General features: G+C 37.8%; 1 protein-coding gene across 1 annotated transcript; it reads left to right on the forward strand.

Annotated features, from left to right (window-relative positions):
• The first annotated feature begins 21,400 nt into the window (after positions 1 to 21,400).
• On the forward strand, positions 21,401 to 25,824 carry LOC104120012 (GDSL esterase/lipase WDL1). The gene is made up of 6 exons (XM_009631654.4): positions 21,401 to 21,715; positions 23,322 to 23,399; positions 23,853 to 23,993; positions 24,237 to 24,313; positions 24,450 to 24,599; positions 25,426 to 25,824. The coding sequence occupies exons 1-6, from the start codon at positions 21,605 to 21,607 to the stop codon at positions 25,637 to 25,639; spliced, it is 771 nt and encodes a 256-aa protein (XP_009629949.1). The 5' UTR covers positions 21,401 to 21,604; the 3' UTR covers positions 25,640 to 25,824.
• The last annotated feature ends 46,265 nt before the right edge of the window (positions 25,825 to 72,089 follow it).

Below are 72,089 nucleotides of genomic sequence, written 5' to 3' on the forward strand. Positions count from 1 at the left end.
CACTATTCTACCGAGGTTAGTCTTGATACTTACTGGGCACCGCTGTGGTGTGCTCATACTACTCTTCTGCACATTTTTGTGCAGATCGTAGTACTTGTTCGTTAGCTAGCTGTGTGGACTGTTGCTGTGGAGACTCAAGGTAAACCTGTTGCTGCGTTCGCAGGCTTCAGAGTCACCTTCAACTTTTCGTTTTGCACTTTTTATTCTTATTTCTGGACAGTTGTATTTAGAAGTTTTCTAGCAAACACTCTGTAGAGCTTATGACTTGTACTACCGGTTTTGGGGAAATTTTAAGAGATTCTATTTAAATAATATTGTTTTAATTATTGTTAGGCTTGCCTAATCTCTAAGACTAGGTACCATCACGATACCCAGACGGAGGAAAAATTGGGTCGTGACAATAAATGCCACATAAGATTCAATGCCCAAGGAGGAATTCCCCCACTCGAAGTTAAGCAAGGCACTTACCTTTTTGAAGTTATGCCGATATTCAAAAATTGCCTTCATGCTTGAATTGACCTCCGTACAACTCAAATCTATCCAAATTAATTGTATAGTTTCATTAAAATTCATCGAAAATAATTCCGGATAATAATACGTCGACTTAAAAATTTATTCCAAAAAGTCAACAAAAGTCAACACGGGGCTCGTACCTCGGTACCCGACATAAATTTCATGAAATCCGAACACCCATTCCGATACGAGTTCAACCATACCAATTTTATCAAATTCCGATAACAACTGGACCTCTAAATCTTAAATTTTCGTTTTTGGAAGATTTTGCAAAAGTTCTTGATTTCTTCCCTTTAAATCCTAAATAAATGATGAATATAATCATAGAATAATGAATTATAATCACTTTAGGATATAAAACACTTACCCCAATCCATATCGCTTAAAAAATCGCTCCAACCCGAGCTCCATAGCTCCAAATATGTTAAAAATAACTAAAACCTCAAAATATAGCTACTGCCAAAGTATTTACTCATCATGATCGCGGAAAATGCTTAGCGATCGCGAAGCACAAAATTTTTCAGCCCAAAAATTTCTCTTCGCGATCGCGAAGAATAAACTCCCCAACTGTTCCAGACAGCCTCTAGTATAATGGTCATAACTTTTTGTAAAAAACTCCAAATGATGAATGATTTAACTTTATGAAACCTAGAATCCAAGGGCTATAACTTTAATATGTTTCTTATCTCCCAATTACTTATAGATTTTGAGATAAAAGCTTCCAAAGTCAGCCCTATGCAACAGAAATTTCCAAACTCTTCCCAGACAGCTTGTAGTGTATCCTCCATAACCTTTTGTACACAACTCCAAATGATAAATGATTTACTTTTCTGAAAACTAGACATAAAGGGCTACATTTTTCATTTTGGATCATCTCAGAATTCCTTATAGATTGCGAGATATGAGTTTCCAAATCCGGGTCAGTGCGGCAAGAGTTTCCTCTACGCGATCGCGAAAAGGCTTCCGCGATCGCGATTCACAGTGTCCAAATAGCAAAATTGCTCTTCGCAATCGCGGGAATTTGTCCGCAATCGTGATGCATGTCTCTATGGCCAAAAACCAATAACTAAAAATGGCCTAGAAATGGTTCGAAACCACCCCGAAACTCACTCGAGCCACTCTGTACCCCATCCGAGCATACCAACAAGTTTCAAAATATATTACGGACTTAATCGGAATCTCAAATCACATCAAACAACATCGAAATCATGCATCACACCATAATTCAAACTTAATGATTTGAAACTTAACTTCTACAATCAATGTCGAAACCTATCAAATCACGTCTGACTAACCTCAGATTTTGCACACAAGTCACATTCGACATTATGGACCTACTCCAACTTCTGTAATCGGATTTCGAATCCCATATAAAAAAATCAACCCCCGGTCACACTTTCCAAAAATTTGACTTTCGCCATTTCAAGCTTAATTCCACTACAGACCTTTAAATAATTTTTCGGAAACGCTCCTAAGTCCAAAATCACCATACAGAGCTAACAAAACCGACAGAACTCCATTCTGGAGTCTTCTTCATACAGTTCCGACTACAGTCAAAATTCTAAGACTTAAGCTTCCGTTTTAGGGACCAAGTGTCCCAAATCACTCTAAATCATCCGGTAACTAAATTCAACCATGCACGTAATTCAATACACATAATACGAAGCTGCTCAGGGCCTTATGCTACCGAACGAGACTTAAATTCTTGAAACGACAAGTCGGGTCGTTACACACGGAAACACCCTTCATGCCATGAAAATATGATAATATAAAAATAATGGCATGGTATCACCCTTCGTGCGTTTACTCTCATTCTCACATGATAATACAAATGAAATGGCACGACATCACCCTTCATGATTTACACTCTCAATGGCACGGCATCACCTTTCGTGCTTTGCACTCTCAAATGGCACGACATCACCCTTCGTGCTTTACACTCTCAAATAGCACGACATCATCCTTCGTGCTTTACACTCTCCTTCACATGATAATATAATTCAAATGGAACGACATCACCCTTCGTGCTTTACACTCTTCCTTACCAAGCACATGTATATCATTAACAAGCAAGGTAGGAAGCATAAATAACATCAAGGAGAGTGTTTAAACGATAACACAATACAACAACTCAAATCACAATTTGCCCACTGACCACAACCAAATTCCAAAGATGTAGCAAAATCAATAAATTTCTCAACAAATAGCCCAAGGCTCCACACAAAGTATATAAAACCTCAAAACAATCAACAAAGATGGAAAATACACAGTATAGGGCGACACCTTCATTAATCCAAATTCTTGATAATTATATTAACGCATCAGTTTAAACTTATTAATTAATTATTTGTAGATGAAGAATCCATAATATAATTATTTTCAGAAAATATAAAATCAACAAACTCATGGAATTCACATAAATATTCAAGTGAAAATCACATCAAATTGTCATATAAAAAGAAATTCGACAAACAAGGATTTAGGCATGGCATATAGAGGATTTAATAAATGCCAACAATTATCCAATTTACTACAAAATAATACCTAAGACTTTCAAACCAATAAATTTTGCACATATAAGCCCGAGTATATACTCATCACCTTGCGTACACAGCTTTTCACATTTCACAAAAAACACATAAGACTCGATGCCTAAGGGGTAATTCCCCCACTCAAGGTTGGGCAAGATACTTACCTTTTTGAAGTTATGCCGATACTCTAAAATCGCCTTCTTGCTTGAATTGACCTCCGGACAGCTCAAATATATCCAAATTAATTGTACAACTTCATTCAAATTCATCGAAAACAATTCCGGATAATAAAACGTCGACTTAAAATTTTATTCTAAGAAGTCAACCAAAGTCAATGCGAGGCTAGCCTCTCAGAACCGGACATAATTTTTATGAAATCTGAACACCCATTCCGATACGAGTTCAGCCATACCAATTTTATCCAATTTCGATAACAACTCGACCTCCAAATCTTAAATTTTTATTTTTGAAAGGTTTTTACAAAAATCCCAATTTCCTCCATAAAACTTGAATTAAACGATGAATATAACAATAGATTCATGAAATATAATCGCTTTCGGATATAGAACACTTACCCCAGCCAAGCTTGTGAAAAATCTCTCCAGAATCGCCCAAATCCAAGCTTCAAAACGAAAATGACGAAATGACCAATTTTTGGTCCTTAACATTCTGCCCAGTTTCCGCTTCTGCGGACAAATTTGCGCTTCTGCGAAGTTGCTTTTGCGAGACCCTTCTCGATTCTACTAAATACCACTGCCAACAACCCCATCGCACCTGCATACTCCTTTCCGCTTCTGCGCATTCGCAGGTGCGATGCAACTTGCAATCTGCGAAAGCAGTCGCTTCTGCGTCTCCCTTTCCCTCTTCTGCGGTTCCGCAGGTGCTAGAATTTATTTGCACCTGCAATCACTGCCATGTCCTTCCATTTTCGCTTCTGCGTGGTCGCACCTGCGCCCATAATTCCGCATGTGCGATTCCAACAACTGCTTCCCAAAAACATCTGAAATTCCAGCAGCTCTTCAAGTCTAAAAATCAACTTCGTTAACCTTTCGAAATCCACCCGAAGCCCTCGGGACCTCACCCAAATATACTAACACATCCCAAAATATAATAGGAACTTAGTCGAAACTTCAAACCACGTCAAACCACGTCAATCACGCATCGAATCAAATTATGAGTTTTCAAATCTTTCAACTTCTATATTTTGCACCGAAACGTATCAAATCAATCCGAAATGACTTCAAATTTTGCACACTAGTCATAACTGACATAATGGAGTTGTTACAATTTACGGAATCGAAATCCGACCTCGTTATCAAACAATCGATTTACGGCCAAATTTATGAATATTTCAAAAACTTCATTTTCCAACTTTTCGCCGAAATGTGCCGAATTGTCCTACGGACTTCCAAATCAAATTCCGGACATACGCTTTCACGACCCAAAATTCTCACCTCCGGGACCATGATAGTGCCTAGCATTTCACTTGCTAGGCAGGCCAACGTTAGAATAAAATAATCCATTTTAAAAATAAATTAAATTTTTTTAATAACAAAGAAAGAAATACGGAAGTAAAGTCTGAAATATAGTGAATAATCCTTAAAAATAACGGACTCTAAATACCATTCCAGAACTGGTGTCACAAGTGCACTAGCTTCTAGAATAATACAAATAAAGGTCTAAATAAAATAGAGTTGTCAGGAAACAAACACACTGCTAAAGTAAAGTAGACGGGGACTTCAGAACTACGGACGTCGTGCAGTTATACCTCAAGTCTCCTATGGTAGATGAAATCTGAGCATGTTTATGGTACGCCGTTGGGACCAACTCCAAAATTTGCACAAGAAGTGCAGAGAGTAGTATCAGTACAACCGGCCCCATGTACTGGTAAGTGCTGAGCCTAACCTCGACGAAGTAGTGACAAGGCTAAGGCGAGTCACTTACATTAACCTGTACGCAATATTAGTAACAACAACAAATAATAAAAATAAATCAGGTGACTCATTTATAATAATTGAAGCCAATTCAGCCGTCATAACCAATTATTATTTCAACTAGTTTCCGTTGTAGCGTGCAAATCGCTCCCACAATTGATTCATTTTCAACCCTCCAATATATTTATTTTAATCAAGTATATATATATAGACTTTTTAATAAGTTTGTTGCAGCGTGCAATCCGATCTCCCAATATAGACTTTTAAATAAGTCTGTTGTGGCGTGCAATCCGATCCCCAATATAGACTTTTAAATAAGTCTATTGCGGCGTGCAATCTGATCCCCCAATATAGGCTTTTAAATAAGTCTGTTGCGGCGTGCAATCTGATCCCCCAATATATATATATATACACTTTTATTTACGTTGCGGCGTACAACACGTTCCCCCAATATAGTTTTAAACAACTCATAAATGTAATAAAAATTACTCCAATAAATACCACGTCCAATGAGAAGCAATTGAGAATCAAGGCACACAATAGTTATAATTTATTTATGAACAAACAATGGCAATTAGCAATTAATTATAAAAATCGTGGAGAAAATAGGCACTCAATATTTAGTATGCTAAATATCAAATAACAATTAAGACACATAAATCAAATAGCATGTAACCATTGCTGCATGAATTCAAGAATTAATATTTGACAAAGAATAGGAGAGAAACAATTATTACAAGAATTAATTCATGATTTAAAACGATTTATGATTTTTTAAATAATTATGCAAACAATTTATTTGACGACATATACACACTCGTCACCTCGCCTATACGCCGTTCACATGCATTTCACATAACAAATAGTTTAAGGGTTCTATTCTCTCAAGTCAAGGTTAACCACGATACTTACCTCGCTTTGCGATTTCAATCAATTACTCGACCACAACTTTTCCTTTTAAATTTGACTCCAAAAGCTTCAAATCTATTCACAAACAATTCGATATACTCAATAGAAATCGTAGGAATTAATTCCATATGAATTTACTAATTTTCTGGATAAAAATCTGAAATTCACTTTAAAAATTGATATTGGGGCTCACATCTTAAATCTCGAAAAAACTTACGAAATATGAATACCCATTCCGAGACGAGTCCAACCATACAAAAATTATCAAATTCCGATGTCAAATGGACCCTCAAATCTTAAATTTTCGTTTTTGGAAGATTTTATAAGAATATGATTATTCTCCCATAAATTCACGGATTCATGATGTAAATGATTATGGAATTATGCAATATAATCAATATAGGATAAGGAACACTTACCCCAATTTTTTCGGTGAAAATCGCCCAAACTTTCGCCGTACCCGAGCTCAAAATGACCAAAATGAGAAAAATCTCAGAAACCTTCGTTTTTAACACTGCTCAGACATTTTCGCAACTGCGGTGCCTGGGCTCGCATTTGCGAGAAAAATATCACATTTGCAAAGTGGGGATGCCAGGCGAGGCCTCACATTTGCGGAGGAAAAATGCGCACTTGCGCTGCCTTCCGCTTCTGTGGTCGTTGAGTCCGCTTCTGCGGACGCACGGGTGCGTTCTAGTTTCCACACTTGCGGACTTTTTCCTAGCTTGCCTAGGCCGCTTCTCCGATGGATGGCTAAATTTTAGATTTTTTCTTAAGTCCAAATTTTGATGTTATTTCAATCTGTATCACACTCGGGGTGTTCGGAGCCCCGTCCGAATATACCAACAAGTCCCGTAACATAATACACACTTATTCGAGCTCTCATATCACGTCAAACAACGCTGAAATTACAATTCACACCCCAATTCGAACTTTTGAGTTTTAAACGTTTCAATTTGCAAATCTCGTGCCAAAACATATTAAATGAATCTGGAATGACTTCAAATTTGGCACACAAGTCCTAAATGACATAACATAGCTATTTAAATTTCCAGAATCGGATTCCGGCTCCGATATCAAATAGTCAATCCCGCGGTCAAACTTAGAAATCTTTAGCCTTTAAATCACTAGTTTTCATTAAATGGTCATAACTTGAGCTAGAGACCTCCAAATTAAATTTCGGGCATATGCTCAAGTCCCAAATCACGATTCGGACCTGCCGGAACTATCAAAATACTGATCCGGGTCCATTTGCTCAAAATATTGACCAAAGTCAACTCAATTGAGTTTTAATGCTCTATTTTACATTTTAATCTATTTTTCACATAAAAGCTTTTCGGAAAATTTTACGGACTACGCACGTAAGTCGAGGAGTGATAAGTAGTGCTTTTCGAGGTCTTACAATACAACATTAATTTTTTTAATTTAAATATGATATTTTGGGTCATCACATACGCCTAAGTCCGAGATCACCATACGAAGCTATTGACATCATCAAAATTTTATTCCGGAGTCGTTTGCACAAAAGTCAAATCTCTGGTTAACGTTTTCCATTTAAGCTTCAAAAAATGAGAATTTCTCTTTCAATTTAATTTTGAACCTTCCAAAAACCAACCTCGACTGCACACACGAGTCATAATACATATTACGAAGTTGCTCAGTACCTTAAGTCGTTGAACGAGGCGTTAATTCTTAAAATGACAAGTCAGGTCGTTACTTTAGTTTTTCTAACATGAGGGGGAGAGAGGATAAACAATTGAGAAAAAGATTACGTAGAATGAATTATCATTTGTACATCTAGATCCTAGAATATGATAATATGAACTTGAAATTCATAAAAAAAATAATTCATCTGCAATATATTGCAAAGTATGCCAGGCGCATTTGCTGACCCAAAGAAAGTAACTATATTACCACTGCAAATGCTCATATTAGAATAAGTTTATGGTACGTTTCAAAATGTATAAACATATAGGTTTAAAATAAAATTCTTAATAAAGAAGATAAGCAAATGATCAAAATGATCATAAAAAGGAGGCAAGTGATCTAGAAGATCACATGACATAACACTTCGTAAAATATGAGGAGAAGTTCAAGTACCTGAAAATATAAATGAAGAGATCTCAATGTTATGCCTTTATGGAAAAATGAGGTTGGAGTCGATATAAAATGTCCGTCGATTAAATCTATGATAATGTTAAATATATATGAGGATCTTAAGAAACAATTCAAGTAGAATTGGTTTCATACGAAAGACATATAGTTTTTGACATGCAGTTCAAACACTTAGAAAGTATAAAGTCAATGATGCGTGCAATCAACTGTATCTATCTTATATGTCTAGCATGACATAAAAACCTGATGTAAATTTAAAGTCCATTTATATGGTTTATATGACTTAACTTATGACAATCCTTGAAGGATTTAAATCGCTTAAAGCATATACAGTTCTTGGTCATCATATGTATCTTGCTATAACTATAAGCATGATAATGTGAATGTGATAGCGAGAATACCTTTATGGAGATATTGAGAAGGCTATTCCACGACATTATATGAAGAGTTTACATATCTATCAAGAATGATGATTTCAAGGTTCAACATATTCATTCAAGTTAATATGGCTGATTTATTTATCAAATCTCTACCAACGATCTTTTGAAGAATGTACACAAGATTGGAATGTGAATGTTCAATGATGTGAATTGATACTCTCATCATGGGGAGTTAATAGGCATTGTACTCTTTTTCCCTTACAAGCTATAGTTTTGTCCCATTGAGTTTTCCTAGCAAGGTTTTTTACCGAGGCAACCAAAAGGCGTATTTCTAAACATTTGTACTCTTTTTCCTTCTCTAGAATATTTTTCCACTGCGTTTTATTTTAGTTAAAGTTTTAATAAGATACATTATTTGTTGAATAGACATTCAAGGGGGAGTGTTATAAATAGAATTGTATTTAAGGTGAATATCTATATTCAAAAGAGATTCCGCGATTAGTCCCCGATTCCTGCTCGTTAGATTTTACTATGACAAGCTCTGTTCTGGGGGTGACCTCTCGAAGTGGGTTGGAAACCGGCCTGCTTTGTGCACGAGTTTGGCTATGTAGCTGAGCTATTGCTAATTGTTGGGCTTGTAACATCTCGAAAATCATGCATAAGCTGGCTCCGATCTCCTCCGGGTTTTGGGTGTCTTGGGCTACGGATTGAGAATCGCCCTGAATGCTTCTTTACGGTTCGGAATGCTGGTTTGCTTCCAAAGCAATTTTAGAATTGACATCTAGTGGTATTTCATCTCGAATCTCGGGTAGTGCCAAGTTGTTGGTTTCATCTTGAAGGCCAGCTTTGTAATCGGTCGGCAAAGCCATTTGGTCGGTGGCTATTCGTAGCCGAACCTGAATTGAAGGTTGTTTTCGGAAATAAGTGACCACTATTATCCTCGTCCCCACGGTGGGCGCCAAACTGTTTACCCGAAAAAAAAGATAGAGTTGAATTTATGCGCAGTTCTGAAGATACATGGTACAACTTAATACAGGATGCTAGGATAAATAAAAGTATGAATATAGATTGGAGAAAAAAGTAATCTAGGCCAATCAATTATGAAAAGTAAAATTTAGGATTTAACAAAAATAGAATCAATCTAAGAAACTAGAAAGATCACACTTGCTTGTAGAAGGGATAATACAATTTTGTGATACTGTAAGTCCTCCAATAGATCCCTTACAAAAATGATAAACAAGTCATTTTATAGTGAAGAGGTTTGGCTCCAAGCATAATAAAATAAACATTTAGTGGGAAACCCATGATAAATCAGCTTTTTCAATTTTTTTGCCAAGATTTCCTCTAGTGGGATTACAACGGCTTTTGTCTGCGAGTCAGAACTTGCTTAGAACCCTCGATTTTGGTTCGAGCTTGATTTCGGCTCGAACTTGTGATCTTGTCTCGGGCTCGATCCCGGTTCGAGCCCTCGAACGGATTCCTGGTCGATGTAGGTTGGTTTTTGGATTATCTGCACGATAGATCTACCCCGCACCATGGTTCGATTCTTGTTCGAGTTTGATTATGATATCGATCTCAACATGGACCGGCCTTCCCAGGCTCTGGATTAGTTCATGCCCCCCCTCCCCGGATCTTAATTTGATATATCACCATTCGAACCGTACCGGACATGCCAAATCCATTTCGACCGTATACAGATAGTCCCCTCATTTCTCAGAAATAAATACGGCGAGAAACGATATGATTTTCAACAGCTCGATCGGATTATATTATGTTGATTCCATCAGGTTCGATCATGACGCACATGATAGTTGTCCTGCCGGTTTAGTCTCCCAAGGCATTTAATACATATCAGGCGGTGGTCGGCCACTACTGATAATGAACCGCCGTCGTTTTGAACCTATAAATCACTCTCACCTTTATCTTTTACCAATTTTACATCTTCAATCTTCTAAAATTTCTCAATCTCTTCTTACAAAAAAGTTGTGATTTCTTTCTGAAAGGATCCCTCAATTCTACCAAATCTCTATCACCTCCTTCTGCTCCTTATTTTTTAATTCAAAAATGGAGAAAACATCACAAACAGTTCCTAAGAAAGAGAAAGCTTCATCTTCACAGTGTGTCGCCGATGAGACACCGGTGGAACTACAACCAGAGGAGTGTGTCCCCGGGGAGTGCGTCCTTACTTCAGATTTTAAAGTTGATAAAGGTTCATAGGTCCCTAGCCGGTGTGAGCCGGTATCAAGGTACATGTGTTCGATTACTGAGAAGTACCTCGATCTGTTAAAGAAGGACTGTAATTGGGGGAAAAAGAAGTGAGAATACCTACCCCTGACGAAGACATTACTTCTCACGTGAAAGGGTTTTTGAACGTATATACCTATCCTTTCACTTTGGGTCCCCTCGATTCAGTCATTATTGACTTCTGTCGACAGTATCAGGTAACCTTAGGCTAGGTCCATCCATATTTGTGGCAGATCGTTATTCTGATCCAATATTTTGTGAGCAAAATCGAGGGGATGTCATTCACCCTTGATCATTTTATCCGGCTATACCGTCCCCGACTTTTTCGGGGAGGGTTAATAAAACTCCAGCGTCGGGCTACCAAGGCTTTGTTCTCGATTATTGACGAGGACATAGACCGGGGTTGGATAACCAGGTTCGTTCAAGTAAGGACTTCGGACCTGATCCCGACCGACAAGATTCTCTTTCCCGAGGAGTGGAATTTAAAACGTAAGTGTGATTTTGCTGTTGTTTCTATTTTGTTCTTTCATTTGTTCTCTTATCGACACTCCCCTTTTCGTGATGTAGCGGTTCCCTGGATGCCCGGAGTGGTTCCCGACCTCAAGAATTGGGTACGTGCTCTTGTTTCGACTTCCACATACGCTGAGCGCTCATGGCGTGATTTGTCTAAGGGTCGGTGGGAGGCCAAAAACCATGGTAAGCTCATTTCTCGGAATCTGACGAGGCACTTCTCGATATATTTTTGATAAGGTTTACCATATATAGGTTTGGGTAAGGATGCGGTCTTGAGACCTCTGTCTAATGAGGAGGATGACTCGACCTTCGTTCCAAAGCCTGTGAAGAAAAATAAAAAGAAGAGAGCTTTGTTGTCCGAATATCCAAAATCGAAGAAGAGGACGGCTCGTAAACCAAACAAGAATGTCATTCCTTTGACCGTAGAATCCGTTTTGCGCCTAAGGGATGAAAAAGAAGAATATAATGAGTCCACGCTGGCGGTCCGGACGAAGAGAGCCACTGATGCTTCAATGTCGACTGGATCGATGATGCCCTATGGGGCTCCGTCTCGAACTGAAAATATACCGGAGAGTGGTTCCGGTAGAGTCCCAGAACTATCGAATGTCGAAGACACCTCTCATCGGAATCAACCCGCAGGGGTTACAATCAGGGAGCCCTTCGAACCCCTCCAAGCCGAGGTGAATGCTCCGAGCGATTCACTTGAGGCAGCAACAATTGAGGACTTGCCTCTCTTTCCCGCTTTTTCCGCAGGGGTGATTCGGGAAGCTCAAGCTCTGGGGGGCCTTAATCTAGATAGGCCTCATGATGAAGAGGATGTGTTTCATGGCCTGTTTACTAGTATCGAGGACGTTACCGGTGCCAGTGATGAATCAGATCTTTCTCACGGTTTGCGGCAGGCTTTAGACTAAGTGAGTCTTTTGAAAACCTTTTTGTTGGTATTTCCTTTATGTTCGTCTTTCGTTAACTTCACTCCTTGTTTCTTCGTAGGCTGTAGCAGTCCATCGAGAACAATGTTCTCATTCCCAGAATGAGCTGCATCGATACGCGACCAACCTGAAACGCGCTATCGATGAGAGGAACTCTCTCAAACTTTCCTTAGGACAGAGAGAGGAGGAAATAAAAGATCTTCGGGCCGAGATGTCCAAGGCTTATCGAGACCAGAATGATTTGTCTGAGCAGGTAATGATGCTTTTGAAAACCTATGGGTTCGATACCGGAACGGTATCTCACATTTCGGTCTCACAGCTGCAGCAACAAATCGAGATGATAGGGAGGCTGCGTGAGGAGGTCGATGTCATAAGGATGGAATCCTTGCGGTGGAAAGAAGGTATGGACCGCTTTGCTACAGAAAAAGAGACCGCTCGAGCCCAGTTATCGTTGTCTGAAACCCAACTTAAGAAAGTAAAGGAGAAAAACATGGTTCAAGAAAAGAAATCGAGGAGCTTGAGGCTCGGTTGGCCTCAGTACTCGCCAAGGCCGAATCTGATGCCAAAAGGCAAAGACTTATGCGGATGCGCTCGTGGCTGTCTATCAGGCTGATGCTAAAGCTACCCAAGTTCAGGAAAGAGAGGCACCCAAATCCGCCGATGGTCGGGTGCATTGGGTTACTGAACTTGCTAAGTACCGATCCAGGAGAGAAACCCTCGAGGAGATTCATGCTCGCGGCTTCGATCTCACGGAAGAGATAAAAAGGGCAAAAGAACTCGAGGCTGATGCCAAAGCTCTGGTTTCCGATGATGATGATGACGACGATGGGAGGAAAAGTGGATCCGAGAATGGGGGGGAATCTGATAACGAAAAGACCGCTCCCATTTATTTATTTATTTATTTATTTTGTGCTGTAGCCACCCATATAAATAAATTTTGTGTATAGGCCTCTTCTTTTGCCGACTTGCTTTTGATTCTGTTTCCTGGGTTGCTGTGATTTGCCTCATGAATATTTCCATAATGTTTTAAACCAATTAATCAAACTCAAACCTCGCAGTCTCTTCAACCGAGCGAGTGTCTGCTTGTGCTCGATTTAATTGTCAACTATTAAATTTTGAAGAGAATATATCTCGTGGGCATGGCGCTCGAGCGAGTGTTTGCTTGTGCTCGAATTAATGTAGCCCATAGGCTTGGTCGAGTGAATGATTCGAACTCGAATTAATGCAGCCCGTAGGCTATTTGGTCGAGTGAGTTTTTGTTCGAACTCGAGATAAAAAATAGCCTGTAGGCTTGATCAAGTGAATGATTCGAACTCGAATTAATGCAGCCCGTAGGCTATTTGGTCGAGTGAGTGTTTGCTCGAACTCGAATTAAATAATAGCCCGTAGGCTTGATCGAGTGAATGATTCAAACTCGAATTAATGCAGCCCGTAGGCTATTTGATCAAGTGAGTATTTGCTCAAACTCGAATTAAAGAATAGCCCGTAGGCTTGATCGAGTGAATAATTCGAACTCGAATTAATGCAGCCCGTAAGCTATTTGGTCGAGTGAGTTTTTTCTCAAACTCGAGATAAACAATAGCCCGTAGGCTTGATCGAGTGAATGATTCGAACTCGAATTAATGCAGCCCGTAGGCTATTTGGTCGAGTGAGTGTTTGCTCGAACTCAAAATGAGAAATAGCCCGTAGGCTTATTTGGTCGAAACAGTTTTTGCTCGAACTTGAGATAAAAAATATATAGCATGTAGGCTTAATGGTCGCATTATATCTCAATTCTTCACATATTATTACATGCCTGGGTTCGGGCCAACTTATACGAGCACGACTCGCTTCGATCATTTGGCTCTTTACAGTTTTCCTATCGGGACCCTATTGCTGTGAAGTAACTCTCTTACGGGGCCTCGGATATTATCATAAGTGCTGCACGATCAGTGGTTGCCTCATTAAAAACCTTGCCGAAAAACCCATTTGGGATAAAAATCGGTCTTAAGGAAAAAATAGTGCAATGCGTGCTTTCTGATAAGAGATCCGTCCCCTGTTCGGACTCCTGCAGGGGTCAGTTTCGAGATGTAAATGAATATGGAAAGGTAGTACCTTAACAATAGTATCATTTCAGATGTGATACATTCCAGTTGCTTGATAACTGTTTGCCATTTATAACGCCGATCTTGTACAATCCTTTTCCGATGTCCTCGAGTACCTGATATGGTCCTTCCCAATTCGGTCCTAGCTTACCTTCATTTAGATTCCGGGTATTGATGGTAATTTTTCTTAACACTAAGTCCCCAGGCTTGAAATGGAGGAGCTTGGTTCTTCGGTTATAATACCTTTTGATTCGTTGCTTTTGGGCGGCTATTCGGACGATGGCAGTTTCTCGCCTTTCGTCCGATAGTGCGAGGCTTGTGTTCCTAGCCTCGTTATTTGATTCTTCCATCGAGAATCGAAATATGGCACTGGGTTCACCAACCTCGACTAGTATTAATGCTCCGGATCCATATACTAAGGAGAACGGGGTCGCCCCCGTACTGGATTTTGATGTTGTCCGATATGCCCAAAGGACTTCGGGTAGGATTTCTCTTCATCTCCCTTTAGCATTGTTCAAACTCTTCTTTAAGTTTTGAATGACAGTTTTATTCGTTGATTCGGCCTGCCCGTTCCCACTGGGGTGGTACGACGTCGACAATATCCTTTTTATCTTGTGGTTTTCGAGGAATCTTGTTACTTTGCCGCCAATGAATTGCTTTCCATTGTCACATACTATTTTGGCGGGTATCCAGAACCGGCATATGATATGATCCGAAATAAAGTCTATAACTTCTTTGTCTCTTATTTTCTCGAACGCCTGCTCTTCAACCCATTTAAAAAAATAGTCAGTCATAAAAAAAATGAATTTAGCTTTACCTGGGGTCAATGGTAGAGGGCCGACGATATCCATTCCCCATTTCATGAAAGGCCACGGGGATAAGACCGAGTGAAGTTGTTCTCCGGGCTGGTGGATCATTGGTGCGAACCTTTGACATTTATCGCATTTACAAACAAATTCCTTCGTATCTTTGCCCATATCGATCCAATAATACCCTGCTCTGATTATTTTTTGGACTAATGTGTCGGCTCCAGAGTGATTCCCGTAAGTACCCTCATGCACTTCCCGTAGGACATAATCGACATCCCCCGGACCCAAGCATACAACCAATAGTCCGTCGAACGTTCTTCAGTACAGTGTTCCATCTGAAGTCAGAGTGAATCGAGCAGCCTTGGTCCGTAGGGTTCTAGACTCTTTAGGGTCCAATTGGAGTTTTCCGTTTTTCAAATATTCGATATACTTGTTTCTCCAATCCCAAGTTAAGCTTGTAGAATTTATTTCGGCGTGTCCTTCTTCGACTACCGATCTCGAAAGTTGAACCACATTCCCCGAGCCCATATCATCTACCTCGACTGATGACCCCAAATTCTCCAGTGCGTCGGCCTCATTATTCTGTTCCCTTGGTACATGTCGTAAAGTCCATTGTTTGAAATGGCGCAAAGTGATAAGCAGTTTATCTAAATACCTCTGCATTCTACCTTCTCGAACTTCGAAAGTTTTGCTTACTTGACTCACCACCAGCAAGGAATCACAGTTGGCTTCAATGATTTCTGCTCCCAAATTTCTAGCTAGCTCGAGACCTGTAATCACGGCTTCGTACTCGGCCTCGTTGTTAGTCAATCTGATAGTTTTAATAGATTGTCTAATAATGCCACCCATGGGTGGTTTCAAAACTATGCCCAGCCCGGACCCTTTTACGTTTGAAGCCCCATCCGTCCATACCCCCTGATGATGTACCTGATTTCAATAGTTCTTTTTCAGCTTCGGGTATGAGGGCTAGTGTGAAATCGTCCACGAAGTCTGCTAAGACTTGAGACTTGATGGCCGTACGGGGTCGATATTCGATATCGTACCCACTAAGTTCGACGACCCATTTGGCCAGCCGGCATGATAACTCGGGTTTGTGCAAAATATTACGAAGCGGGTAGGTAGACAATACGCATATGGGATGACATTGGAAATACGGCCTTAACTTCCTTGAGGCGCTTATTAGTGCAAATGCCAACTTTTCTAGGAGCGGATATCTAGTTTCCGCCTCTCCTAAGGTTTGACTTGCATAATAAACTGGGAATTACGTACCTTGCTCTTCTCGAACCAGAACACCGCTTATGGTGACTTCCGACACTGCTAGGTACAAGCTAAGTTTCTCATCAATTTTTGGAGTGTGAAGCAGTTGTGCGCTTGACAGATATCGTTTTAGTCCTTCAAATGCTTGTTGGCACTCCGGGGTCCACGAAAAATCGTTCTTCTTTTTGAGTAGAGAAAAACATTTATGAATTCGATCGGATGACCTCGATAAGAATCGGCTTAGGGCGGCGATCCGACCCATTAGTCTTTGCATGGCCTTTACGCTGTCTACGTCGGTGATGTCTTCAACATCCTTGATTTTATCGGGGTTAATCTCTATTCCCCGATGTGATACCATGAAGCCGAGGAACTTACCCTAACCGACACCGAAGGCACATTTTTCGGGGTTAAGCTTTATTTTGTATTTCCTCAGAATCTCGAACGTTTCCTGCAAATGAATTAAATGGTCCTTTGCGTGTAGGGATTTGACTAACATGTCATCAATATAAACCTCCATTGATTTTCCTATTTGTTCTTCGAACATTTTATTCACTAGGTGTTGATAAGTGGCCCCTGCATTTTTTTGCCCGAAGGGCATCACATTATAACAATACGTCCCATATTTGGTGACAAATGAGGTTTTCTCCTAGTCTTCCGGGTTCATCTGTATTTGATTATACCCGGAATAGGCATCGAAAAAAGTGAGGATCTCGTGGCCGGCCATGACATCGATCATGCGATCGATGTTGGGCAATGGATAAGAATCCTTGGGGCATGCTTTGTTCAAATCCTTATAGTCCACGCACATCCTAAGTTTGTCCCTTTTTTAGGGACTACGACTACGTTGGCTAACCATTCAGGGTATTTTACCTCCCGAATGGACCCTATTTTGAGAAGTTTGGTTACCTCGTCCTTTATAAAGGCATTATTTCTATCGGACTGAGGTCTTGTTTTTTGCTTCACCAGTATGAACCGATAGTCCAAACTTAGCTGATGCGTCGTTATGTCCGGCGGGATCCCTGTTATATATAAATGGGACCAGGCGAAACAATCGATGTTATTGATAAGAAGTTGAATGAGTTTCTTCCTGAGTTCAGGGCTCAACCCCGTTCCCAAGTATACCTTTTGCTCGGGCCGGCGCTCGATTAATACGACTTGTTCTAGCTCCTCGATCGTTGATTTTGTGGCATCGGAATCATCGGGAGTTATGAAAGATCGAGGGACCCTTTGGTCTTCATTCTCTTTGACTTTTTGGTTGTCAGGCTAGGTTGGAGTCACTGTCTGTGATTGCTATTTGGTGTTCCGTTCTCCTTCCGGGCTCGGTCCCTTTATCGGCGAAAATGAGGACATTGGTTTGGCTTCATCGACGACGAACATTTCTTTTGCGATTGGCTGCTCTCCATATACCATTTTGACATCTCCCGACGCCGGAAATTTGAGGACCTAGTGCATGGTCAAAGGCACGACTCTCATGTTGTGGGTCCATGGCCTTCCGAAAAGGGAGTTATACCTCATATCGCCTTCGATCACGTGAAACTTTGTTTCCTGGACAGTTCCGACCACGTTTATTGGCAAGGCTATCTCCCCTTTGGTGGTTTCGCATGCCATATTGAACCCGTTTAGGACCAGAGTTGCAGGCACGATTCGATCCTGCAGGCCGAGCTGCTCTACTACCTTTAATCAGATGATATTGGCCGAACTACCTGGATCGATCAACACACGCTTAATCTTAGTTTTATTTATGAGTACGGATATTACCAGGGCGTCGTTGTGAGGTTGGATGATCTCTACTGCATCTTTATCACTAAAGGACAAAGTCCCAATGGGTGCGTACTCTTGAGTCCGAGATCGCTTTTCCCTCACCATCGATGTTTTAGTGCGCTTAAGCATCGATCCCCGGGGGGTATCGGGCCATTGATGATCATGTGGATAACGTGCTGTGGTTCTTCTTGCTCGTTCTGCTTGCTGACATCCCTACTTCTAAAATGGCTCTTTGCTTTATCACTCAGAAACTCCCGAAGGTGCCCTTTGTTAAATAGGCGAGCTATTTCCTCTCTTAGTTGCTTGCAATCTTCCGTTCTGTGGCCATGGGTTCCATGGTATTCACACGTTTGATTGGGATTTCTCCGGGCAGGATTGGTTTGCATTGGTCGAGGCCATTTAGTGTCTTCGATGCGTCTGATGGCCGATACGATAGCGGATGCGCCAACACTGAAGTTTATACTATGATAATCGAGGTGCTTCTATAGGCTCGGCATATTTGTCGAAGCCGCTCTTACTCATAAGCCCCCGAGAATTTTGTCCCCGATCAATTCTTTGACTGTTCCGAACTGCGTTGCATGTTGAACCATTGTTTACTCGATCGGTGATGTATGGTCGATATCAATCTCTATTTGACCTTTGTTCTCTGTCAATCTGTTTTTGATTAATAACTGCCTTGTTCTAATGAATAGGTCCGTACGGGGTCCCCGACTGATCGTCCTCGACCCTAATTTTTGATTGATATCGGTTATGTACATCTGCCTAAGTTACCGCCGGGTACTCGATCAAATTTTGCTTCAGCCGATGTGATGCTGTCGAACTTAGCTCGTTTAATCCTTGGGTGAAAGCTTGTACGGCCCAGTCGTCGGTGACCGGGGGTAATTCCATGCGTTCCATTTGAAATCGGGATCCGAATTCCCTCATCATTTCTCCCTACCTTTGCTTTACTTTGAAGAGGTCTGATTTTCTCATTGCGACCTTTATGGCACCAACATGTGCTTTTACAAACGAATCTGCCAACATGGCAAACGAATCGATGGAATTTGGTGGTAGATTGTGGTACCAAATCATAACTCCTTTCGAGAGGGTCTCCCCGAACTTTTTCAATAGCACAGATTCAATCTCGTCATCTTCCAAATCGTTGCCTTTTATGGCACACATGTAAGAGGTGACATGTTCGTTAGGATCGGTCATACCGTTGTATTTGGGAATTTCGGGCATACGAAACTTTTTGGGGATTGGCTTCGGTGCCGCACTCGATGGAAAAGGCTTTTGTTTGAATTTTTTTGAATCAAGCGGGATTAGTCCTCGAATCCTGCTTGTTAGATTTTGTGTGCCAGATTTGATCGACCCTGGCATTATACGTCTCCACCCTCTTGTCGTTGGCTTCGACTCATTTCATGAGTTCCTTGAGCAGTTTAGTAATTCCGGGATTAGTCCCCGATTCCTGCTCGTTAGAATTTACTATGACAGGCTCTGTTCTGGGGGTGACCTCTCGAAGTGGGTTGGAAACCGACCTGCTTTGTGCGCGAGTTTGGCTCTGTAGCTGAGCTATTGCTAATTGTTGGGCTTGTAACATCTCGAAGATCATGTGCAAGCTGGCCCCGATCTCCTCCGGGTTTTGGGTGTCATGGGCTACGGATCGAGCACTACCCTGAATGCTTCTTTCCGGTTCGGAACGCTGGTTTGCTTCCAAAGCAATTTGAGAATTGACATCTAGTGGTATTTCAGCTCGAATCTCGGGTAGTGCCAAGTTGTTGGTTTCATCTTGAAGGCGAGCTTCGTAATCGGTCGGCAAAGCCATTTGGTCGGTGGCTATTCGTAGCCGAACCTGAATTGAAGGTTGTTTTCGAAAATAAGTGACCACTATTATCCTCGTCCCCACGGTGGGCACGAAACTGTTTACCCAAAAAAGTGATAGAGTTGAATTTATGCGCAGTTCCGAAGATACGTGATACAACTTAATACAGAATGCTAGGATAAATAAAAGTATGAATATAGATTGGAGAAAAAAGTAATCTAGGCCAATCAATTATGAACAGTGAAATTTAAGATTTAACAAAAATAGAATCAATCTAAGAAACTAGAAAGATCACTCTTGCTTGTAGAGGGGATAATACAATTTGTGATAGTGTAAGTCCTCCAATAGATCCCTTACAAAAATGATAAACAAGTCCTTTTATAGTGAAGCGGTTTGGCTCCAATCATAATAAAATAAACATTCTGTGGGAAACCCATGATAAATCAGCTTTTTCAAAATTTCTGCCAAGATTCCCTCTAGTGGGATTACAATGGCTTTTGTCTGCGAGCCCGATCTTGCTTAGAACCCTCGATTTTGGTTCGAGCTTGATTTCGGCTCGAACTTGTGATCTTGACTCGAGCTCGATCCCGGTTCGAGCCCTCGAACGGATTCCTGGTCGATGTAGGTTGGTTTTTGGATTATCTGCACGATAGATCTACCCACGCCATGGTTCGATTCTTGTTCGAGTTTGATTATGATATCGATCTCAACACGAACCGGCCTTCCAAGGCTCTAGATTAGTTCGTGACCCCCCCCCCCCCTCGGGATCTTACACGTACCAGACATGCCAAATCCATTTCGACCATATACAACTACTCTTTCTTATTTTCAATGTTAGTCCATCTAAAACATATTCCAAATAACCAAAAAGTATACTAGAATTCGATACTTCATAAAAGCGTGGCCTAAACCATACGTGCAGATATCTTTTCCATATTAATCCCGTGTTACTTTTTTTCAAATTTAGGTTAATTTGATACTTTTATTTTGGGCGACACTTGCGCCAATTCCAAACATTTCCATTATCTCGGTATATACCGACCATACTAAGAATGCGAAACTCATTCTTAAATTTCTTGAAGGGTATATATAAAAACATATTTTATTAGTCTATGTGATATCGTTTTATATTTAAAAACATAACGAGAGTATTCTAGACATACAAATATTCATGGTTTGTTTTAGATTGTAGATTTTAATATTCTTTCTTTCTTATGTACCGTACCTAGTCAAATATCATCATATAATATAGTAGGAGGGAGTAAATCACATAATGTTTTGTATCCGAATTGGTAAAATACTATACTACAATCTAATAATAATTATAGCATGTTTGACCAAGTTTCTCCAAGACGAGAAACACTTTTTACTTCTTCAAAAAAAATATTAATTTTAAAAGTTGAAGTGTTTGACCAAACTTTAAAAGGAAAAAATATATTTTTGAGTAGAAGCAGAAGCAAAAACAAAAAAAAAGTAGTTTATTCCTAAAATCACCTTTTTAAAAGTATTTTGAGAAAAATACTATTAAAACACTTTTAAAAACTTGCCAAATATTAATTATTTCTCAAAAATATTTTTCCAATTAATTCTCACCAAAACTTGGCCCACGCTATTTAATCTACTATCTACTATCTACTATAATAAGACGGGGAGGGAAGAGTTGCAGCTAAGGCAGGAAGTGCCACATTTATTAGTAACGGAAAAGTCACAAAATCACCGTATTTTAAGCATTAAACCGCTTTGAACTTTACATAATAGCAAAGCCACCGCCAGTTTTCCCACTCAAACTAAGATCGTAGCGCTCTCTGCAGAGAAATTGAGGTCGTGATGGTGGGACCACAGAGGCCACAATTCGTTCTATTTGGATCCTCCATTGTTCAGATCAGTTACAGCAATGGCGGTTGGGGTTCCATTCTCTCCGACATTTATGCTCGTAAAGTATGTTTCCCTTTCTGTGTGTGCCTTTTACGTGTTAATGTGTGTGTTTTGTTCAATTGTTTGTAAGTCATGATGATTCATATATTTGATCAGTTCTTGGTGATTACTCTGTGAATCAATTCAGTATACATTTTTGATTTAATTTCTCATTTTTGTTCTGTTTATACTTCTATTAATGTATCCAAATTCAAGATTTTTTTAGTTTATGGAAAGGTCCAAAGAAACTAGAGGGCGGAAAAGAGGAAAGAGGCTAAGAAGTTTTATGTTTAGCAATATTGTTTTGATACACTTGTTTTCTGGTTTTAATGGTAGACTTATTCCGATTAGATCACCATAGTGAGGGCTTTGGAAAAGCTTCACATTTGGCTAGAAAAAACAACCTTACTACTTCAATAAAATTAATCTGAGATAAAAAGAAGAATGCACCAATTTATTTATATGCACCAATTATAAAACTTAGAAATAAAAAGCTAGGATATCAATTTTTCTTGCAAGTGAGGAAGGAGATTACTTTATCAACAATGTCGTCAGTCACCCCTGCTTGAGTTGCGTAGTTTTGGTTGCCTTAAAAATGAAACAAAATTTGTTGAAGAAGCTCTTCGACTGTGGCAGGAGTCGCCCTAAAATTGTGTGTTCTAACTGTGATTATTCTTAGTAGATTATGGGCACTGATACCCACAATAAGTTGACATTATGAGGTTGTAATTAATATGTCTTTGTGCTGCAGGGTGTGTATGTTTTCCAGTATACTCAAATATCTAAGATCCTTTTCTCAAGTGAATCAAGTACTATTTGCATCACAAATAAACCTAGTTGTCTAACAGTAAAGAGACACTATAGCATATTACATTTCCAATGGCTAAATAACTCTATTACTAATGAATAAACCCGGGATTATAGATATCCACAATGATTACCAAACTACTTCCACACTTTGTTTAAAATCTTACAATTCTTTCTTTTCATGATGTTAAGAAATTACTTTTGAAAAGTGTCTTGTGCTTCTGAACTTTCTTATACTTCACTGAACTCTGATATCAGTTAGCCAGTGAGGTGCCATGTTTTTTTAATGAAATAGCTGCCTCGAGAGGAAGATTACTACCAGATCAAGCATCCTCATCTCATAATGCTTTTATTTCTTTTTACTGATCTGCAATAGTAGGTATTCTTGCTAGACATTTCTTCTTTTGGTCATCATAGAATTTTGAATGTTAAATTATGCATATCTGGTTTTTTCAGCATTGTAATCTTAGCCTTTCCAGCATTGTCCGTTAAGTGATTTTCCTTGAAGTTATTACCCGAGATATAACGGATGAAAGTTTCATTTGATGTGAATCTTATGACTACAAAACTGCTTTGGTTGGTTCGTTCTGGTATAGACTACATATTACCTAGGGAAATTTGAGTGCCCTGTTGTTGTTTTGCAGAGTGCTTATGTTAAGGTTTTTCAGGTTCAACATTTACTGTAAAAGTACTTCTTTCACAAAGTTGTGTCTCATGCACTAATGAATTTTGGCAAGCTAGTTTATATCACAGCTATTTTAACTTAAGCAGTGAGTCTTGGCTTTGTTGAGAATAGAGAGTAATACCTTCTACTCTATTGTAGGCAGACGTAATATTGCGAGGTTACTATGGTTGGAACTCCAGACGTGCTCTACAGGTCCTTGATCAAGTGTTTCCAAAGGTATTGCATCTTCTCCCCAATATCTCCAGTGTTGGATAGCTTGTCAGATAAAGTGCTTAGGTGCTCCCTCTGCCTTATTTCTTCTTTGATTATCAGTAAAAAGGATGCTTAATAGTTAATACTTCTGTTCAAACAACATTTTCTACAAAATGTATGCAAGAAATAGTGCTTTGCATTAGAACTTAGTAAATACCTTTTGGTTCACATCATCTACAAATCAAAAGATCATAAAGGTCTCTTCCTGGATCTTTATCATGGAGAGTTTCAAAGAATTGAGAATGTCCTATAGAGATAAGAGAACTACTTATCAGAAAAAGGACGAGGAATAAGAATTTCCTATAGCAAACCCGTCTTTTTGTGCAATCATGCTAAGATCTCATATGGATATCTGGTATTGGAAAACACTTCCGGTATACTAACTTTGTACTTTTCGGTGGTGTTTTCCTCTTCCAGGATGCAGCTGTTCAGCCCACATTGGTGATTGTTTATTTTGGTGGTAATGATTCAATGGGACCTCATTCATCTGGACTAGGTCCTCATGTACCTCTTCCGGAGTACATCGAGAACATGAGAATAATTGCAACTCATCTCAAGGTAGCTTATTTTACTACAGGAGTTGCCTCTTTCTTTGTTTTCGAGCCATGGTTTTCCCCCTTTTTTTTTTGGAAACACATGAATGGTTAGCTCGTTCAAGACAACCACAAGACCTTAAGATATAATGTTTCAGAAATCTTTAAATTATTTCAGTTATATAAATTGGGTTTACTTATGTAGACAAACTACGGTGATTATTGATCCCTGATTACTTCTCGTTTTCTCTTTGGTGGGGGTGATTAGAGTCTCTCAGAGAATATTCGCATTATCTTTCTCAGTTGTCCACCTGTTGATGAGGCCAGAGTTCGTGAAAATACAAGGTAATGCAATGCCCATCCTCAGTGTCATCTTATCTTTTACATTTTTTATCAACTTGTTTCCAAGTTTCATTCTTTGAACTGCATTTCCCCCTTTTTCTTATTACTTGGACAAGTTTGTCATCGTTTTTGCGAACAGTTCATACTTCAGTGAGTTGGTTCGGACAAATGAGTTGTGTCGACAGTACTCGGAGGCCTGTATAGAGCTGTGTAAAGAGATGAATCTGAAGGTTGTTGATCTTTGGACAGCACTTCAGAAAAGAGAAGATTGGGTGACTGCTTGCTTTACGTAAGTCCAGCTAACTGTTGTGTGCTTTGTATATGTACCAAATTGAGAACATCTGCAATAGTCTAATCTATTCTGTTTCCTAAATTTCAGTTAATTTTATATCTTATTGTATTTTGTGAAGATGAAAATTTCCCTTTTATATTTAATTGTCTTGTCCTAGACTTATATGCGCCTTCAAATATGGTTTCTGCGATTGTTTGGAAGATCTGATTTGAGATCTTCAGTATGAGAGCTTAAATTGCTGCTGTCACATGGGAAATCTTTCTACACTAGATGTGTGCTGTTTATTAGCAACACCCATCATAACGAACTTCCAACATTGTCTCATGGCTCTAGTTATGCTTTCTGTATTACCCCAGAAAATATCCCTTGGAATTTGTTTATGAAAGTGCTATACATGATGACTCTAGTACACAAGTTCTTGCTTGATCAAAGTATTTTATTTCTGGTAGTTTGTTCAGGAATCCCGAGTTATGTTCATTACACTACTTGACAATATTCTTTTGGGGTAGTCATCAATATCCGCGTCCTGGAATCTTGATTGGTAAACAAGGTAGAATATTGTCTCAGTGATTGTAGGGCAATCATTTCTCCATTGCCAGAATCACAAGTCTCTGATTGCTTCAATATTTCAATGTGCCTTGATCCCCATATTTCTGAATGCACAGAAGAAGCACTGGTGGTGTGTAGCATAGTTTTACTAGAATAACTCCAAATCTCAATATCATGTAGAGAATCCAAAAATATAAAGGAAGAGGCTTTTGCAAATTCCATTAGATCATGTTTGAATATGTCTTCAATTGTTTTTTTTTGATAAATTTAACAGGGATGGGATTCACTTGGCTGAGGCAGGGAGTAAAATAGTTGTTGAAGAGATCATCAAGATTTTGAAGGAAGCTGAGTGGACACCTAGTTTATACTGGAAATCCATGCCAACAGAATTTGCAGAAGATTCACCTTATGATTTAGTTCTTGCGGATGGCAAAACCACAATAAACCCATCCGAGTGGACATACCATCGAGAAATTCAATGGGATTAGATTTCCCTTTTTAAGTTTTTGCATAATTGAAACATAAAGAATGTATATGCATTAAACTTGGGAGTGCAGTTCAGAATTTACCTTCTAATGGTGTAATTGCAGTTTGTCTTTTATATCCAAGAAGATATAGACATATAGTAGTAGTTTCTTTCTTATTTGAATGGTAAACTTTTAGTTTTTTTTTCCTTCTTAATTCTTTATTCATAGTAAATTAGATTAGGTTAATAAATTTAATTTTTTTTTGAGCTGCCAGTCGTAGATATATAGTCTCGGATCGTGTGATTGTAACTTGGGCGAATGAGTTTTGTTCCTCAAGTTGCCTGCAGTAACGCATATTCAAAGGAGATTCTTTTCCGTGGTTTTCTCCCCTAGGACTTAATTTTTAAATATTATGACAGTGAAAAACAAATTCTAGTCTAGCTAATAGAAAAAAACTAGAGTTAGCAATAAGTTCTCAAACTATAAACAGTAGAGAAACAAAAACAAATAAATAGCCAAACTTTTGTACGTCAACAAATTCTTTTGTGAGTTAATTTTACATTGTATTTCAGAAAAAGAAGTACCAGATCGAAGATCATTTGTCGTTCTTTTCCCGAGTATTATAAACAGCAAGTGCTCAACCTCTTTGGTCATTCAATCTACTAGTCTGTCCATTTAATTGTAATTGAAGCTTACATTATCAGCCAGTGTGGTAAATGTGTCGCATTGTAGGTCAAGTCTAGAATTTGATTCTGAAATTCTTTAATGCCATGTGGATAGACTAAGACGTGTTTGTTCCAGTAAGAAAGCTAAAACAAATGTATGAGAGGAGAATGCAGAACACAAGTATTAAAAAGAACTCATTGTAGAAACCTAATCTAAAAACAGTTAAAAGAAACAGAAAAAACGTATATGAAAGAAAAAGGGTGAATTCTAAAGTGCTGCGCTCCATCCTTTAATTTAAAGATAAAAAAACGAACAAGAACATTGCTCGAGTTGACATTATCTTCCAGGAACTTTTCCGGGGACCAAATTGGGCAAGTTCCAGGAAAGCAAAAACAAACTCGTGTCGCACGTGGGGTCAAAAAGAGCTCTTTGTCACTTCCACACATTATTGAGCCAATAAAGTTTGAAAGCTGTGATGAGATGTTGAGGATTAATCCTCACATATAATAATTAGTTTAAATGGACATATTTCGCGAAAAAATGAGATGGACCCAAGAAATGATAAGTCATTAGAGACAATGTTGTTACTTAAAGGATTAGGCCATATTTGTATTTTATTTGTACTGGGCTAAGCCCAATACTTTTCTTATTATGTAGTTTAAGGATACAGATGTTGAGGGTAACAATTCATTTTTTCTGAAAGGAGAAATAGATATGGCTCCCAATTTCTCTCTCTCTCTCTCTCTCCCTCCCCTAAACCCTAATTACATTTCTTCAAATCTCTCGATCTACGGATGTTTACATGGTATCAGAGCGGTCGATCCTAATGAATTTCGTCATTCTCTATCGATCGATATTACTCTCGAGCTGTTCTGGTGGAGTTTTTCATGTGCATCAATTTCTCGGTTTTGCCGTCGTTTGAGTTTTTTCTGCTGAAGTTTTATTCTTTTGGATTTTCCGTTGTCTTCTAAGTATTCCGGAGAGGAACGACTGATTTTTGGATCCTTCACCATCCACTGGTTTGAAAGTTCTGGTTTTTCTTTTGAATCTTCTTCACATCTAGGGTTTGTGTCAAGAGGTCGTATCTTCCGGTTGCGAAGAATTTGGGTAACATCGATTTTATTTTCTGCTTATGTTCATCTTTATTGCATATATCGAACTGAGGTAGAGTTATACAATTCCTATTTTGATTGTTTGAATTGTGCTGGCATCAATTCACAAAAATGACGGGTACTACTAGTAATGAGTCTAAATTTACGCCTCGTGTTTCGAGTCCTCTGTTTCTTCATCCTAGTGATATCCCTGGTACATCACTGGTTGGTGTACCTTTCTCCGGTACTGGATTTGGAGGTTGGAAAAGGAGCATCATCGTGTCACTTTCAGCTAGAAATAAAATAACCTTTATCGATGGAACTCTCCCTAGACATCCTTTTAATTCACCCGAGTGCAAACAATGGGATATGATGAACAACATGGTCATTTCCTGGTTGACAAGCTCCCTGATCCTTGAGATTGCAGAAAATGTTCAATATTCGGAGACTCCTGAGAATATTTGGAGGCAATTAAATACTATGTATGGAATAGTTAATGGAACCAAGAAATTCAAATTTAAGAGGGAGTTGGCTTTTACATATCAAGGGGCTCTTGATATTGCATCTTATTTTAACAAGTTGAAGCTTTGGGATGAACTGACAGCCATGTCTTCCAATCATGCAAAAATTATAATTGTGCTGCAAAGCCTAGTCTGGAGTAGGAAAAAAAAGAGAATAGGGTGCATCAATTTCTAATGGGGTTGAACGAGACATATGTTAATGTTAGGAGCAATATCTTGCTTATGAATCCATTACCTTCACTTGACAATGTCTATAACATTCTTTTACAAGATAAAAAATAAAGACAAGTCATTCCTACTACCCATTTTGGTTATGATATGGCTTCTTTCCATGCAAGTGCCACCAATAAATCTCCTTCTTAACCAAATATTAACAAACAATACAATTAGAGAGTTAGTTTTAATCAATCCAATAAAATGATGAATCTTGGGCAGAATAAGGGATCTTTATTCTGTAAGTACTGCAAGAAGAATAACCATACCATTGACACATGTCACAGGTTGCACGGTTTTCCATAGAATTTTAAGTTCACAAAGGGTAGGAAGTATGGTACTGCTGCCAACATTGAGTCTTCTACTTCTGGAGTTCCTGATGCTCCTACTACCTCTGGATCTGTTGGTCAAGACTTTATGATACATGGACTGACAAAGGAACAATGTAGTCAACTATTGATACTTTTGTAAAATTCAGCTTTGGACTCTAACTCTCAGCCAAATCTTATGGGATCTGCAAACTTTGTTGGTAACATATCTACTCTACCTATGCCTGATTGTGATAGCTTTGCTGCATACATGTTGTCTAGTGTTGTTAGTAGTGTTTGGATAGTAGATTCAGGAGCATCTGACCATATGAAATCTAGTAAAGATTTCCTTTTTGACATTAAACCCCTTCTTGTACCCTATTTAGTTTCTTTGTCAAATGGATACAAAGTGAAAATAACCTGCACTGGTTCACTTACTCTGTCTCCTTCCTTTGTTTTGCATCATGTGCTCTACATTCCATCTTTTCAATATAATCTCATATCTGTATATAGGTTGATTTAATAGTTTCACAGTTTTGTCCTTTTCATATCTTGTTCCTGTTTTATACAGGACCCTTCCAGGAAGAAGTTTCTGGAACTTGGTAGAGTGCACCATGGTCTTTACAAGTTTTTTCCACTCACCACCTCTAGATCTTCTACTTCTAGTCATACTATTGTTCTCCCTAAACTGAATTGTATCTCTATTTTAGATTTGACTGCTAATGTACTATCCATGCATTCATCTTCTGCCTCCTCCCTAAGTGATACTACGCCAACTGTAAATAATTTATTTTTGAATAATATTGCACCAATTATGTCTGACAGTACTACTTCTACTCTTTCTTGTGTAAACTCTGATGTTTCTTGTATGAATTCTATGAATGCTGTAACTAGTTCACATATTCTTTGGCATCATAGATTGGGCCACATCCCATTTGCTAAAATGAAGGCCATTCCTACTATTTTCCTAAGCAATTTTTCATTTGTCCTATTTGTCCTCTAGCTAGACAACCTAGATTGCCTTTCCCGGATAGCACCTCTAGTTCCACCTCCTTGTTTCAGCTAGTTCATATTGATATTTGGGGACCATATCATACACAAACATATACTGGTACAAAATAATTTTTGACAATTGTGGATGATTATAGTAGAGCCACTTGGACTCATTTAATGTATGCCAAAAATAATATTTTTCCTCTCCTCAAGGCATTCATTGTAATGGTCAAAACACAATTCAAGCTCCTTGTAAAAACTATTAGAAGTGACAATGCCCTAGAACTTGGCTCTTCTCACTCCATGTGTCAGTTTTTCTATGAAAATGGGATCTTACACCAAACAAGTTGCCCCCACACACTTCAACAAAATAATGTGGTTGAGCTAAAACACAAACACCTTTTAGAAACTTCAAGGGCTCTTTTGTTTCAGTAAAAATTTTCTACAAAATTCTAGGGGGATTGTGTATTAACTGCCACCTATCTTATAAATAGATTTCCCTCCACTGTAATATCATACAAAACTCTTTTTGAGCTCTTATATGGTGCAATACCATCCTATCACCATTTGAAACCTTTTGGTTGCCTTTGCTATGCTACAGTTCCCAAATGCTAAAGGGACAAGTTTCAGCCAAGGGCTGTCCCTTGTGTGTTCATTGGTTACCATTTTGGGAAGAAGGGCTATAAGCTATACAATTTGCACAATAATTCTGTCCTTATTTCCAGGGATGTCAATTTTCATGAAGCGATTTTTCCATTTCATCTCTCAGTCTCTCCTTTTTCGATATCTTCTCCTTTATCTACTTCTCCATCTCCTATCATTTCTGACCCTTCTGATTCTTCAGATGTTGATATTTCTGTTCCTTCTTCTTTCACTCATTCACCTATTTCTGCTTCCTCACCTATTTCCACTCCTGCTTACCCTCCTTCCAGTTCTTCACCCTCTTCACAATCTGCTTTATCTCCAGCTAGCTCCTCTCTTTCTCATGTTTCTTCCAGTCCTTCTGCTCCTACAAGATCAGCCATGTCTCACACTCTTCCTTCTCACCTTCAGGATTATGTAGTACGACTTCCTCCCTCTTTTTGCTCCTCTACTTCCACCACTACTGCTGCACCAACTGCTGCAGTTGAGCCTCATTCTTACCATCAGACAGTAAGTCCTGCTTGGCAAGATGCCATGGGGAAAGAGTGTGAGGCTTTGAAGACTAATCACACATGGAACATTGTTGATTTGCCTAAAGGTAAGAAACCAATTGGTTGCAAATGGTTTTACAAAATTAAGTATAAGTATGATGGTTATGTGGAGAGGTATAAGGAGAGACTAGTGGCTAGAGGTGATACTCAAGTAGAAGGTATAGACTTTGCTGAAATATTTTTACCTGTTGTAAAAATGTGTACCGTTAGATGCCTCATTGACTTTGCTGTCAAACATAATTGGTCATTGTTTCAATTGGATGTGAATAATATATTTTTGCATGGGGACTTAGATGAGGAGGTCTACATACGGTTGCCACCGGGTCTTTCTGTTTATTCTTCTTCTTCTTCTACTTCTTCTACTACTTTGGTTTGCAAATTAAAGAAATCCTTGTATGGTTATCTCAGGCTCTTTTCTCTAGAGGGTATACTCATTCCTTAAATGACTATTCTTTATTTTTCAAAAGAACTGCTGCTTCCTCTGTTTTCCTTGCTATCTATGTGGATGATATCATCCTCACTGAGGATGACATGGTTGAAATCACTGCTTTAATGAGTTTTCTGGATGCTGAATTTAAGATCAAGAATTTGGGCTTTCTTAACTACTTTCTTGGAATTGAGGTGCTCTATCATTCCTCAGGGGTTTTTCTACATCAGAAGAAATTTATATCTGACTTGTTGACTAAGTTTGGGTGTTCAAATATCTCTCATGTTGTTTGTACTCTTACTTTGTCCACAAAGCTACATTCTGATGCTGGAGATGTCTTGCCTAAGCCTGATACTTATCGGAGCTAATTGGTAAACTCAATTTTCTCACTCATACTAGGCCGGACTTATGTTTTGTTGTGCAACATCTTAGTCAATTTCTTAAGGCCCCTAGAGTTCCTTATATCGCAGTTGCATTACATGTTTTAAGGTACTTAAAGGGTACTCCTGATGTTGGTATTCTTTTGAACAATTCTTCTGATTTTTCTCTCCATGGCTACTGTGATAGTGACTGGGCAGCCTGCCCTGAGACTCGCAAATCCGTTACTGGTTTATGTGTTACTTTTGGAGGTAGTATAATAAGTTGGAAATCTAAAAAATAGCAGGTAGTGTCTCTCTCCTCTGCTGAAGCAGAATACAGGGCCCTAAGTAAAGTTGTGGCAGAATTGTCTTGGTTGGCTCGATTGTTCTCTGATCTAGGTGTGAATTTATCAGCACCTATACCTGTTTTTTGTGACAATATGGCTGCAATTCATATTGCTAAGAATACGATATTCCATGAGCGCACCAAACACATTGAGCTCGATTTCCATTTCATCTGCACTAAGTTGGTTGATAGTTTGATATCTTTGAGTCACATTATTACTGCTTCCCAGCCAGCTGATGTATTCACTTAGTCTCTTGCAGGTGCTTCTCATCATTCCTTGATTGGCATGTTGGGCGTGTGCACACCCTCCAATTTGGGGGGAGGGGGAGGGGAGAGGGGTATTAGAGACAATGCTGTTACTTAAAGGATTGGGCCACATTTGTATTTTATTTATACTGGGCTAAGCCTAGTGCTTTTCTTATTATGTAGTTTAAGGATACAGATGTTGAGGGTAACCATTCATTTTTTCTAAAAGGAGAAATAGACATGGCTCCCAATTTCTTTCTCTCCCCCCCCTAAACCCTAATTACATTTCTTCAAATCTCTCGATCTATGAATGTTTACAAATTTTTGATCGGTTTGATGATATAAAAAATAATGATTGACAATCCTCTTGCAGTGCTACACTTACATCCTCAAACATGTGGCACATATGAAAACAAAAGGAAAATAGAAATCTGATTGGAAAATAAAAAGCTTACCTATTAAACTTCTACTCTACCAAATTTTATTATATACAACAACAATAAAAATCTAATATAATTTAACAAGTGGAATCGGGGGAGGATAGTGTGTAAGCAGATCTTACCCTTATCTTATAAAGGTAAATACATTATTTTCGATAGACACAAACACGCTAGCTAAACTAATTGCTTGATATCTTTCTTGAGCAGGAACGACTAAACTTAATATTGATGATAGAATCAAGAATCAAATTGAAAATGATGGTCCTGGAAGAGTGATCTTTAGATATGATCAAATAGTGGATGTTGAGAAACTCAGCCTCCTTACTAACCAATGATGAAGTGTAAAAAACGAAGTATTATATTAGCGAAAGAAATGGTATATAAAGTATTAGATGTGAGACAATCAATCTATTTGCTATCAAACTTATCAAGATCGGGAAGATATACAATCTCATGATTCTTTTTGGGCTAGTTGAAAGTAGATAAGGCCATTATTAGGTACATTTTGAGGTAGGTAAACAACATTACATACTTTTTAGCAATTGAAGGTCATAAACAAGGGAAAGATTGATTAATACGAAAAAATGCACTTACGGGCTATAGCTTATATTATTCTCTTGGCATATTTAGCTCAAGCAACTTATGGAAGTAGTAAGAACCGTTAATAATTAAATAGGTTTACTCTTTATCAATGTAGCTTTTGAAAATTTGTGGTAGAGACCTTGTCTAAAAGAAGTAAAAGAAGTGAACGAGAATAAGAGAAAAGGGGCTTCTAAAGACTAGCTACTCCATATCCGTAGAAAAAGAGAACAAATAACGTTGCTTGAATTAGAGACGGATTCAGAATTTAAAGTTTATGATTTCCTGTATTAACATCAAGTTAATGTACCTAATAGTTGAGCTATAATCAAATATTTATAAAAATTCAATGAACTTTTTATACAATTGTCTTAATAAAGTTTATGTGAAGTCATAACCTATAAGTTGGGTCAGCCCCGGCTACAATTGCATCTGTTCCAAGAACTTTTCCTGGACCAAATTAGGAAAGTTGCACAACTTTGTAGAGACTAGAGAACTTTCTCAATATCTTTTTCTTTGATTCCTTTAACGAGAAAAGAACCCTTTTATTGTTGATTGACTTGTCCATGTCCAAATTATGAGCTTTTTCACTTTTGGAACATTTCCACCTTTGAATGCCTGGTCAATGAGACACAATAATAAGATATTTTTACTCAAACTACTTTTCCCCATTCTCCTTTCAAAGTGCGTGTTCTAAGATCCTTCATCCTATTTCTACTCCGAATCCGAATTCTGTTTAAAGTTCACATATTGAACGCTCAACGTTGTCGCGTGAAAAGAGCAGAGTAGAATCATGGTGAGTCATTTCTCTGGAAGTTGCCACTACCACAGAGAATATTTGATCTGTAGATATTTATCCACATTATCTATTCTTCCCAATAATTATAAAAAGCGTAGAAGCGGCAAAAATTTACTTGTTGCACCCGATATTTACATTAAATTACACTTCCTCCGTTCCAATTTAGGTGAATCTGTTTGACTAAGCACGGAGTTTAAGAAAAAATAAAGACTTTTGGAATTTTTAGTCCTAAACAAGTCAGAAAGGGGTCCAGAGTATTTGTATGGTTATAAAAGTTTCTCATTAAGGGTAGAATTGAAAGTTTAAGCTAAATTATTTCCAAATTTAGAAAGGGGTCATTCTTTTTTAAACGGATCAAAAAGAAAATAGGCTCACACAAACACGGAGGGAGGACTAATTTATTATAATTAAGACATAAATTAAGGTGAATAAACATAGTAGTAATTAACTATCATTTATTTAGTAATAAGAGTGTACATAAGTACATATGTTATGTATTCATCATTTGATTGTTGTAAACACCGATGCACGAAAATATTTACCATGCAAAAACACAACATATGCATGTATGGTTTAACAATTAAAACTTATTATTCGCACGAGATGTTTTTATCACCTCTATAGATGCATAATATGTGTTTGTATTCTCACATATATTTCTCTTACTTAATCATAGCTAACACATTAAACACACAAACATTATATATATATATATATATATATATATATATATATATATGTATACGGTCAAAATCGGGGACCGAGAAGGATAGAGATCTAGCGAGAACGAAGGAAGCGTGCTTAGTCGAATAACAGAAAGTCGAGGAATCCGTGACCGGGCGAGGATTGTTGCGGAGATCTCGACATGTATCAGGTCAAGACCGATTGATTATCCAATTAGGAAATTTTCTTCTATATTTAGAATTGTACCATATGTAGAACTCTTCTACTATATAAAGGGGTTCCAATCATTTTGTAAAGAGGACATTCATGCATAACAAAGCAATATATTACGTTTTCTCTCTTAAGCTCTCTTATTCAGTTGTTCAATTCTTGCTTTTCAATAATATACTCAATTGGTTCGAGGGCGACCTAGCTCGAGGGTCAAAGTTGCACGTTACATTGGTTTGCTTTATTTTACGGTTAATTTATAACTTCAATTCTCATATTTCTTAGTTTGTGCCAAGTGAAATCACATATCCTTAAAACCACTTCCAAATTTAATTGTTATCCAATTTTAAGGATAAACAGTTTGGCGCCCACCGTGGGGCTAAGAATAATAGTGATTGCCCGGTGCTAATTTTCATAACACACACTGCTTTACACTTGTTCTTGTAAGCGTTTTTTATTCCAAGATCAGCATATCGAACTCTCGAGTAGTACCCACGCACATCGACAATGACCTTGGTTTTCACGGAGAAAACGATAACGTAGCCGCCCCAGGAAACGAAGTGCCTCCAGTTGACCTCGAGGGAGTACCAATTGCGGACCCCATCGACGTCAGTTCCCATGTTGCCTTGAATGTAAATCTGGGCGTCGACCCCAAAAATAACGTCCGTAGAGACGTTCGATCAGCCGGTCAGAACGCACAAGGCGGCGAAGAAAGCGGAATCAGCCTTCGAATAATATTCAAAATGCTGCAGGATCAACAAGTTACAATAGCATAACTTTAAAATCAGAACCATGCACCGAGTAGGGTCGAACCAGAGCCATCACAGGAAGTTGTTTACAGGGCCGAACCAGTGTCGGGGAGGTCAATTGTGAATGAGTCAGAGATTTTGAAAATGTTCGAGGAGCTGACAAAGAAAATTGAATCGGGGGAGAAGAATATTGAAGCTGATGACAAAAAGTGGAAACTTATAACTCCCGAGTTGATCAAATTCCGGAGGCACCACCATTTTTGAAGGGTTCGGATTCAAAGAAGTTCGTACAAAAGCCCTTCCCCCCGAGAGCGGCTCCTAAGCCCATTTCGAAGAAATTCTGCATGCTAGAAATTCCCAAGTATAATGGAACTACCAGCCCTAACGAGCATGTCACTTCTTACACATGCGCAATAAAGGGGAACGATCTAGAGGGCGATGAGATTGAGTTCGTACTGCTAAAGAAATTTAGAGAAACTTTATCAAAGGGGGTGATGCTATAGTACCATAATTTGCCACATAACTCTTTGATTCTTTTGCTATGCTCGTAGATTCCTTCGTCAAAGCACACGCCGGAGTGATAAAGGTCGAGACTAGAAAGTCAGACCTCTTCAAAGTAAAACAGAAAGACAACGAGCTGCTCAGAGAGTTCGTATCTCGATTCCAAATGGTCGAAACCATCCAAGAAAAAACGTTTCATGTGATCGAGGGTGACATGAGGTACAATGCCCTGCTCGGAAGGCCGTGGATCCAAAACATGAGGGCAATACCCTTGACCCTTCACCAAGTTCTAAAGTTCCCGACATCGGAGGGAGTCAAAACAGTGTACGGGGAGCATCCCGCTACCAAGTGATACCAGTATCAACACTCTCATCAACGAAGGGATCATATTCGAAGGGAAATCAGGAAGCCAAATAGAAACCACAGACACCGGCCTCGACCCAATTGCAGAAGCAAGGGATCGATGAAGATGATGACTACTAGATCCCTAGATCATTCATAATTCTCGATGACTCCGACGCCAGCAAGTCAACGGTCGAAGAGTTGGAATAAGTCACACTGGTTAAGCATCAGCCCGAATGAAAGGTATACCTAGGCACGGGGCTAACCCCCGAGCTCAGGAAAATACTTATTCATTTCCTTAAAGCTAACACAGATTTCTTTCCTTGGTCCCGCCTCAATATGACAGGGATCCCACCAGAAATTACCACTCACAAACTGAGCCTCGACCCTAAATTCCGCCAGGTGAAGAAAAAAAAAAGGCCCCAGTCCGAGGTCAAACATGCCTTCATCAAGAACGAGGCAACCAAACATCTCAAAATAGGATCCATTCGGGAAGTAAAGTACTCCGAATGCTTAGCAAACGTAGTGGTGTACCTAAGAAGGGAAACAAACTTAGAATGTGTATAGATTATAAAGACGTGAATAAAGCATGCCTCAAAGATTCTTTTCCTTTGCCTAATATCGATCGTATGATCGATGCCACGACGACCACGAGACTCTCAGTTTTCTCGATGCCTGCTCCTGGTACAACCAGATACAGATAAACCCGGAGGATCAGGAAAAGACCTCATTTATCACTAAGTACGGTACCTACTGTAATAATGTAATGCCATTCGGTCTAAAAAATGTTGGTGCAACTTTCAATGCCTAGTAATCCGAATGTTCGAAGAACAAATAGGAAAATTAATGAAAGTTTATATTGATGACATGTTAGTTAAGTCCCTACGAGCAGAGGACCATTTAAAGCATTTGTAGTAAACTTTCGATATACTGAGGAAGTATAATATGAAGCTCAACCCCGAAAAGTGTGCATTCGGGGTTGGCTCGGGCACGTTTCTTGGTTTCATGGTGTCCAATCGGGGAATCGAGATCAACCCCGATAAAATCAAAGCTATCGAGGATATCACAGTAGTGGATAATGTAAAGGCCGTGCAGAGGTTGACAAGGCGGATAGCCGCCCTAGGACGATTCATTTCGAGATCCTCAGATCGGAGACACCTATTCTTCTTGCTACTTAAGAAGAAGAGCAATTTTGCATGGACCCTGGAATGCCAGCAGGCCTTGGAGGAACTAAAGCGGTATTTATCGAGCCTGCCGCTGCTTCACACCCCGAAAGTGGACGAACAACTTTACTTGTACTTGGCAGTCTCGGAGATAGCGGTAAGTGAAATCCTGGTCTGAAAAGAACAAGGTACACAATTCTCTGTCTATTATGTTAGTCGGACCTTAGGTGAGGTCGAAACTAGATATTCACACTTAGAAAAATTAGTGCTTGCTTTAATAAGCGCCTCTAGGAAACTAAAACCATATTTTCAATTTCATCCAATATGTTTTCTAACAACTTATCTTCTTCGAAATATTTTGCACAAACCCGAGCTTTCGGGTCGATTGGCCAAATGAGACATAGAAATCAGTGGGTATGATATTGAGTATCGACCCCGAACCGCCATCAAGTCTCAAATCTTGGCAGACTTCATGGCTGACTTTACGCCGGCCCTCATACCCGAGGATGAAAAAGAACTACTGATAAAATCGGGTACATCTTCGGGAGTCTGGACCCTCTTTACGGATGATGCTTCGAACGCGAAGGGGTCCAGACTAGGCATTGTACTAAAATCACCCACATGTAATGTAGTTAGATAGTCTATCAGAACAACAAAATTGACTAACAATGAGGCCGAGTATGAGCCCATGATTACAGATCTCGAACTAGCTAGAAGCTTGGGAGCAGAGGTCATAGAGGCTAAGTGTAATTCCCTCATCGTGGTAAACCAAGTTAACGGGACTTTTGAAGTCTTAGAAGATGAATGCAGAGGTACTTGGATAAACTACAGGTGACTCTACATCGATTTAAGGAATAGACCTTGCAACATGTACCTCGAGAACAAAACAACGAGGCCGACGCTCTTGCAGACTTAGTTTCATCTGTCGAAGACGACGAACTCAACTCGGGGACTGTTGTACAACTCATGAGATCGGTAATCGAAGAAGGTCACACCGAGATAAACTCCACAAGTTTAACCTGGGATTGGAGAAACAAATACATAGAGTACCTAAAGAACATGAAGCTTCCATCAGATCCAAAGGAGTCGAGAGCTCTGCGCACAAAGGCAACATGGTTCACTTTGTCCGAAGACGGAATGTTATTTAGAAGGACGTTCGATGGACCGTTGGGAATATGTTTGGGACTGGGAGATACCGACTACATCCTACGAGAAATTCATGAGGGCACTTGTGGAAATCATTCCAGTGCAGATTTGTTGGTCCATAAAGTAATCAGAGTAGGGTACTATTGGACCGATATGAGGAATTATGCAATGGAGTTCGTTCGAAAATGCGACAAATGCCAAAGGAATGCGCCCATGATTCATCAACCAAGGGAACCACTCCACTCGGTCCTGTCCCCATGGACTTTCATGAAATGGGGAATGGACATCATTGGCCCTCTCCCGTCTGCCCCAGGTAAGGTTCAGTTTATTTTGTTTATGACTGATTATTTCTCTAAATGGGTTGAAGCACATGCTTTAGAGAAAGTCAGAGAAAAGGAAGTCATAGACTTCATTTGATTTGGGATGCCCTCCGAGATTGTATGTGATAATGGAAAATAATTCATCGGCAGCGAAGTAACTAAATTTCTCGTGGATCACAAGATCAAAAGGATCCTATCAACACCTTATCATCCCAGAGGTAACAGACAAAACCATCATCCAAAATCTTAAGAAGAGATTGACCGACGCCAAAGAAAAATGGAGAGAAATACTACCCGAGGTTGTATGGGCATACTGCACAACATCGAAATCCAGTACCGGAGCAACACTGTTCTCGTTAGTTTATGGCGCCAAAGCTCTGATCCCGATTGAGGTCGGAGAACCTAGCATCAGGTTTTGATGTGCAACAGAGGAGTCGAATAACGAGACCATAAATACAAGCCTAAAATTGTTGGATGAAAGACGCGAAGCAGCCTCGTCCGATTGTCCGCCCAAAAATATCGGATCGAAAGGTACTACAATCGAAGAGCCAATCTTCAACATTTTAACATCGGGGACTTGGTGCTAAGAAAAGTCACCCTCAACACCCGAAATCCGAATGAAGGGAAACTGGGTCCGAACTGGAAAGGACCATACCAGGTTCTCGAAATCATCGGAAAAGGATCCTACAAGCTCGGCACGATGAACGACGAATAATTGCCGAGCAATTGGAACGTATCATACCTAAAATGATACTACTGCTAAGGTGAGACCCCTCCCATTTTCATTTATATTTTAAACTAACCCTTGCAGGTATTCGACCAGAAACATCGATGGATTCTTTGACACGAAGCCTTTAGGTCTGAAAGCACGTGTTGCACTCGTTTTTCCTTAGATCGATTTTGTCCCAATTGGGTTTTTTGGCGAGCTTTTTAATGAGGCAACCATTGATCGTGCTAACTTAGAACAATTCAACAGTATCCGAGGCTTCTTTACAACCAACCCCTAATACCGGGGTGGGGGAGGGAGGGGGATGGGGTGGGGGCATTACCCTCGAATGTCAACTTTGATGTGAGGAAGTTACTTCATGGCAGCAGGGTCTCGATAGGAAAAATTGGTAAGGGCCAAACGGTCAAACGAACCATGCCCACATAGTTTGCTCGAGCCATGGCACAGAACATGTACGCATGTATAATCATTTATAAAGAGAAGTATTTTTCTTTACCGATATCTCATGCCTTAGAAAAAATTTTCTACTTTATAATTTCATACTCTAGATCTATTATGTAAACATGCTTAAGGGCTGATCATAACCAGAGTTAGGATAATTACCCCCACGCTCGGGGACTGCCGTCCGAAAAATAAATGAGATCGAATTATTAAAAATCCGAGATCATAAGACCTTTTAGGCAACCCTCGATTTTTATAGGCCACGGCCACCCCACTCGGGACTGACACTTCGGGCAAGCTCAAAGTAAAACAGGAAATAAGCCCAAGGGGAAAATCCCGAACTAAAGAGGCTACAACCTAATTAATACGGGTCGAAGACGTCCAAATTTCGTAACAAAACAGGCCTTCGAATTCTTTTATAAACCGGTTAAAAAAGCTACCCCCGGCAAAATCATAAAAGGCTTCGATAATATCAAGCCTCGAAAACTCTAAAGAGTACAAAATTGTTCGAACTCTCGAACAATTCCTTATTTCATGCTAAGACATTACAAGTTTTGCAAATACAAATGATAAAAAACAATTTCGAGCCAAAAAGGAAGAGAAAGCCATAAACAATCTTTTTACAAACGCCTAGGTGTTGTTTTTTGCTTTGAGTTCGAAAGACCATCATCGCTCAAATAAAAAACCTAAGGGTTACCTTACTTCGAGTTCCAGCAAGCACTCACTCGATCGTAAAGCCTAAGGGCTATACTAGTTCAGTTTTAATCAAATTGTCTAAACCTCAGACCTTAGAATACAACTTCATAATTTTATAAGGCAGAAAGGAAGAAAGTTTTATATATATATATATATATATATATATGCCAAAAATCATTTAAAAGGGCAACATGGACCGATCAAATTTCTCTACAAAAGACCGAAACGGTCTTAAAAGAAACACAAAAAATACTAATCCTAAAGGACTTAGTCTTCTCCGGGAGCAACATTTTAGCCCTCGAGGCCTTATTCGCTTTCAGATCCGCTCATACTCCCATAATCATCAGGAAAGGCCAATACTCTAGCTTCAGCTTCAAGCTCTTTAACATTCTTGATTTTGGCTCTAAGATCGAAGCCATGAGCATGTATCTCCTCGAGAGTCTCTCTTCGAGACTGCATTTAGCATGCTCGGCAACCCAGTTTTCTCAAGCCTGAGCAGCTTCGACAACCTCCTTTGCTCGAACCTGAGCAGCTTTAGCGTCGGACCGGTAGACGGCCACCATTGCATCAGCATTAGCCTTGGCCATTTCGACCTCCGATTTGACTGCTGCAAGTTCTGTGGCCAGTCTCTCTTGGATCGGAAGTTGCCGAACCCAATCGAGACGGGAACTACTCAATTTTCTTGGCTTGCACTAAGGCATTCTCTTTCAAGCTTCGGAGTTGGGTCTCAACCGAGGCCAAATGATCTTGGTCAGCCTCATTTTCTGAGGCAAGGCAGTCCATGTTCTTCTTCCACGCATCGGCCTCCGCTTTCACTGCGTTAATTTCCTCACAAAGCTTCCCGATCACATCGAGCTTTCGTTGGACCTGTGGGACCAAACTTTTAGCCACCATGCCCGAGTGAGTGTCATTAACTTCAAAGATTCTTTTTACATGCTCGGCCAGATCAACTTGTTCTTTCTGAGCTGCTTCTAGCTCAGCCCGAAGTCTTTTTGCTTCCCCTTCTCTCTGCTCACTGAGAATTTTTAAGGCATCTCTCTCCTAAGTAAGCCTTCAGATTTTGGCTTCGTACCAGCTCAGCTCCCCTCGGGATCGGAAGAAAGCCTCGTGATGAAGCACATAAGCCTACAAAAATAGAAATAAGGAATTATACAAGGGGATAAAAGTATAAGTATGAAAATTGACAAAGAAAATATGAACTTACCTGGTTCAGGGCCTGTTGGGCTTCGTTAAAAAGACAAGGCGCTCCTACCTCGTCCATCTGGGCTTGGTCCTCTTCCGTGACCAAACATCGGAGGTAGCTAGCTACCCTTACGGGGGCAGCAAGAATCGGGCATCCTCCGGGACCATGATAATGATTATTCGCTTACGCCCGGGATCGACACTAGGGGACGGAAACTGTTTGGTCAGTTTAAAACTCGAGGAAGCCTCGCCCGAGCTCTTCTTTAGAGCCTCCAAGTCACTCAGACCGGTGACATCTTCTACCCCAACAAAATAACCATGTAAAGGATCTTCCTCTCTGTGGGCTCCCTCCCCATGACATGTCTCCACGTCTTGAGCGTCGCATATCATCGACTCGGAAAATAAAGGAAACTAAGGGGAATCCCCGATCTCTATTGCCCCAAATGGGTCTTTTGGGGCGCCGCCTCCGTCTTGCGGAGCCTCAAGCCTAGTTTTTGCACCGACATCCACTGCCTCTTCAACGGTTTCTTCGCCCCGAGATAAAAGCATCTTCATTTACTCTTGGCTCCGGGACTTGGGAAGAAGTCTCCTCCTTGACCTCATCAAGACTAGACGGAGCAGTATCAACTCCCATCGGTTCCGAAGTTCTCCGAATCTCGGTGCTAGCTCTCACACGGGCCACCAGCCCGGAATCATCTTCTGTCTCTTTTTTTTTCTTCTTCTTCTTCTTCTTCTTCTTCCCTTTGGACTGACTCCATAGTTAGTGGGATTGTGTTCCCCTTGGGTTTACAGTTTGTTCTCTTCTTGGAGTTTTTACCCTCGGAGTTTGAGGCCCTTTTCCTCTTATTCTCCTTTGTCGATTTCGAGATAGGTGGTGAAACTTCTTCATCATCGGACGGAGGTCTCATAGTTGCATCCTTTCCTAGACCTACAAAAGGAGAAAGTAAGTAAACTCATATTTGAAAAGATGCTTGAATGATAGGTAAATAGGTAAGTCAGGAAGAAGGCTTACCATGAGTACGAGCCTCCCACCAGCCCTTTGACAAATCGCACCATGCGTGCTCGGCGTATGTTGATGTCGAAACCAGGATCCTAACCTAATTCTCGAGGTTGGGAACCGCTCCCGGCATCCAAGAAACGGTTGCATGGAGAAAAACACTGATAAGAAAGGATGAAGAAGTAAAAACAAAGAGCAGAAATTAAAGACGGGAATCACACTTACGTTTCATATTCCATTTCTCAGGAAATGACATGCTCTCAGCCGGGATTAAGTCCGTGGTCTTCACCCGAACGAACCGGCCCATCCAGCCCTGATCTTTGTCTTCATCCACACTCGAGATGAGCGCCTTGGTGGCCCGACGTTGAAGCTTTATTAGCCTACATCTATAGAGTCGAGGGCTATATAATCTTATGAGGTGGTCAAGGGTAAAGGGAATTCCGTCGATTTTGCTCACGAAAAAAAGGAGCAGTATCACGATCCTCCAGAAAGAAGGGTGAATTTGGCCGAGGGTCACCTGACATTTCTTGCAGAAGTCTATGATGACCGGATCGAGGGGACCCAATATAAAATGATAAGTGTAAACACTCAGGAACCCTTCCACATGGGTGGTGATCGCTTCTTCTGGTACCGGTATCACAATCTCTTTATTTCCCCAGTTGCAATCTTTCTTCAACTGGTCAAGGTGGCTTTTGGATATCGAACATATATATCTCAATACCGATTCGCATCGACCAGGAACCTATGAAGTTTTCTCGACGTTAAAGTCGGAATCAATGACACACCCCTCAGGAATAAGTTCTTCAGGGCGTGGCTCCACCACTGGTTTCTCGCCGGCCGGTCGAGATGAGAAAGCAACCTCTTTCGGCAGAACAATTTTAGATATTTTGGCCGTTTAGTTTTTGTGGGCAAAGAAGAATGGAGATTAAAGTGTTTGGTGTTTTAGGAAGAACAAGCAAAGAAACTCAAAAACTTAAAGATAGGAAGCTTTGGAGAAGTCAAAGAACTATGGAGATTGGAATGAAAATGATTTGAAAGTAAAGTTTGAAATAATGAAGAAGGAGGCTATTTATCGGTTTCACAACGACGGTTCAAAACTGGTAGTGGCCGACCATCGACTGACGCGCATTAAATATCCGAAAAACTGTACCGACAAGACATTTCAGTCACTCCTGCTACTTATGTCACGACGATTACGTCATGATGAACCGAGGTGAAGATCGAAGGCTCAAATCGTTTCTTGTCATTACTCTCCAAAAAACGAGGGGATTATTTGTATACGGTCAAAATCGGGTATGGTTAATCAAGACCGAGAAGGATAAAGATCTAGCGAGATCAAAGGATGCCTGCTAAGTCGAATAACAGAAAGCCGAGGAATCCGTAACCGGGCGAGGATTGTGGCGGAGATCTCGGCATGTATCAAGTCAAGAACGGTTGATTAGCCAATTAGGAGATTTCCTTCTTTATTTAGAATTGTACCATATGTAGAACTCCTCTACTATATAAAGGGTGTTCCAATCATGTTGTAAAGAGGACATTCACGCATAACAAATCAATATATTACGTTTTCTCTCTTAAGCTTTCTTATTCAGTTGTTTAGTTGGTTCGAGGGCCACCTAGCTCGAGGGTCAAAGTTGCGCGTTACATTGGTTTGCTTTATTTTAGAGTTAATTTCTAACTTCAATTCTCATATTTCTCAGTTTGTGTCAAGTGAAATCAAATATACTTAAAACCACTTACAAATTTAATTGTTATCTGATTTTAAAAATAATATATATACTACATATAGGAGGTAAGCAGTGGAAAGCCGGGAAACCTCACCGGGAGATTCAGAAAAATGTAGGAATGCTACATCTAGGATTCAAACTTTGTGACCTCAAGCAACTTTTGAACTCCGCTTATCAGTACATCTGAAACTTTTTTGAAAACTTAAAATATACAAATGAATACATTTTTTTTACTGTATTAGTATAGAATAATTTTTCAATGGAAGGAATTCAATTAAAGGTATCCCACATTGAACTTTGCCAGCCATTGCAGGTAAGCTTTGACCATGATTGAACCAAGATGGTAACAGTGCACGGATGAAACATAACGGCTTCCTTGTCTTCCGGTATTGGTCAATGAAACCGCTGATCTATTCCGCGTCAATCATAGTTTCCCTGTCAATATGATAAGAATTAAAATTGATTTCCATAACACCATTTTAAAAATTCACAATATTCTTTATTATTTAGGGGTGTTAATGGTTCGATTCCATCGGTTATTTTATAAATTTTATACTATATTAATTTTTCAGTTATTTTATTTCGTATAACTAAAATTAGACTTTTCGAAATCGTCTCAATTATCTTGGTTTAATTTCTTTTCGGTATTGGTACAGTTCGGTTAATTTTTTCTTAATATAATGTAAGAGTCGCTAGTAAAAGTAATTAAGAACGTGATAATATACGTACTTACATAGGACTTTGGCAAAACTCTCCACATATTTTACTCTTTAAACTGTGATGAATCAAGAAAATATGAAAGATGATCAAAATAGAGATCCATCTCATTATTCTACCTCAACATAAAAGAAATTAAATAAAGACAAGAGAGATATAAATTACACAAATGAGAAATATAATCAAGGCGGAAAGATATTCAATACCTTGTGGCTTTCAGCTCAAGATTATAGAAATACTTTATGGCTTACTACTCAAGATCCTAGAACTAATTTAATTTCAATAAAAATAACATAATAAGCTTGAAGTTGGGCTTTGAATTTTAATTATTTGCTGGCTTATAATAGTCTCCTAAATCATAAAGCCCAAGGAAAAATTGCAGTGCTATGTTATTTTTCAACTTATTATATAAAATATATTTTTTCATATATAATTTAGTCGAAACGATTCGATATATTTTCGTATATTTTTGTAAAATTTAAAACATAACTTAATTATTTGGTACAATTATAAGTTTATACTTCTTCCGTTTCAATTTATGTGAACCTATTTGACTGAGCATGAAATTTAAGAAAATATAGAAGACTTTTGAGCTTGTGGTGTAAAATGAGGCACATATATTTTGTGTGGTTATAAATCTTTGCATAAAAGTAAATTATCTCCAAATAAGGAAAGAGATCATTCTTTTTGGCACAGACTAAAAAAAATAGATTCATATAAATTAAAACGGAGTGAGTATAAAAACTTTCTATTTTATTATAAAATTATTTAATAAATATTTCGATACAATTCAGTTCGATCAATTTATTAGATTTTTTAATATCTATTATACTATGTACAAAATCTTTTCGTGGAGAGCTCTCTAGATATTTCCGCTTTGATTCCACCCATTCCCAAGGAAACCCTATATGCTGGATTAAGCTTGTGCTGGCCAAATTGTGACCTTTTGCACTTTTTTATTGTTTTTTAATCCGGTCCCATAAGAATCCACGAGAAGATATTTTACAAATTAAACTTATCCCAATTCTCCTTCGAAGAGCGTGGCCTATAATCCTTCACTCTTTTTTCACTACCGTCTTGTTCGCACATTGTGTCTTATTCACACACCGTGACTCATCTCTGTTTTGACTCCAAACAATATCTAAATGGTGTACACTTTTCAGTTTTCCCTAACCTCTATATAAAGGACAAACATTTGTAGAAAAATATCAAACACTTTTGCATTTACACTTTCGAAGACAACGAAACCGCTTCATATCATATTCTAAGCATGGCAGACACCTCTAATAACCTCAACCGCCACCGTCAAACCTTAGCCAAAACCCACTCCAGCCGTAAGACAAATAGTCATCGCGTCCGTAGTAGGGCCGATAACTCTGCCGTGGAAACCTTCACCGAAGAACGCGGTTACGATGACTTCAATATGGAGGAAGGTGACTCCGAGATGTGGAACTCTTTTTCCAATAATTATAGAGAGGTGCAGTCGGTGTTGGATCGAAACAGATTGTTGATTCAACAAGTTAACGAGAATCATCAGTCGAGATCGCACGATAGTATGGTGCAGAACGTGACCCTAATTCAGGAGCTGAACGGAAACATATCAAAGGTTACTTCTCTCTATTCTGATTTCAATACCGACTTCACAAACATGATTCATCAGCGGAAGAATGGCGTTTGAGAGAAGACCAACAACCAGAGCCACTACTGAGGCGGTTTCTCAAAGTTTCTATCTTTAATTTATTTGCAATAATATATTAACTTCCTTCTCTCCAGCTAATTGGATTAAAAATTCTGGGTTGAAATATCGGAAATAACGGGATAGTTAGAATTGTTTTATAACCTCATGTTACTCTGTCATCAAGAAATTTCTAATGAGATCAAACATTGACAAATATATATTACGTATTTGCTACTTCACTTTGGTTGACACTCTTTACAGAACTTAAAAGTTTTGAAAAACAAATCACATGTTTGACATACGTTAAGTGCCAAAATTACTGTATTACTATGGACGGACAAATTTTTTTTTATAAAAGTAAACATATCAGAAAAATAAGGGAGTCAATACATAGTATATATATAATTCTTTTTACCTATCTATATAGTGTATGTTTTTCGTGAAAGGATGTCATCTTCGTTTTAATTTAAGTAAATATTTTTTTTTTTTAATCCGTTTAAAAATTATCCTTTTTAAATTTGAAAATATTTACTTAAGTTTTTATTACCCAAACAAAAATTTATAGTAGTATATTTAAGAGTAAACGTTTTATTTTTTATTTTTTTAACTTTATGTCCGGCCAAAAAGATTTATCTAAATTAAATTCAGATGTGAGAAATACCAAGAATTTCACATGTTCCTTCATATTACTTTTTTCAAATAAAATTCAGTTTTCTTATCAACTAAATGGCGGAAGTGAACGAGATAGATGGCGAGATGAAGTTATTACAGTAGTTGTTTTTTCTAAAACTGTAAGTTGAGAGCCCGTGATGACGTGGTCTTAGACTGATTAATCAATATATGAACTAAAAGAGATTTCGAACCTTGTGTGGGGGTACGTTTTCTCATTAATTACCACGAAGTTGTCTTTGTCGTGGAGACTGGAGATGGACGGTCGGAGTCTTGTCTCTATGAGGCTCTGAGAGAGGGAGGAGAGGATGACGGATTGGAAAAAAATGGTCATAACTATGGTCTATGAGGAGTCTATCAAGATCACTTATCTCCGTAGATATACGATGGATTAACTATTTACTGATGGCCAATGGTCGAAAATTGGACAAATAGGTAAATAATTTATTTATTTAACTAATATCTAATCCGTTAGAAACTTTTTTATTTTTATAAGTTTATCATCATTATTTGCCTAATCCGTTAGAAACTGAATAAACAACAATATCGCTTCTTTTTTTTCCAACCTTGGCCATCCATGATTTAGTAAACACTACTCAGATTAACATAAGAAAATAATTTTCAGTAAGTTACAGATTATAAGCACTAAATACTCAAATTTTTTGGTAATCGTATCAATACGCTTTTGTTAATCTAGAAACACATGCATGTATGCTTATGTCATTGTCACAAACGACAAGTATGTGCGGTGATAATTTGGATTTATCGAGTTGTATACTGAATTTGCCTCCATTTGTCATCTTTTGTAACAAATTTTATTTATTTTTCACAACAATTGGTATAAGAGAAATTCGAACCTTGATCTGATACCAATTGTTGCGGAAGATCGTGGGTTAACTAGCACACAATCACACACAAAGCAAATAGAGAAGAAAAATCAATACAATGATTTAACGAGATTTGGCAAAGCCTAATTCTCGGGGGCAGAAGCATAGAGAGTTTTTCACTATGAATGAGAAGAAAAATACAATATATTCTGTAGAATCCCCAACTAAAACCCCTATATATAGATCCCAAATAGTCTCAAACCTATAAGAGAAAGGTTGTTGGGTCCATCCCATATGTGAAATAAGAGAAGTTTTCTTTTGCTTTGAAAACTTCAAGCCAACCAATTAATACTAGAAAAGATTTGGGCAAACTTTTGTAGTAGTGTTGATGTCATTACATACATCATCATTGGCATTCTGCAATTATAAATAGGTGCCTCTACTTTCATTTGTAGACACACCAAAACAAAGAGAAAGATAGTGATTTACAAAGTAAGAAGCAAAATACTCTCTGAGAAAAAATATAGAGAGTTTGAGCGGTATTGTAGTGAGGTGAAAAAATCAAAAGAGGGTTATTTCTTTTGAGTGTTTAGTGGTCTTGGAGTATTTTATTCGATACCATAAATTGTAAAATCCTTGCTATAGTGAAATCAGTTGCTCCTCTCGGGCCGTGATTTTTCCCTTATTCAAAAGGGTTTTCCACGTAAAAATCTCGGTGTCATTTTTTCTCTTATTATTATCGTTGGTTACAGTATTTTAGTAATCCGCATTTATTATAGTCGTATACCGTGAATATTATTTCTATGGGGGTTAATTTTTCCAACAACTGGTATCAGAGTACAGGTTCTGCTCATTCACAGAAATATTCTTTACAATCAATTTTACTTTGTGACAAAAAAATGTGAGGAGTAAAGTATGAAGTAACAAGATTCAACGGTAATGGCGGTTTCTCCATATGGCAAAGAAGGATGAAGTATCTGCTCATCCAACAAGGGTTAGACATTGCACTAGATGGAAAAAAGGAAAAACCGAAAACCATGAAAGCCGAGGAATGAGTAGACATGGATAAGAAGACGGCTAGTGCTATCAGACTGCACTTGTTCGATGAAGTACTCAATAATGTCGGGGATGAAAATAGTGCATGTGATATTTGAAAAAGACTAGAAAGTCTATACATGTCCAAATCCTTAACAAACAAGTTATTTTTGAGAAAGAAGCTTTATGCCATCCATATGAGTGAAGGTACAATTTTTTTATCCCATTTAAATATGTTCAATGGATTAATCACGCAACTGGCAAACCTTGGAGAAATAATCACTGAAATAGATAAGGCTATCATGCTTCTAAACTCGTTGTCATCTTCCTATGATAATTTGGCAACAAACATCATGCATGGTAGAGATACCATTGATTTAAAGGAGGTCACATCAGCCATCCTACTCAATGATAAGATGAGGAAGAAGCCCGAAAATTAGGGGCAGACTCTTATCATGGAAAATAGAAGAATAAGTTTTTATAGAGCATCGAGTAGCCGTGATAAATCTAAAGCTCGTGGAAAGTACATGAACATGTCAACGGGTAGAAATTGCTATAGTTACGATCAACCTGGTCACTTCAAAAGAGATTGCCCAAAGAAAGGTCAATGAGAGAGCAGTGGCCAGAAGAATGATGACAACACAACTGCTGCAGTGCACAACAATGATTCGATGGTTCTCTTCGTTCACGAGGAAGAGGAATGCATGCGCTTAGCAAGCCAAGAGTCAGAATGGGTGGTTGACACATCAACTTCCTACCATGCCACACCGGTAAGAGAATTCTTCTGTAGGTACAAAGCAGGAAACTTTGGAATGGTCAAGATGGGAAATACCAGCCACTCAAAGATTGTGGGGATTGGCGACATTTGTATCAAGAAAAATGTCGGATGCACATTAGTTTTAAAAGATATGCGGCACGTACCAGATCTGCGAATGAATTTGATTTCAGGGATCGCTCTAGATCGAGGCGGGTACGAGAATCACTTCGCTAATAGGAAATGGAGACTCACCAAGGGATAATTAGTGATTGCTAAAGGAGTTACTCCCTACACATTGTACAAGACAACCGATGAGATATGTGAAGATGGATTATATGCGGCTGTAAATGATACGCCTGCAGATTTATGGCACCGTAGATTGGGCCATATGAGTGAAAAGAGACTGCAGATCCTATCTAAAAAGTCACTCATCTCATTTGCAAAAGGTATAACTGTGAATTTTTGTGATTATTATTTATTTAAAAAATAACACAGGGTATCGTTTCAAGCAACTCATGGAAAAAAATCGAATATACTTGATTTAGTATATTATGATGTTTGTAGTCCAATGGATGTAGAATCAATGGGAGGTAACAAATATTTTTTCACATTTATTGATGATGCTTCACGAAAATTGTGGGTTTATTTCTTGAGAACCAAAGACCAGGTATTTCAAGTATTTCAGAAATTCCATGCTCTGGTGGAAAGAGAGACAAGTAAAAAATTAAAGCGTCTCAGGACAGACAATGAAGAAGAGTATACTTCAAAGGAGTTTGAAGACTACTACTCAAGCTATGGAATCAGACATGAGAAGACAGTTCCTGGAACCCCACAACACAATGATGTAGCTGAAAGGATGAATCGCACCATTGTCGAAAAAGTGAGAAGTATGCTCGAAATGGCAAAACTACCTAAGTCATTTTTGGGGTGAAGCAACTCGCACAACCTGTTACTTGATTAACAAAAGTCCATCAGTTCCATTGGAGTTTGACATTCCAGAAAAAGTTTGGACCAACAAAGAGGTGTCCTATCTGAAAGTGTTTGGATGTAAAGCTTTTGCACATGTGCCGAAGAGCAGAAAACAAAGATGGATGACAAAGTTATTCCCTGCATCTTCATCGGTTATGGAGATGAAGAGTTTGGCTACTGATTGTGGGACCTAGAAAGGAAAAAGATCATCAGAAGCAGAGATGTGATCTTCAGAGAAAATGTGGTCGGGATTGATAGTGATCAATCAACAAAGACAAAAAATGATAATGGTACAGTTACTAACTTTGTTACTACTCCTATTGTACCTGTATGTAATCCTTCCACAAGTGAAGAATGGCACTCGGAAGGTGTAGATGAAGAGGTTGCTGGGCAGGGGGAGCACCCTAGTCCATAAGAGGAAGAAGGAGAGAAACAACAATAACAAGAAGGACAACAACCTTTGAGAAGATCTGAAAGACAGAAGGTAAAGTCCACAAGGTATCCTTTTTCAGAGTATATCCTCGTCACTGATGAGGGGGAGCAGAGAATTTCAAGGAAGTGCTATCTCATCCGGAGCAAATCCGGTGGATGAAAATCATGCAAGAAGAGATGAATTCTTTATAGAAGAATGATACATACGAACTGGTTGAACTTCCAAAAGGCAAAAGACCGCTCAATTGCAAATGGGTCTTTAAGCTCAAGAAAGATGGAAACGGCAAGCTGGTCAGACACAAAGCTCGATTGGTGGTAAAAGGTTTCGAACAGAAGAAAGGTATTGATTTTGATGAAATTTTCTCACCTGTTGTCAAAATGACTTCTATTCGAACAATCTTGAGTTTGGCAGCTAGCCTAGATCTTGAAGTGGAGCAGTTGTATATGAAAACTGCATTTCTGCATGGAGATTTGGAAGAAGAGATCTATATGGAGCAGCCAAAAGGTTTTGAAGTAAAGGCGAAGAAACACATGGTGTGAAAGTTGAAAAAAGAGTCTTTATGGGCTGAAACAAGCGCCTAGGCAGTGGTACAAGAAGTTTGACTCATTCATGAGAAGTCAAACGTACACAAAGACTTTTTCAGATCCATGTGTATATTATAAGAAATTCTCTAACAATAACATTATCATCGTGTTGTTATATGTGGAAGACATGTCGATTGTAGGACACGACAAGAAGTTGATTGTCAAGTTGAAGGAATATTTGTCTAAGTCATTTGACATGAAAGACTTGGGTCGAGCACGACAAATTCTAGGAATGGAGATTGTCCGAGATATGAGTAATAATAAGTTGTTGCTGTCACAACATAAGTATATTGAACGTATACTTAAACGCTTCAACCTGATGAGTACTAAACCAGTTAGCACGCCACTTGCTGGTCATATGAAGTTGAACAAGACAATGTGTCCTACAACAAAGGAAGATAAAGAAAGTATGGCTAAAGTTCCATATTCCTCTGCCGTCGGGAGCCTGATGTATACAATGGTATGTACCATACCTGATATTGCTCATGCTGCCGGTATTGTTAGCAGGTTTATTAATAATCCCGAAAAAAAATATTGGGAAGCTGTGAAGTGGATACTTAGGAACCTCAAATGAATGCTTTTGTTTTGGGAGATCAGATCTAGTCTTGGAGGGCTACACGGATGTTGATATGGCAGGTGATCTTGATAATCATAAATCTACTACAGCATACTTTTTCACATTCTCAGGGGGAGCTATGTCATGGCAGTCTAAATTGCATAAGTGTGTCGTACTATTTACAACTGAAGTAGAGTATATTGCCTCTACTGAAGCTGAAAAGGAGATGGTTTAGCTGAAACAGTTCCTTCAAGAGCTTGAATTGCATCAAAAGGAGTATGTCGTCTATTGTGACAGTCAAAGTACAATAGACCTGAGCAAAAACACCATGTATCATGCAAGGGCTAAGCATGTCGACGTGAGATATCACTGAATTCGAGAAAGAATAAAGGATGGATCTATACAGGTCAAGAAGATCCATACAAGTGAGAATCCTTCGGATATGCTGATCAAGGTGGTACCAAGAGACAAATTCGAGCTATGCAAAGAACTTGTCGGCATGCACTCAAACTAGAAACTCCGGTGTTACCTCCTTCAAGTGCATGTGACTGGAGGGGGAGATTTATTGGGTCCATCCCATATGTGAAAGAAGAGAAGTTTTCTTTTGCTTTGAAAACTTCAAGCCAACCAATTAATACTAGAAAAGATTTGGGAAGACTTTTGCAGTAGTGTTGATGTCATTACATACATCATCATGGGCATTCTGCAACTATAAATAGGTGCATCTACTTTCATTTGTAGACACACCAAAACAAAGAGAAAGAGAGTGATTTATAGAGTAAGAAATAAAATACTCTGTGAGGAAAAATATAAAGAGTTTGAGCGGTATTGTAGTGAAGTGGAAAAATCAAAAGATAGTTATTTCTTTTGAGTGTTTAGTGGTCTTGGAGTATTTTATTCGGTACCACAAATTGTAAAATCCTTGCTATAGTGAAATCAGTTGCTCCTCTTGGACAATTGTTTTTTCCTTATTCAGAAGGGTTTTTCACGTAAAAATCTCGGTGCCCTTGTTTCTTTTATTATTACTGTTGGTTACAGTATTTTAGTAATCCGTATTTATTATAGTCGTATACCGTGAATATTATTTCTGTGGGGATTAATTTTTCCAACAAAGGTTTCTCAATTTGACAAGGACTATAGGTTTTTCTCTCCCAAGTTTATTAGGACAATGAGTTTTCCTAAATCTATAGGGATTATGAGTTTCCTAAAAATACAAGAAAATAATTCAAGCCACAAAATAACAATATCTAAAAGTTGCTTCTCTCTATTCTGATTTCAATACCGACTTCACAACCATGGTTCATCAACGAAAGAATGGCGTTTGAGAGATGAATAACAACCAGAGCCACTAGTGAGGCGGCTTCTCATAGTTTCTATCTTAATCTATTTGCAATAATATATTAACTTCCATCTCTCCAGCTAATTGGATTAAAAATTCTGGGTTGAAATATTGGAATAATGCTCATACATACTGTATTTTACTATATAGCTAAGAATTGTTTTACAACCTCATGTTGCTCTGTCATCAAGAAATTTCTAATGAGATCAAAAATTGCCAAATATATTATATTTTTCTACCTCAGTTTGGGTGACCTGCATGGCCGGAGTTTAAAAACAAATCAACATATTTTACATACGTAAAGTGCAAAAATTACTTCCCTCAGTTTCAAATTATATTAATACTTCCCTTATTAGTCCATTCTCACAAAAATTAATATATTTATATATTTAAAAATAATTTAACTTTAAATTTTTTATTTTACCTTAATAAAATTTTTTATAGTCGCACCATCTTTTACCTTTTAAGTTTTTAAAATTATAAATTTTAAATTTTTTTTTCTTTTACATGAATTTTGTGTCGAGTCAAACTATCTCATATAAATTGAAAATTAAGTGAGAAATATTAAGAATTCCATATGTTCTTCATATTTATGTTTTCAGATAAAGATTTAGTTTTTGTATCAACTGAATGGAAAAGACGAAGAGAATAAAAGAGATAGAGAGAACGCAAAGATAAATAGTTTGGTCGCGGAGATGGACGCTAAAGTCTAGTCTCGGCGAGGCTGAGAAAGAGGAGAATATGGTGGAGTTCGAAAAGGGCAAAAAGTGGTCCAGTCATAGAGTACTGAACCCAATCCGTTTGGACATAAGAATTGTTTTTGTAAAAATAATTTTTTTTTTTTCGAAATCAGTATTTTTTCATAAAATTTTTAATTTTCACTTGAAAATATATTTTGAAAATTTTCCAAATTTTCAAATAATTATTTTTCAATTTTTTTACTCAAATCACTTACAAAATTAAAAATAAATCAAAATTATATTCATGCCCAAACACAACTTTAAATTTCAAATATGATTTTCACTTAAAATTTTATTTTTCAATATTTTAAAATTTTACAATTCTTATGTCAAAATGCCCACGACATTTCAGATGGCTAGTCGTCAAAATTATAAAAATCCGTCGAAATCACTTATCTCGATAAGTACACGGCGAATTAACTAATTACCGACAACCAACTATCGAAAAGTAAATAGATACATTAATAATTATTTTTTAAACTAATTTTTGATGAAAACTGTTGGAATCTGAATAAATATAATAATAAATAATTATTAGGGAATAATTTTCTATCATCGCTCGTCCAGAAAAAAAGTAGAGTAAAATCTTTTGGTTGTTATAAAATAAAGACAGTAAAGTAAAGACAAGTATAGAGAGAAACTGATATATTATTTAAACTTTAAACTTTTAATGAACTGAAAACTCCTCTATTTATAAAAGAAAGGAAGCAGCTGCGAGATTTTTCTTTAGCTGCTTGTAAGTTGTCTGCATGAGCTGCTTGTAACCTGCCTGTTTAATAAGAAGCTGCTGCAAATCATTTCATTAAGCTTCTTGCAACCTACCTGCATCAGCTGCTTGTAGATAAATTTCAACAGAGTACTAAATGGATAATCTTCTTCAGGAAGATTATCTATAGCGGAGTAATAAATGGACATCCACAATATAATTATTTTCATAACACTCCCCCTTGGATGTTCATTAAAAGGTATTGTGCCTCGTTAAAACCTTACTAGGAAAAATCCCTGTGGGAAAAAATCCTAGTGAAGGAAAAAGAGTACACATATTTAGTAATACGCATTGCTAGCTGCCTCATTAAAAACCTTATAAGGAAAACCCTGTGGGAAAAAACCTTAGTAAGAAAAAAAGAGTACATCGCGTATATTACTCTCCCTAATTAAAATCTTATTTCAAATATTTGAATCTCCGCATTCCAATCTTGTATACCATCTTCTCAAAAGTTGAAGTTGGTAAATATTTAGTGAATAAATCTGTCGGATTGTCACTTGAACGGATTTGTTGCACATCAATGTCACCATTTTTCTGAAGATCGTGTGTGTAGAATAATTTTGGTGAAATGTACTTCGTTCTATCTCCTTTTATAAATCCTCCCTTCAATTGGGCTATGCATGCAACATTGTCTTCGTATAAAATTGTGAGTCTTTTCTCACATTCCAAACCACATTTTTCTCGAATAAAATGAATTATTGATCTCAACCATACGCATTCCCTACTTGTTTCATGAATAGCTATTATTTCAGCATGATTTGAAGAAGTAGCCACAATAGATTGCTTTGTGGAGCGCCATGATATGATAGTACCTCCACATGTAAACATGTACTCGGTTTGAGATCTAGCTTTATGGGGATCAGATAAATAACCCGCATCTGCATAACCAACAAGATCTGCACTATCTTTGTTAGCATAAAATAAACCCATATCAAGAGTTCCCTTTAAATATCGCAATATATGCTTAATCCCGTTCTAATATTTCCGCGTAAGAGAAGAATTATATCTTGCTAGTAAATTAATAGAAAATGCTATGTCAGGCCTTGTAGCATTAGCAAGATACATTAGTGCACCAATTGCACTGAGATAGGGTACTTCGGGACCAAGGAGTTCCTCATCCTCTTCTGGAGGTCGGAACAAATCTTTATTCACTTCAAGTGATCGAACAACCTTTATAATATCATTTTGACCATTTATCGATTTTCTTTTTCTAAGATTTCGATCCTTAGAACCCAAAGGTCTACCATGCTTCAGGCGTGCTTTAGGTTCACTAGCTCTCATGCTAGCAGATGGTCCTGTTTGGACATCAATTCGGATAGGCACATTCTCTGCAGGGATATGTGACTTAGTTATCCTTTTCAAATTAGTGAATGCGTCTGGCATTTGATTTGCTATATTCTATAAATGGATGATCTTCTGGACCTCCTCATTATATATAGGGGTACGTGGATCAAAGTGAGATAATGATGAAACTTTCCATACAATTTCTCTTTTGATTTCCTTTTCTCTCCCCCTAATTATGGGAAATTTGTTTCATCAAATCGATAATCTGCAAATCAAGCAGTAAATAAATCTCCCGTCAATGGTTTAAGATAGCGAATAATAGAGGGTGATTCAAACCCAATATATATTCCTACCCTTCTTTGAGGGCCCATCTTACTGCGCTGTGGTGGTGCTACTTGCACATATACAGCACATCCAAAAATTCGTAGATGGGCAATAGTTGGTTCATGACCAAAAACCAATTGTGACGGAGAACATTTATTATAATGTGTCGGTCTGAGACGGATAAATGATGTTGCATGCAAGATAGCATGGCCCCAAACAGTAGTGGGCAATTGTATTTTCATAAGTAGTGGTCTTGCTATCAATTGCGTGCGTTTAATAAATGACTCTGCAAGGCCCTTTTCCTCCACATCTATAACATGCATTTTCTGGCTTTACTACTTGCACCGCTTCATGCTTTTCTTCCTTCCTTTTCCACTGTTGGTGGTGAGGAGAGTTCTTTGGTGCATTGTTATTACCACGATTAGAGTTTCCTCCCCGACCACGGCCATGACCACGACTGGGGCCACGTCTTCTTCCACGCTTAACTTGGTGGAAGTTCGTCTGATTCACTTCAGGAAATGGACAAAAACCAGTAGGTCGGCTTTCATGGTTTTTCATTAATAGCCAATTATGTTGCTCGGCTATAAGAAGAAGTGAGATAAGTTCAGAATTCTTTTTGAATCCCATCTCTCGATATTGCTGCTGCAGGAGCATATTCGAGGCATGAAAAGTGGTGAAAGTTTTCTCCAACATATCATGATCAGTAATATTATCACCACATAGTTTCAATTGAGAAATAATTCTGAACATAGCAGAATTATACTCACTGATAGATTTAAAATCTTGTAGCCTTAGATGAGTCCAATCATAACGTGCATGTGGAAGAACGACCATCTTCAAGTGGTCATATCTATCTTTCAAATTATTCCACAGTATGACTGGATCTTTAATAGTAAGATATTCCATTTTCAGGCCCTCATCAAGGTGATGACGTAGGAATATCATTGCTTTGGTATGGTCTTGGTTTGATGCCTGATTTTTATCTTTGATGGTATCTGCCAGACCCATCGCATCAAGATGAATTTCGGCATCAAGCACCTAAGACATGTAGCTTTTGCCCGATATATCCAGGGCTACAAACTCAAGTTTAGAAAGATTTGACATTATTTAGAAAAAGAAAGTTCGTACCTCTGATACTTTCAAAGTATTTTCTCGAGATGGCAGAGGCTCGTGCTGATAACGTGTTATAAAATAAAGACAGTAAAGTAAAGACAAGTATAGAGAGAAACTGATATATTATTCAAACTTTAAATTTATGTACATAATGAACTGAAAACTTCTCTATTTATAGAAGAAAGGAAGCAGCTGCGAGGCTTTTCTTTAGCTGCTTGTAAGTTGTCTGCATGAGTTGCTTGCAACCTGCCTGTTTAATAAGAAGCTGCTGCAAATCATTTCATTGAGCTGCTTGCAACCTGCCTGCATCAGCTGCTTGTAGATAAACTTCAATAGAGTACTAAATGGATAATCTTCTTCAGGAAGATTATCTATAGTAGAGTAATAAATGGACATCCACAATATAATTATTTTCATAACATTCGTGAGTTCGCACTACTATTTTTAGAGTAACCCATCATCATTTTTGATGATTGCTAGCCAAGTAGATCGATGTTCTGTTTTTACCTCTCCTTGTACAATCCCTTCTTACATAAAATGATTATGTCTGTGTGCTTAGTTCTTTCATGGAAGATTGAATTATTACAATTTTGATTGCAGTCTTGCTATAGTACATCAACTCCACAGGCAATTCCACATTAACTCCAAGTTCTCCAAACAACCCCACAACCTAAGTGATCTCTGCAATACATGAAGCCATGCTTCTAAACTATCCGCTTCAATTAAACTGTTGGAGATAATTTCTTACCTTTTTTACTTCCAGAATATCTGAGCATTCCAAACTTCACCAGGTATCTTGTGACTGATCTTCTTGCAAACAAGCTCCCTAATCAGAGTTCTATGGGCGAAAACTTTATTTTATGTGTTTGACCCGGTCAATGGCAATAGAGCCTCTGAAGGCTGTGACGTGTCGACCCAACTCCAAAAGGTCGAGGTAAGATGTGGAGGATAAAACGTTGTCGAAGGTCGAAATGGTTTAATAGAAGACGAGGACGAGGATGAGCATCCGCCTTCAGTAGGAAGTGACGACCGATATTAGGATTTGGATTTCCTAGAGACTATTATAATGAATATTCCTTTCTATTGTACTATATGGGGTTTTGAGGCACATATGCTCTTATAAATAGGAAGAGATGTAGATTAGAAAGGGGATTGGACATTTTGTAAAGAATTTCATCAATATTCTCTGTACAAGATTCTCACTTTATTAAATAGGAACAAAGCTTGACTTTATACCTCATTTCTTTTATTCCTCTCCCGATCCAAGAAGGATTGGAGTATAAAGTTACTTATCATCATCCATCATTGTTAGAAAGACATAAATCTTATCTTTATCGGGTTGTCTTTATCTCTTTTACTATTTAAAAATTATTTATTATCATTTATTGCTATCCTTTACACTTCTAGATCTTTATTGCTTCATTATTATCTAGAGTTATCTTCTTTAGTATTGCACTTTAACATACTTATCATAAAATACTAGATCTGTCCTTGAATATTGATATTGACTGTGATTAACCCCGATTTTATAGTAGTTTAATTGTATAAAATCAAAATCTATTTTTTGGGTCATATAAGAGTCATAGTAGGCAGTCAGCTTACTTGTGTTACCAGTAGGCATCAACAATCCAAGGCCAGGTTTAGCTTTTACGTTTCTCACTACTCTAAGGGAAGCTTCCTTGTATGAAACTTTGGAACAGAGCATAAATTGACTAGAAACCCGAACCACAAAATCTAAATCACATCTAGTCATGGTGAGGTATACCAATCTGCCCATTAGTCTTTTATAAGCTCTAGGATCTTTCCACGTCCCATCTATGAGTTTAGTTTCATTCTTATTCAACTGTGATATTCCATAAAATGCCAATTTCTGATTAATCTCAGATGAAGTCCCAACAGTTTTTGCTCCACCTATTTCTGATTTAGAAATTTGTTCTAGAGCATATTCTTTTTTGCATATCACAATCCCTGCCTTAGACCCTCTATTTTAAAAGGCGTTTCTGGGGTGAGCCCTGGGGCGAGCTCCGGGGCGATGGTGTGGGGTGAAAGTCTCAAGAGGTGTATGCCCCGCAATTTAGGGCGTACGCTCGGGCGTTCGGGGCGTACGCCCAGGCATTCGAGGCACGTTGTTTTAGTAAGGAGTAAGCCCCAGAAATGTTTTCAAATTAAAACAAAATTTGTTCAATTAGTCCTTCATATAATACCCAAATTCTCAAAAGCGAGTTTGGTAATTACTCAAAAGGTTTAAAAAGGAACTCAAAAGTATTAAATTTAAAAGTAAAGACCTTTTTTATTGATTTAAGCCCTAATTCATGATTTTTCCAAATTTTTATCTTGTCCGCTAGTCTGCTAATATCTCCAAAAAGCAACGAATATTTAATTTATTTTACAAATTCAAAGAGAACTACATTTTTATTCATAGCAGCAAATTCAAAGTTCAAATTGCAGGTTAATCATCCTTTTTGTTCCTCCATATAGAAAACTTTATTCTTTTAGACTCAAATTACTTGTGCTTGTAAGTAACGTATAATAGATTATTTTGATTAGTTTTTTGTGGAGATGGAACACACATATATATAGTTTTCTTCAATTTTTTTGCAATTTTACCTGTTTATAAATATTAATTATCATTATATTATTTTATAAAATATTAAAAATTAAATACCTATGGGGCTTACGCCCCGCTGAGGCATATGTAAAATGCCCCGCCTTACGCCCACGCCTTTTAAAACACTGCTTAGACCTTGAAAACTCAATTCTCAGAAAGAATTTGAGTTTACCTAGATCCTTCATCTTGAATTTATGCTTCAGATCTTCCCTTGCATGGCACAATAGTTTATGATGGAAGCTTATGATCAACAAATCATCCACATATACTAGTATAGCTACTATATCATTTCCTGCCTCTTGGTAAATGAAGAATAATCAAAGTGACTCTATTGGAATCCATCTGCAACAAGGCTTTAATTTAGTTAGCTTTATGTTCCACTATTTTGGAGCTCGTCTAAGTGTAACGACATGGCCGGTCGTTTTAAGTATTGTAGTCCCATTTCTCTATTTATTGCTTACACTATATTCGTTTATTGTTATGTGACTTGCCGGCATGGTAGGTTTGGTTTCAGGGATGTTTCAGAATGAATTGGGACACTTGTCTCAATGTTGGAAGCCTAAGTTAAAAAAGTTGACCGAATATTGACTTATGTATAAATAACCTCGGAATGGAGTTTTGATGCTTCCTATAGCTCTGTATGGTGATTTTGGACTTAGGAGTGTATCCGTATATTGATTTGGAGGTCCGTAGGTTGTTTTGGCTTGAATTGGCAAAAGTTAGAAAGTTGAAGATTTGGAAAGTTGAGAAGTTTGACCGAGAGTTGACTTTATTGTTACCGGGCTTGGAATTTTCTTTTTGAAAATTAGAATATGTCCGTTGTATCATTTATGACTCGTGTGCAAAATTTGAGATTAATTGGAGTTGATTTGGCATGTTTTGGCATTGGTTTTTGATGTTGGAAGATCAATAGTTCATTAGGCTTGAATTGGGGCGCGATTTATATTTTTTATGTTATTAGATATGATTTGAGGCCTCGACTAAGTTCGTATGATATATTAGGATGTGTTGGTATATTTGGATGGGGTCCCGGGGGCCTCGGGTGAGATTCAGATTAATTCGAATTGAGTTATGGCCTTTTAGGACTACTAATATGGTGTCTGGTGCAGCCTTCATCGCGTTCGCGAAGAAGGCCACGCATCCGCGCAGGTCTAGTGAGTTTGTCCATCGCGATGCGTAGAAGGATGAGGTCGGTTGTACACTAGGCATTTTAGCCTTTGCGTTCGCGGGAGAGGGGTCGCGTTCGCGTAGGCGTTGGTCATGTGATCTTCGCGTTCTCGAGGGAGGTCTCGTGTAAGAAGAAATTTGGCAGCTGAGATTTTTGTGCTTTGCGAACGCGAGGCAATTTCCGCGTTCGCGAAGATGGGCAACTGGGCAGCAATATTTTATTTTCAAATCGACGGTTTGGTTCCATTTTTCATCTTTTGAGCTAGAGAACTCGATTTTGGGCGATATTTGAAGAGAATTTTAAGGAGTTTATTCACGTAAGTAATTCTAACTCGGATTTGATTATTATACATAAATCCATCATTATATTTACTATTTAATTAGTGTTTTGGGTTGAAAAATTTGTGGAAACTTCATAAGCTATATTTTGAGGATTTGAAAGGCGATCTGAGGTCGGAATTGAATAATTTTAGTATGGTTGGACTCGTTATTGAATGAGTGTTCAGATTTTGTAAGTTTGGCCGAGTTTCAAGACTCGGGCCCAGGGGTTAACTCTTAAATTTGATTAAAGAACTTAGCTTTATTGTATGGAATCGATTCCTCTAGCTTGTATTGATTGTATTAAATTATTTGTAGCTAGATTCTAGTTGTTCGGAAGCCGATTCGCGAGGCAAGAGCTTGTTGGAGTTGTGATTTGCACGGTTTGAGTTAAGTAATACCTCTAAACTCGGTACTGAGGGTATGAATCCCTTAAATACATGTTATGTGATTTGTGTTGAGGTGATGCACATGCTAGGTGACAGGCGTGTGGGCGTGCACCGTGGTAATTGTGACTCGGTTGATTCCGTGGAATTGTGTAGTTATCAAATCTTGTTGCTATTCATATAATCCCGACGTGTTAGAGTAATTGAGATACGATCCATGTTAGAAATCATGCTTAGGCTATATGCTTATTTTGTTGGGATCCACTCAGGTCATTTTTGTTGTTGAGTTATTTTCTTAAATTGTAATTATGTACTCAGTCACATTCATCATTTGCATATCATATCTCAGTCTCTGTTATCATTTATTGTTACATCATGTTATCATTATTTGAGCTGATTGGCATGAGATTTGTGAGCCCCAGAGACTTGAGAGATTAATGACTGAGTTGGGGCCTCAGGGACGGCTTGTGAGTGATATTTATTGGATCGGGCTGCATGCCGCAACAGGCTTTATTGACATGTTTATGGCATCGGGCTGCGTACTGCAGCATGCCATGTTGGCTTATATTAGCACTTGGGCTCCGCCCCTCCAAGGTCTGACATACTAGTAGTGAGCGCATATATCGGTGAATGCTGAGTGATTGAGTATGCTGAGCGATTGAGTGTACTGAGTGGTTGAGCATGCTCAGTTAGATTGAATACTCTGAGAGTGTGAGTACATGGGTTTATTATTATGATGCATTACATGTGACATGCATATTTGACATGTACGCATAGAGATGCGACATTTCTCATGCTAGCTATACGTGGCTTATTTTATTAGTATCGAGCTTAAATTATTGAACTTAAAAGCATGTCTACATTTTTGTACTGTGTATTAATTGATTATAGGATTTTTTTTGAGTTAATACTGTCATTTCCCTATTATATTGGTACTGTTATTATCTGAATTTGGACTGTATCTTCTTGAGCTCGTCACTACTTTCAGCCAAAGTTAGTCCTGTTACTTATTGAATACATTGGGTCAGTTGTACTCATACTACACTCTATATTTCGTGTGCAGATCCAGGTATATCTGGACCCGATGGTTGCTAGACTTGGAGCAGTATATGCCAGGAGGCTATTGAGGTAGCTGCTATGACGTCCGCAGACCTCGACTCTCCTTCCTTTCAGTTTTATTCTGTACTGTTTTATTTTTCAGACAGTTGTATTGGAAATTTAGACTGTATTGACACTTAGTAGCTCATGTACTCGGTTACACCCGAATTTTGGGAGATTCTGTAGTTGACTCGCAGCTGTTATTATTGGTTATTTATCAGATTTTCACTGTTAAACTTATTACATCATGCTTTTAATTTAAAATGCATAGTTATTTTGTCATTGTTAGCTTTTCTAGTACTGTGATAGACAACATCATGACATGTTGAGATTTGGATCATGACACTAAGGACATAAAAAGACTTTTGTAGTTTCCGGTCCTTCTGAGATTTTCCTTGTCTAGCAAATCTTTCTGAAATATGCATATAAACCTCGTCCAGGAGATCTCAATTTAAGAATGTAATGTAGACATCCAACTGGTAGATCAACCACTATCTAGAAGCTACAAGTGCAATTATAATTCTCACACTGTCACCATCTTGGCAACGAGGAAGAAGGTCTCTGTATAATTTAGACCATCCTATTGATTGTAGCCCTTAGCAACTAGTTTGGTCTTGTATCTTTTCACTTCTCCTTGGGTCTTGTATTTAATTTTGATAATTCGTTTACACCCAATAGGAACTTTACCAGGAGGTAAGTCCATAATTGTTCAGGTGTAATTATCTTCTAGTGCTACAATCTCAAGTTTTATAGCTGCTACCAGAGGCGGATGTAGTGAACAACTAACGGGTTCAACTGAACCAATAACTTATGCGGTGTAAAAATTTATATGTAAAAATTCATTAAAATTGCAAAAATAGTGTATATGAACCCATAACTTTAAAAATATAATGGATTCAATACTAAAAATATTAAAAGTTAAACACATAAGATTTAAATCCTGGATCCGCCCGTAGCTGCTACATACTGAGGATCAACAACAGCCTCCTTAAAGGACCTTGGCTCTAAAGATATTGTGTAGGCAGACAAGGCTTTCTTATATAGGGATGTCATATGATTATAAGTATAGTAGGATGATAGGATATGTGAACGAATGCCCATGGGAATTATTTGCATAAATGACCATTTATGACCTACCAAATTAAAAAAAATAGCCCCCCACTCTTAAATATTAAAAAATTTCACCCTTACCCTTTTTAAAACTATAAATAGCCTCGTCTTTCTTATTTTCTTTATGACTCACACTCTCTCTCTCTCAAGTATCAACTCTAATTATTCTCTACATTCTCTCGTGAATTGCTATCAAATATTAGAAACTCTACATTCTCTCGTGAATTGCTATCAAATATTAGCTTTCAGTTGTTAGTTTTAATTTTATTTGTGGTACCAACTACCAAGTGCAAGTGTTCAAGTTTTAAAATTCATTTTAAGACTTCAAGTGTTCAAATTAGTGCGGCATTATGGTAGACTCGTTTCATATCTTTCTTGTCTTTGGTGTTTTAATAATTTAATTCTCGTAATTTTTTTTTTAAATTATATTATTTAGTTATATTAGAGGCAGCTAAACGAGCTCTTAGTGGTAGGGATAGTAACTGTAAACAAAAGGTTCTATTTCTTGTACTAGTAATTCAAATAATTATACACATATTTTCCAAATATCCCTAATATAAATTTAGACTATCAACCGTTACAAAACAATTATAGTATAGATGATAATTTAGATAATTGATATTGTCGATATTATTGAGAAACCACCTATAAGTACTTCTAGTAGTCCTTTTGTTGATCAGTCGCAGCCGTCTAAAATTAGTATGGGCAACAGGTCTCCTTTAGTGCCCGCTAGAGGAGCTGAAGAAAGAAGAACAAGTGTTGAATTTTTTTTAAAGCCAATCTGAGATACTATTTGTGTAGTTGATTTTAAATATGAGACCGGGGTCAGGCGCGTACAAATCGAACCGAAAAATCGCACCAAATCAAAAAGTCAAATCAAACCGATTAAAAAACCCGACTTGATTAGGTATTGAGTAAAAAAATCCGAACCAACCTGACATATAAATATATAATTTTTATATATACTTTAAAATTTTTATATAGAATTTTCTTTAAAAATATCTAGAAATATTTGGGATTCTCTTGCGAGATATAAATTTTAATAGAATATGAAGTACTCCATATTTATTGACCTTAAATAATAAGTTGTATGATCACTTTCTTATCAAGTGTTACTGGAATGCGTATATCTTTTTGTTCTTCCATATTCATATCATATGTTAAGATCTATTAACTTGTTATATCTTTTTCAAATATAAAGTGATTATTAATATTTATGTATCATATTGATTTTTATATTTAATTACTAAATTCGATTTAACCTGAAAGTGTACATCAACGAAAAATTATTGTCAGACGACTAAAAAAATAACTATTATGTATTACTAATAGAATTCTCCCATAAGAATGTTTTAATCGATAATATATTTTTCAATTTTTTATATTTTTACTAAATATATAATTATTTATCAAATATTTAACAAAGTAAGATTGAAATAATATTTAAGTAACAAAAAATCCGAAAACCCGAAAAACCCGACAAAACCGAACCAATCCAAACCGATATAGTTGGTTTGATTTGGTTTTGATAAAAACCGAACCAACTCGATCCACGTACACCCCTAACCGGGGTAGTCAAGGGGATGAGCTCTTCATAGATACATGATGAATAAATATCTTATAGCGTAGGGGTGTTAGTGAAGATCCTAACTAAACAACCCTTAACCTAAGTACTGTAGGAGGTCGTGATGACACCCGATCTCTAAGATTAGGTAAGTCTATCAATGCGGAATAATCATAAATATCTGAAATAAATAAACTACAATTCAAATAATTACAACTCCCAAAATCAGGTAGAAATAAGTCACAAGCTTCTCAAAATTTATTCTCAATGTCTCTATGTATCAAGGTCTAAAGAAAAATAAGGAAGCAACATAAAAATAATAGAAGGGAACTCCGGAGTCTGCGGACGTTGGCAGATATACCTCGAAGTCTCCGTGCGCAGGTAACTCACTGATGTCTAGACTGGTAAGATGTACCTGGATCTGCACAAAAAGATATGCAGAAGCGTAGTATGAGTACATCACATCGGTACCCAGTAAGTGCCAAGTCTAACCTCGGTAGAGTAGTGACGAGGTAAGGTGAGGCCCTAGTGAAATATAATAATGGCATGATAAAATGTTTAACAATATAGTAAAATAAAATGACATTGGAAATGAATCAAGTAGTGTGTCACCATTTAATTAAGCAAAATAATGGCAAATAATATCTCGTGAAAACAAAACCGAATTTTCTTTCAACTTTAAGAAAATCACAACAAATAATCAAGGCAACTGCGGCCATAAATCAATATCAACAAGGGCACTCTCGAGGTACCTCATCGTAGTCCCAAATCATAAACAAATTTACAATATCTCATTCCTTATCTCACCGTGGGAGCCTTCACAATTTATTTGAAAGAAAATATTTTTCCCGAAATAGCATCCCACGTTTTAGCCATCCTTATCACACCGCATGACTTCTAGTAGTTTCACCTACTAGCCACACGTATCAAGCCACCCTTATCTTACCGCATGCGTTTCAATACCCAAACCTTATACCACTACATGCGTATCAATATCACAATATATCATAATTTGCACCTCAAGTGCTCAAAGAATGTAACTTGCCAAAATAATTCAATAACAATATTTTTTCACAATCAAGAGCTCACAGCTCATGCCAAAATAAATCATCAATAATATTTTCCACAATAAAGAACTCACGGCTCTATCATAATGAGTACAAAAATCTTACAAAATATTCAAGGATAAATAATTCAGGAAAATAATATTTCAAAACCTTTAATACGTTGCTTCAATATCAAATTTAAAATGTCAAATATTTCATATTAATAATGTTTAATTTAAAGAAAATCACCCTTCAAATAATGCACAGAATAAAATAAACCAAGTTTCAACTAAACATGTATAACAATTAGCAGGAAAAGGTCAAACAAATTTAAGGTATATATCTCAAATCAATAATGAAGAATATAACAAGATAAAATAATTTAATAAATGCGCAACAATGATCTACACAATTTAAAAATATAATCTTTCACATTTAGACTATGTACACACTCGTCACCTCATGTACACGACTTTCAATATATTTCAATAATCACATTAATATCAATTATATGGGAAATTTCCTCCACACAAGGTTAGACAAGTCACTTACCTCGACTTGCTCCAATTTAACCAAGTAGTATGCTTTTTCCCCGATTTTCCGATTCCGATCGACTTGTATCTAGTCATAATTAATTCGATACAGTCAACAAAAATTATAGAATCAATTCCATAAGAAAATACTATATTTTTCAATAAAATTCGAAATTAACTCAAAATAGCCCGTGGGGGCCACATCTCGGAATCCGGAGAAAGTTACGAAATATGAACGCTCATTCCACTACGAGTCCAACCATACCATTTTTACAAAAATCCGACATCAATTTGACCTCCAAATCTCAAATTCTCATTTTGAAATCCCTAGGCCCAAATCCTCTAATTTCACCTCAAAAACATGTAATCTATTCGAAATATTCAATGATAATCCAAAATAATTGACTAACAATGATCACATATGACTTACCTCAAGTTTTCCCGTGAATTCTCTCTCAAAAATCGCCCAAAACCGTATTGAAAATGTCCAAATGACAAAAATATTGAAACCCCTCTGTTTTTGTAATCTGGTCAGTACTTTCGCACCTGCGGACAAAATTCTCGCACCTGCAGTCCCGCATCTGCGGTGAAATACTACATCTGCAGAAATTGCTCAGCCCAGCAGCCTTCGCTTCTGCGAGCTTTGGACCGCATCTGCGCCTTCGCAGGTGCTGAAAATTACATCGCACCTGCGGACCTGCCCGCACCTGCGCCCTTTCCTCTCGCTTCAACGCAAGCGCTTCTGTGCAACATGAGCTGCATCTGCGGCTCCAACTGGGCAACCCTCCGTCCGCTTCTGCGAGCCACAGCTCGCTTGTGCGAGTCCGCACCTGTGGTCAGTGCCTCCGTAGGTGCGATGACACCAGAAGCTGCAAATTGATCCGATTTAGATTCGGATCGCACTCGTGGTACTCGGGACCCCGTTCGAAAATATCAACAAATCCTAAATCATCATATGAACTTAGTAGAGTCTTCAAATTGCATCCAACAACTCTAAAAACACGAATCACACATAGATTCAAGCCTAATAAATCTTAAGAATTTCCAACTTCTACATTCGATGTCGAAACCTATCAAATCAAGTCCGATTGACCTCAAATTTTGTACACAAGTTATAAATTACCATACGGAGCTGTTGGAATCATCAAAATTCTATTCCGGAGTTATTTGCACATAATTCAATATCCGGTCACTATTTGAATTAAAAATTTTAATTTTTCTTCAAAATTCCATATATCGGGCTAGGGACCCCGAAATTTTATTTTGGGCATACGCCCAAGTCTTAAATCACGATACAGACCTACCTATACTGTCAAAACACTTATCCAAGTCCGTTTGCTAAAAATATTGACCAAGGTCAACTTAGTTGAGTTTTAAAACTATAATTCACATTTTAATTCATTTTTCGCATAAAAACTTTCTGAAAATTTTTACGGATTGCGCACGCAAGTCGAGTAATAATAAATAATAATTTTTGAGGTGTCAGAACACATAATTAATTATTAAATTTAAAGATGATATTTTGGGTCATCAGAGGATTACATGATAAATATAACGAAAAAGAGCCAAATATATCCCTATACTATGAGAAAATATTTAAATATATCATTCGTTATACTTTGGATCCAAATATACCGTTGCCGTAATGCTATTGGTTCAAATATACCGCTCTTCCGTTAAGTTTTTCCAAGGTGGACATTTAATCCTACGTGACATTGACATTTGATGATGTGGATACTACGTGACATGCCACCTCAGCGCCCCTAACCCATTTTACCCCTTCTCTCTATTTGTTTTTCCACCACTAAAATTTTCTTTCCCTACACCACCATTGCCACTATAATCGCCACCATGAACAATATTGATTTTCAGCTAGTCAACTCAGACCAAATCACAATATCTTAACAATATGAGACTGAATGCTGCCCATGTTTATGCTTTGAGCACCTGGTCTGCAAAAAATAACTCCGTACTTCAATTAGTCACCGCAATATCATGCACACTAGCAGTACATAAAAAGATTATCTAGTTTCTCGAGAAAGAAAACTTCACCTAAAATTCAAGAAGCTTCGGATTGTACAGAACCCAATACGAGCAATGAGTGGAGAAACAAATATATATATAAAAAACTAAACTTTGAAAATAATATTGTTCATGGTGGCGGTAATGGTGGTAGAGGGGAAGAAAATCTTAGTGGTAGAAAAAAAATAAAAGGGAGGGGGAAAATGGGTTAGGGGCGCTGAAGTGGCATGCCACGTGGCATCCACCTCATTAAATATCAGTGCCACATATGATTGGATGTCCGCCTTGAACAAACTTAACGGAAGAGATGTATATTTGAATTAATAGTATAATAATAAGGGTATATTTGGACCCAAAGTATAACGATGAGTATATTTAAATATTTTCTCGTATTATAGGAATATATTTGAACCTTTTCCATAAGGGATTTTTTCACTCCTATACACTACTTGAAACCTTATTACGAAAAATGTCCATGTTTTGGTATTTACCCGACCTAAACATATTTTAGTTATAAAATATTTATAATCCACCTTAAAAGGCTCCCAATTCATTATTTGTACCTTCAATCAAGGGATTTAGTTACATCTTTTCCTTTTTTCTCTCCTCTCTCCCCTCTTCTCTCCGAACAGAGTTTAAGTGTGATAGAAATTGCCAGATTTCTATCACAATTTAATTGGTGATGTTTGGGTTTGTTACGTACGACAAAACGAGGAAAGATGTGTGGTTCTTTAATAATACTTCTTTTTCTTTTTTCTTTCTGGTTAATTGCCACTCAATTTGGAAGGATTGGCTTTTGGATTGTTTGTTGTGTGCAAGTTTCTAATATAGAGCTAAGAAAGTTGTGTTGTACAACATAACCTGCTCAAAAGTTGTACAAAAAATAATATGCACTTATATTGTTCTACGTATAAAGAAAATAATGAGGATTTAGACTTGAAGCATAAATCCGTTTTCCCATAGTCTAATGGTCCTTTACACCAAAAACTAAGAAATATAAAGTAAAAAATCGGACAATGCTACACCAAGGATCATATATTATTTCTACCCAATTATATATAACTACAATATCATACAACTTAACTATAATTTTTATATAAATTTTATACAATATGTCTTTTGTATATTTTGTATCTGATTTATACATAGTAAAAATAAATTTCATACAGCTAATTATATATTATACAACTTATCTACAACTTATCTATAATTTTCATACATTATTTCTACCCAATTATATATAACTATGATATCATACCACTTATATATAATTTTTATACAAATTTTATACAATATGTCTTTTGTATATTTTGTATCTGATTTATATATAGTAAAAATAAATTTCATACAACTAATTATATATTATACAACTTATCTACAATTTTCATACATTATTTCTACCAAGTTATATACAACTACAATATCATACCACGCAAATACAATTTTTATACAAATATTGTTCAACTTTCATACAATATTTAAATAAAAAAAAATATAAATAACAGAATACAATTTTCTACAATTTTACTACAAATTCATAAGTATATTGTATGTCATGTCTTCTTCTTCTTCTTCTTCTTCTTCTTTGAGTTTCAATCTGAAATTCAGCCAAAATCAAGTCTAATTTTCACCAAAACACCCTCAAAATTGAGATATAAACTCCAAACAATATTCCCAATTGTTTGCAACAACACCCAATCCAAATAAATAATGGTTTTTGAAAATCCAAATTTGAATTCAAAGTTTCAAAGCTTTTTAATGACTG

The sequence above is a fragment of the Nicotiana tomentosiformis genome, chromosome 3, assembly GCF_000390325.3.
Source record: "Nicotiana tomentosiformis chromosome 3, ASM39032v3, whole genome shotgun sequence".
NCBI lineage: Eukaryota > Viridiplantae > Streptophyta > Magnoliopsida > Solanales > Solanaceae > Nicotiana > Nicotiana tomentosiformis.

Coding starts and splice junctions, on each gene's coding strand:
- LOC104120012 (XM_009631654.4), top strand. CDS start 21,605: ATGGTGGGACCACAGAGGCCACAATTCGTTCTATTTGGATCCTCCATT. Junction 23,994..24,236: donor TAATTGCAACTCATCTCAAG/GTAGCTTATTTT, acceptor GGGGGTGATTAG/AGTCTCTCAGAGAATATTCG. Junction 24,314..24,449: donor AGAGTTCGTGAAAATACAAG/GTAATGCAATGC, acceptor TTTTGCGAACAG/TTCATACTTCAGTGAGTTGG.